The sequence below is a fragment of the Drosophila miranda genome, assembly GCF_003369915.1.
Source record: "Drosophila miranda strain MSH22 chromosome Y unlocalized genomic scaffold, D.miranda_PacBio2.1 Contig_Y2_pilon, whole genome shotgun sequence".
Taxonomy (NCBI): domain Eukaryota; kingdom Metazoa; phylum Arthropoda; class Insecta; order Diptera; family Drosophilidae; genus Drosophila; species Drosophila miranda.
In genome coordinates, this window is record NW_022881614.1 from 783,844 (window position 1) to 854,564 (window position 70,721).

General features: G+C 44.7%; 5 protein-coding genes, 2 long non-coding RNA genes and 1 pseudogene across 9 annotated transcripts; 3 read left to right on the forward strand and 5 right to left on the reverse strand.

Moving 5' to 3' along the window:
- Positions 1-8,395: 8,395 nt before the first annotated feature.
- On the reverse strand, positions 8,396-9,537 carry LOC108160235 (TM2 domain-containing protein CG10795). The gene is made up of 2 exons (XM_017294092.2): positions 9,086-9,537; positions 8,396-9,021 (listed from the first exon to the last, which is right to left on the reverse strand). The coding sequence occupies exons 1-2, from the start codon at positions 9,346-9,348 to the stop codon at positions 8,745-8,747; spliced, it is 540 nt and encodes a 179-aa protein (XP_017149581.2). The 5' UTR covers positions 9,349-9,537; the 3' UTR covers positions 8,396-8,744.
- A 164-nt stretch (positions 9,538-9,701) lies between these two features.
- LOC117185867 (selenocysteine-specific elongation factor-like) lies at positions 9,702-11,272 on the reverse strand. Its single transcript, XM_033398266.1, has 2 exons — positions 11,030-11,272; positions 9,702-10,972 (listed from the first exon to the last, which is right to left on the reverse strand). The coding sequence occupies exons 1-2, from the start codon at positions 11,079-11,081 to the stop codon at positions 9,735-9,737; spliced, it is 1,290 nt and encodes a 429-aa protein (XP_033254157.1). The 5' UTR covers positions 11,082-11,272; the 3' UTR covers positions 9,702-9,734.
- Positions 11,273-11,411: 139 nt separating this feature from the next.
- LOC117193684 lies at positions 11,412-14,213 on the forward strand (annotated as a pseudogene).
- A 630-nt stretch (positions 14,214-14,843) lies between these two features.
- LOC117192856 lies at positions 14,844-17,293 on the reverse strand. Its single transcript, XM_033397610.1, has 2 exons — positions 17,054-17,293; positions 14,844-15,102 (listed from the first exon to the last, which is right to left on the reverse strand). Exons 1-2 carry the CDS (start codon positions 17,245-17,247, stop codon positions 14,844-14,846), a joined length of 453 nt encoding a protein of 150 aa, XP_033253501.1. The 5' UTR covers positions 17,248-17,293.
- A 5,780-nt stretch (positions 17,294-23,073) lies between these two features.
- On the forward strand, positions 23,074-24,329 carry LOC117192892. Its single transcript, XR_004474460.1, has 2 exons — positions 23,074-23,276; positions 23,330-24,329. It is a non-coding gene; the product is annotated as an uncharacterized LOC117192892 (long non-coding RNA).
- On the reverse strand, positions 24,261-25,214 carry LOC117192890. Of its 2 annotated transcripts, XM_033397634.1 has the most exons (3): positions 25,114-25,214; positions 24,875-25,055; positions 24,261-24,818 (listed from the first exon to the last, which is right to left on the reverse strand). In XM_033397634.1, the coding sequence occupies exons 2-3, from the start codon at positions 25,007-25,009 to the stop codon at positions 24,345-24,347; spliced, it is 609 nt and encodes a 202-aa protein (XP_033253525.1). In that variant the 5' UTR covers positions 25,010-25,055; positions 25,114-25,214; the 3' UTR covers positions 24,261-24,344. The 2 variants fall into 2 exon arrangements, with proteins under 2 accessions (XP_033253525.1, XP_033253526.1); XM_033397635.1 differs by having other exon boundaries at positions 24,875-25,204.
- Positions 25,215-26,772: 1,558 nt separating this feature from the next.
- LOC117192893 lies at positions 26,773-27,761 on the forward strand. Of its 2 annotated transcripts, XM_033397637.1 has the most exons (3): positions 26,802-26,907; positions 26,966-27,146; positions 27,203-27,761. In XM_033397637.1, coding segments are annotated over exons 1-3 (666 nt in total). In that variant the 5' UTR covers positions 26,802-26,905; the 3' UTR covers positions 27,686-27,761. The 2 variants fall into 2 exon arrangements, with proteins under 2 accessions (XP_033253527.1, XP_033253528.1); XM_033397636.1 differs by having other exon boundaries at positions 26,773-27,146.
- LOC117192894 lies at positions 27,697-28,922 on the reverse strand. Its single transcript, XR_004474462.1, has 2 exons — positions 28,755-28,922; positions 27,697-28,701 (listed from the first exon to the last, which is right to left on the reverse strand). It is a non-coding gene; the product is annotated as an uncharacterized LOC117192894 (long non-coding RNA).
- Positions 28,923-70,721: the final 41,799 nt, after the last annotated feature.

Here is a 70,721-nt window from a genome sequence, read left to right on the forward strand (position 1 = left end):
TATACAGCGAACAGAAACACAACAGCAACAGCAGCAACAGCAACAACAGCAAAAAGGCGACACCTAGGAGTACCAGAGAGTCTGTTCTGTTCTGTTCTGTCCGATTGTGTATGCCGAGGGAGTGGCGGGAGAATGGAGGGTACAGGGTGCATGGTGCAGGGTGCAGGCTGTAGAGTGCCACTGCAACTGTGGAATGGCACTGGTATTGGCACTGGATAGGTACCTGGGACTGTCATCTAGGCCTAGTGTCGCCTGTAGTCGGTCGCTCACTGCTGGCTCAGATATGTGTTGTGTCTTGGCATTGGCATTACCCGTCGTCGTAATTTGTATTTGTGTCCTGCCATTCAGCTATTCCTCTGCCACTCAGCAGCAGCCCCAGTCTTCGGTCTTCGGTTTTCAGAGTCTTCCGAGTCTTCGGCCGTCAGTCTTCAGTCCCTTCCCTCCTAATGAGCCAACTCATTGTATGCCCTGCTCTCTCTCTCTCTCTCTGTGTTCGAGGATAATACTCGTGCTTTTTTATGGTTATGTCAATGTAATACAGGAAATTGCCGGCGATTAGGTTAGTGACAATCCCAGTTGCAATTGCAATTGTCCGTGGCAGTGGCAGTTGCAGCTGCTGCAGCTATTAATCAGCCAGAGGGGGGGACTTGACACATCGTTACTAATTGGATAAACAATGCGTCTCACGAGTGATTCATGCCACATTCAAAGAGCGGTACTGCACTAGAGCCTCCTCCTCTGATTCCTCTTAATCTCTCCATAAGCGAATTTACCTAAATTGGAGATAACTCTTTTCAGCGAAGTAAATGAATAATCACAAGATTTTCACTGGAAAGTCTCCTCTCCTCTCCTTATTCATTCAGTGTAAACTTTCGAGCAGCTTCGAAGAGTAAATTTACGACGGGGCAAAATTCTATGCAAATGTTTTTTATTAATTACTTTCAAAGAACACACACAGACACAACATACATACATACGTACATATGTGCACATATATGTTCGACATACATATACGGATACGGATCGGACATAATTTGGTATATTTTTGTAATTTGAGCTGTTTCTGATTCCGTTTTGCAAGACACTCCCGCGATGATTTGTCGACTATAAATTCCATACACATAGGTACATATTTACATATGTGCATATGTATGTACGAGTAGTAAATATGTACATCAGCATGTAGAGGAGGTGCATGTCCAAGTGGGTGTCTAGTCTTTGTGACTTCGAGAGTGATGTGGCAGAGGGGCACCGACCAGGAGAGCCGGACAGCACAGCCGGAGAGCAGAGCGGTCCGAATGTGATAATAGAATTCAAACAATTCAACAATTTTCGGAGTCCCAGTACGGATTCCGGAAGGCCAAATCAACGGTCGACGCCATCAAGGCAGTCACCGACATTGCATCCAGAGCGATCGAGGGAATAAGATGGAGATTTGGGACAAAGGAGTACTGCGCGGTGGTGACCCTGGATATCCGTAACGCGTTTAACTCAGCGAACTGGTCTCGGATAAACGAGGCGCTCGGGAGAATTGGAGTTCTCACCTACCTGCTTCGGATAATAGCCAGCTACCTGTCGGGGAGGGTACTGAGGTACGAGACGGAGGACGGACCAAAGCTCTACAGGGTGACAGCCGGAGTTCCACAGGGATCAGTCTTAGGACCTCTACTGTGGAACATAATGTACGACGACGTCCTGAGACTCCAGCTCCCGCAGGGATGCACGCTTGTCGGTTTCGCTGACGATCTCGGCCTGGTCGTGGTAGCCAAAGAGCTCCGAGATGTCGAGGCGACGGCCAACGAGGCAATTCGGATCGTATCCAACTGGATGGAAAACGCGGGATTGGACCTGGCTGGCCACAAAACGGAGGCTGTACTCATCACGAGTCGGAAGAAGGTGGAGTACGCGACGTTTCGCGTGGGTAATGCGACTATTAAGTCGCAGGAGTCAATCCGGTACCTAGGCGTTATGCTGGATAACCGATTGAACTACCTGGCCCACATCGAGTACGTGAGTCAAAAAGCCTCCCGGATGCAGGCAGCACTCGCAAGGATGCTCCCCAATATTGGTGGACCCAAGGCAGGTCGTCGCATACTCCTGGCGAGAGTAGTGGCCTCGATCCTACTGTACGCTGCGCCGGTGTGGTCTTCAACCCTATCCGGAAACATGAGTCTAAGAAGAAAGATGTCAGTGCCATATCGGCTCTGCGCTCTTCGAGTAGTGTCTGGATATAGGACGGTGTCGGATAACGCAGCCCTGGTCCTCGCGGCCATTATACTGGTGGATATACTAGCGCTCGAGATGACGCATGTATATGAAGCGCGCGCAGGGATGCGAACTAATGCATCGCTAGAGACCATCCGTGCGTCGGAAAGGCGGGCGTCGATAGAAAAATGGCAGGCAAGATGGGACACGGCCACAAATGGACGGTGGACCCATAGACTAATCCCGGACATTGAGTCATGGATAGGGCGGAGAAGCGGAGAGATGAACTACCACCTCACCCAATTCCTGACGGGTCACGGAGGATACAGGAAGTATCTACATAGGTTCAAACACGAGGATACTCTCGAGTGTCCTGAGTGTTCGAATGAGAGCGAGGATCCGGAGCATGTGATCTACCACTGCACGAGGTACCGCTCAAGTGCTGAGTATTTCCCACGACCAGAGGAGCTAATGGCGTTCATGACGGAGTCCGACGAGAACTGGCAGCGCGTTAGCAACACCCTAATAACCATCCAGAGCGATCTGAGAAGATGCGAAAGGGAGCGACGCGTAGAGGAGAGTGCCTAACGTAGGCAACCCACACCCGCGAAGTAATACTTTGCGGTGATCCCGCGGGGAATGAGGTGTGCAGCTGTGCGTGGTGGTGAGTTTAGCTGGGAAGCCCCGAAGGGGTAGTCCAGTGCGTTGACTGGTACGGGCCGGTCGCGTCTCTTAGAGATTCTCACCCGCCGTGGCGTATCCATGGAAAAAAAAAAAAAAAAAAAAGATACGGTGGGGATGGGGACGGGGAAGTGAAATGAAATGTTTATATGTTTCTCATTATAATAAAATAAAATCGCACGCTCTCAGTCAGCGATTCCCATCTCCATTGCAAAGAGAGCAGCCAGAAGGGAATGGTGTGGCGGTGGGGGTAAAGATTAGTTGCAAAAAGAGACGAGGGGGAACGTTGTGAGTTGCTGCGGAGACCGCAACTCTACAGTTATACCCGATACTAAGTCAGTATGGCTCTCCTCCGGCAGACGCCGCTAATATTAAACGACACGACAAGGAGTGCTTGCCAGAGAGACAGAAAATCAGTCTGAGCGTGACGTCGGGGGCTGCGTAGCCAGTGCAAATTGATTTGTTCCTTTTGGCTATAAAAATGATCTGATCTGATCCAGATTCAGCAATCTGATAGAAATGGTCATCCTCACCGATTCTGCGTTTTTGGTTTTATCGTATCTTTAAAAATGTGGATGCCACAGATTTTCGTCCTTTGTGGGGGCGGAAATGGGCGGGGCGAAGTTTTGAAATATTTTTGTAGCAGTGACATATCACAGAAGTCTGGATCCAAAACATCGTTGCTCTAGCTTTTATAGTCTTTGAGCACTAGGCGCTGAAGGGGACGGACGGACATAAGGACAGACAGACAGGGCTCAATCGACTCGGCTATTGATGCTGATCAAGAATATATATACTTTATGGGGTCGGAAACGATTCTTTCTGGACGTTACACACATCCACTTTTACCACAAATCTAATATACCCCAATACTCATTTTGAGTATCGGGTATAAAAAGTAAAGACGCAAAGTTTACCCGTAATTACACTTCCTGATCGGGGGCGCTGCCAGACCCAGACGGGGGGGCGGTGGCGGCTAGGGCCAGGAATCGGCGGCAGTGCTCGTAACAACAACAGAATCGGAAATTAATTATGCTTGACATGTTGTTGCTGCCTTCGCCTCTCGCCTGTGGATGACTTCTGGGTTGTGGTGAGGGTTGGGGTTTGAAGTGCGGCTGTGGATTGTTGGGTGGCGGGGGGAGGCAGGGCAGGTGTTGTAGCCCAGCGCAATTGTTGCTTCTGCTGCTGCTGCTGAGATTGTTGAAATTGCTGGTGTACTCGTAGTTGTAGGTTTAGTTGTTGCTTTTGTTGGTGTCGATATGAATCGCATTTTCAATTGGCTTCTGTTTCAGTGTCTCTTCTCTTTGGCACAAGAGAGTGTGGCAAGAGAGGGGGACATGGACACGGACACGGACACGCACTGGGCACTCCACTCCGCTCAGAGCTTCACCATGAGAAGAATTCTCTTAAGCAAACGCATAATTTATTTCGATTTCCACTCGGAATATTTCGTACGTTTTTTCACACACTTTCGAACCTCCTCCCCTTCGCATAGAGTACCTCCTCCTCCTCCTTGCAGGCGGCTCCACAGATTACGCATACGACACGTTGTCTCTGCTGCTGCATCTGTCTGGGCCCCTGCCGCCTGTCAAAGGTTCAATTTGTGTGCGGCGAGTGCAATTTTCATTCGGAATTAAGATTGAGATTGAGAATTGGGAATTGTGAATCGCGGGGAGTGTATAGTACAGTAGAATGAAATTGCGCCCCAATTTGCTTTTGTCGCCGCGTACAATGGAAATGCCTCGATTTCCTCCTCTCAAATCGGGAAACTTGGTCCATTCGACCCCGGGCCCGGGCTAATACTACATACAGCCTCTTCTCTTTGCTCTGCTCTGCAGTAATTAACGGCGAATGTATGGTATGGTATGCCCGCAGATAGATTGATAGAACTTTCGTATGTAATTGCCAAACATCAAAGTCGGTGTCGGTGTCGGCATCGGTGTCGCATTCGCAGCGCAATGATTGGAGAGTGAATTGAATTTCAGTCCGCAATCGCACTCGCAATCCATTCCATTGCTCGGGGAAATGAACACCTTGTCGGTGGCAAAGTGTTAACATGTGGAGCATAACCTGCGCCCCCCAGCCCCATGGCCTGGACTCAATTAAAATTCCCAGAAATGTTGCCAATTATTGTACCCCCCGTAGAATTTGTCAGCTGGCATTCCGTGATGTCTCTTCTTCTTTCGCTCGCGCTTTTTATACCCGATACTCAAAATGAGTATTGGGGTATTTTGGATTTGTGGTAAAAGTGGATCTGTGTAACGTCCAGAAGGAATCGTTTCCGACCCCATAAAGTCTTGATCAGCATCAATAGCTGAGTCGATTGAGCCCTGTCTGTCCGTCCGTCCATCCGTCTGTCCGTCCCCTTCAGCGCCTAGTGCTCAAAGACTATAAGAGCTAGAGCAACGACGTTTTATATCCGGACTTCTGCGATATGTCACTGCTACAAGTATATTTCAAAACTTTGCCCCGCCCACTTCCGCCCCCCCACAAAGAGCGAAAATCTGTGGCAGAATCGCAGAATCGTAGAGGATTACTATATGTTCTATAGTGTAAAATCGGAACCAGATCGTATAATTATTATAGCCAGAATCAAGAAAACAATATCATTTTTTCTCGCTCTGTCTCTCTCTAACACACAGGTTTCAGTGTCGGTTTTACCAATTGCAAAATGTGAGTTCAAGGATCTCAGATCCTATAAGAGCCACTCCTGTGATATCGGACGTATATCTCAAAATTTCACACGCACTCCTTGTCGTGTCGTTCAATATTAGCGGCGTCTGCCGGAGGAGAGCCATACTGACTAAGTATCGGGTATAAATGTAGAGTTGCGGTGTCCACAGCAACTCACAACGTTCCCCTCGTTTAGTCATGGGAATGGAATCAGGCAGACAGGCAGGGGGTCATTCTGGGTCTTTCCCCACTCTCTATAAAACTCTGTGATTGCTATGAGCAGAACTTTGGATGTACATTAGGTCCCCCCATACGTAGTGTCGATTAGATTCAGGGCACTCTGGTGCTGGTGCACCGCCATTAATGAAATAAAGTTCAAGAATTGGCACAGTCTACGACTGTACGAATACGTACTGATAAGAAGATCAGCTTTGAATGGAATGGAATATGGTACGAGGCACGAGGTATCGTGGTATCGCACTTAATGACTTATAGGAGGTGGTACTTCACCGCTTACGAGCTGCGACTTACGAATATACAGTTCCCACAATTAGCCAGTACATTTCGCATATCATATTAAATGCACTTAGAGGTGCACTCTGCTCTGTGGCATTTGCTTGCGTCAGTTGCAAGCTCTTGGCTCATAAGAGATACAGATACAAATACGAAGCGACGGGCTTCGGGGGCTTCGGGCGATGGGATAATTCACACTTAACCGGCGGCCAAATCAAATAGCCAGCCATTTGACATTTATGCCGTGGCTGCTCACAGATGTTGGAAAATCTACTGCTGCTGCTGCTGTTGCTGCTGCTGCCAGGTAGGAAAATGCCATGTCGCTGCAGCTGGGAGATGATTTATGCACTCATTGTGTGTGTGTCTCGTACTCGATGGAAAATTGCAGTTATCACGAACGATGGATACTCGGCCAAGCTTTTGGTTATGCTTTTGGCTGATGCTAAGACTCTACTGCTGGGTTTCCCAGGCCATACATTTTGTCACAAGAGGTTGCCTAGTCATTATTTATCAGGCAAGTCAGTCGGAGTGGCGATGAGAGGAGAGGAGAGAAGGGGAGGGAAGAGCAGAGAACCACAACCGAAAGCGACGTCAACGATCGACGGAGTGGAGCTACCAGGTTGGAACCGTGACGCAGTATGCGATTTACTTGAAAATTAAATAATTGCGTTTCATTAAACGCTATTTGCATTTGCATAGCGTTTGTCTCCGTACCCCCTTTTAACGTGCAAAGCAATTCGGCATAAACATCATTGGGTCTAGTGGTAGGTTCGTGGGTGGAGGCGACTCTGCCCGCCCCACAATTTTCCACGCCACTTGAGCGTAATTAAGCGTTGAGCTCCTAAGCGTTCAGCAAATAAGCGAAACCGCAGTCTCCAGGTATCTCCACAGATTGGATGCTTACGAGAATATATATATAGAACTGTTACCGCAGCGCATCGATGCTATTTTGATATGGGCAAATATTTGCAATTAGCCATTATTTGCCTTCGGGCCGACTCCATTCTTGACTCGATTTCGGTTTCAGCCGCGACTATTAGCTTAGCAATTTGTGGGTCTATTTTTGGGCCAGCAGTCGAGTCGGTTGTGGATAATCCCAGGCCAAATATCGAACCCCGATCCGATAGAACCGCGACGAGCCAGAGAACCAACACCGAGGTCTGGTCCCTGGGCTCCTAGGGCTTTGGTCATTATCCAGAAGGTTATCACGCACGCGGCATTGGCAAATGGGAAATGGAGCGCACAAACAATCTGCTCGAATTTCCCTAATGGCCAAAGTTCATTTGCCCCAAACATAATGCCGCCTGCTGCAAAACATGGGCAGATATTGATACCCGCAGCACTTGAGGATTGGAGGTGTTCTAGAGGAGGAGCTGGAACAACAACTGATGTCTGCTGTCGAAGTCAAAGTCAGACAAAGATCAAGTGCTGCTGCGTCCCCTCTTGCTGTTTACACAGGCGGCACGGCTCTCACGCTGTAATTATGTGGTGGATCCATAGACCAGCCCCATTGCCGTTGCCATTGCCATCCATAGCCACAGCCACAATCCCTCCAATACACATCAACAATTTATTGTCAACTTGGCTAATTGAAAGGCCAAGCCACATGTCCACATAACAATAAAGGGGGCGGTGTATGGTGGACGGTGGGTGTGGTAGTGGCCGGGTCAGTGCATTGCCAATTTGACAGACCATTGTAGACGCTGTAGAGGTGGGGGAGGGAGGCAGAGAAATGGAGTATTATTTACCGTTGGCCCTGTCGACGCCTAACAAGGCGTATGCGCCATTTGTTGGCCCAGAGCCGCGTGTAGTGGCGACTGGCCAGTGGCTCTAAAACTGTTTTTGTAGCGTAAAGTTTTAAGTGAACTGTGTTTGGGGGTATTTCCTTTTGGATTTCGGTTGCATTTGGAACACTCATTCGATACGAGATAAAACTCAACTTGATCTCAATAGAAAACCTAACTAAAACGCATCGAATTACACGCTTCCCCATCCGAGCGGGAGAACGGGACTGGAGATCGAGGATTGAAGGCGTGGAAGCGATCAGCGCCTTGTCTGAGCATTTCGCCAGTGAGTCAACCCGGCGGAGGCTGGGATGGCGTCGTGCCGCTGACCAATCTCTGTCACGCTGAAAATGTTCGACTGATCAAATTACAAGTGTGGCCAATTATTTTGTCTGATAGCCAAGAAGTGTGTGTTCTTGGCTCGCTAAAGAGTGACATACGCAATTTCGCTGGGATTTCGCAGCACCCCTCTCCTGAAGATTCTGCTGCAAAGGGACGGATAGTTCAGACAATAAAAGCCTATGGGGCCAAGCAAAATATTTAAAATCGTTATTTATATTGGCAAACAATTTGTCTATAGTATGTGGTGTGGCTACCACAATTACAAACGTCTAGAGTTGTATATGTATATGATGTATAGTATATCCATGTACAGAGGTAACTAAGACTAAATAATGCAACTTAGGCTACGAAAAGGAAACGGGGCGCTGGGTTAGGTTAGGTTGGGAGAGTGGCAACAATCTTTACACTTATCACTAGGGGGTACGTCGTATCGTAATGCACTAATCTGAGTTTAGCAGTCGTTGCTTAGTGTCATAAGCCGAATTTAAGATATAACAATGACTTAACGTGATCTACTGTACACCAAACGTTGTGCTTTCTTAACCATCACCAGTCGTCGCGCGGCAGTCGGTACGTCGTGTTGTCGCTCCGCACTATGTGGATGCCTGCCCCATAGTAGGGTATGACGTAGGCGGATCCGTCGGCGGGCCCCACCACCTGCAGGGCGATGAGGACGATGTCGATCAGCTGGCCCAGGAACATACCGCCCAGCGTACAGAACTTGAGCAGGCCGATACCCGGGTATCCCAGGTAGAAGCGGTCCACGCCGAACATCCCGAGGAACACTGACAGCAGTAGTGTGGTGTCCAAATGGTAGCCATTCCTGTGGAGCAAAAGAGGTACATATATGTCAGTAATGGGTCTGTGTGGGCAAGTCAAACACTAACGTCCACTTGCAGGGCACCTCCCGCGTGAAGGTCGCGTTGCCCGTTTCCGTGCAGTTGATTTCGTCGGCGGCAATGCACCACACCCGTGCTCGGCTTTCCTTGGTACAGCTGCGCAGTTGCTGAGTCTTGGTATCGATGTGATTCTTGGCAGGATCGGGACACATGAACTGGCCCATCATCTGCAGTTCGTTGCAGTCGACATTGACGTGGTCTGATTTCGTCGTTAAGAAGAGCAGGAGCAGCGGGACAGCGCACCAGTACATTTGTGGCTTTGGCTGAGTTTGGCGTGTGTCTTCGTTGGTCTGGTACTTGGTGTTCTTGGAGATGTTATTGTCTTAGCAGTGTTGCGATTGCAGTTTGCGCTTTCACACGATTCGTTTTGTTTCGATGTTGATTTTTGTTGGGCAGGCAGGCACCAGTGTTGTTGTTTAGACTCATTGCCATTTGGATTAGAGAGTGACCGTGCACTCGTGAGCGAGGTGCGACAAATGGGCTGTTAAGTGCACATTCAGCTTACAGTGATTGGTGTGCACCAAATGTGCTGTTAGGCGCAAAGCTGTTATTTCGAAATCAAACAAATTTTTTTTATTGTTTTAGTAACGTTAAATCATTGAAACAGGCCCGCCTGTTTATTGAAAACATACTTATTTCAATTTAACAGCACCTGCAAGTCCCTGAATTTTTCTATCGTCGAGTCCGAAAGAGCTTCTCGGAACACAATGCAGACCTTGGCGGTCTGTCCGAAGGGTCGCTCTATGCAGCCCCTCTCTCCGGTGGACAGCTCGATCCACTTGCCCACGTACATGTCCCGGTTGGCCTCCTTCTTGAACAGGTTCTGGACAATCACCTCATTCGCGTTGACCACCCGCTGGATGCTTGCCACTTTCTTCTTCCGCTTGAAGACGCGTAGTTTGGGCAGGACGACTTGGGCGTAGTTGGTGTCCTGCGTCTGCCAGGCGATGTGGCCCCAGAAGGCCAAACGGCAGCTGTTACTATGGGCGTCAATGTCCAGCTTGGAAGCAATCAAAGTAGTACCCAACGTGGTCAGGACAGGGCTTTCGAACTGCAAGAGGGCAAACACGACACCGTAGGCCGACATCTCCGCTGGAAGCAGCTCCTCCACATACTCATACTCCCTGCCGAGATCGAATTCGGGCGATCGGACTTTCTTGTCTTGGAACAAGGTTATATTGGCCATTACGGTGTCATGGCCGACGGTAATGTGGAGCTTGCTTTTTGACCTGATGACGTGTTTGTAGTAGCGGATCGGTCTCAGGTGCAGGCATACGGCAAACACGAGCTTTAGGTAGCCCGGCTCTGCAATCACACCGCGCTCCAGCAGCTTGGCATTGAACTGGGTGACACAGAGGCCGAGCCGATCACCCATGGAGGCGCTGCTCACGTTCTCTCGGAATATCTGCATGGACTTCACCTTCCGCTTCGCGCCCAGAGCCGGCAGCTCCACTGTATCGTTGACCTGTACGCTCCCCTGGATCAGTGTGCCGGTGCAGACTGTGCCTTGGCCCTTGATCCCAAAGCAGTGATCAACGTACATCAAGAGTGGATCGCTCACATTCCGCTGCGGTTGAAAATATGCATCACTCAGGCCGGCACGCAGCTCGGGAATGTAGATTCCCTCAAGGGCAGAAACTGCATACATGGGAACTTCGCTGCCGAAACTTGTGGCCGCCAGAGTATTGACCAGACGCGCGCGTAGCTTCTCCAGCTTTATTTCCCTCTGAGCGGTCGCGAAGGCGTCGATTTTGTTGATGATCACAATTAGCTTCTTCTGCAGCAGCTCCCCTATGACTAGGCACTCGGCTGTCTGCGTCTGAATCCCCTTCTGGGCATCTACCACGAGCAGCATTAGATCAATGATCTGGGCACCTGTAGAGCGTCATTGATTTACACAAAGTTGCACATGGATGCATGGATGCCTCCTACCTCCTATGATGGTGCGTATGAGACTCGCATGGCCGGGGCAGTCGACAAGCATCGACGAGCAGGCCGCTGAAACCCAAGTCCAAGGTAATGCCCCGATCAACGGTCTGGGGATTCTTATCGAAGGCTGCTGTGCTCGAGATGGAGCTCAGAGCTCGGGACAAAGTGGTCTTCCCGCTGTCCACGTGCCCGAGCAGACCAACATTGAAGTTTTTCGACATTTTTCACTGGCTAGCGAACATTATAAACATGCTATAGGGACGGTAGAGTATCGATAACAGAAAATAGAAAATAGAAAATATAAGGGTAAATATTGCATATATGTATGTACATATGTACATAGAAGTGATTCTATGTTAAGTTAACAGCTGATTTTCAAACCACAATAGAATTACAGCAAATTTGCTTATCTGGAACAATTATAGTTATACGAGGTCGCGCTAACAATGCTGATAGGCTTAAGTGGCAGTTGGTGTAGATTTGCAAGACATCTTTTGCACGTATGGGTGCCGTTGTCTCTACTTTTGTGCCCGCACACATGCACAATCCGAAGTCGAAAGAGCAAACGTGCAAAGTTTCTTGCTGGCTTGCTCTTAATAAAAGTGAAATCGTTGAGCGGTGGCCCCCATTTAGCCGGAACAACTAGAAGCAGCAACAAGTGGCGATCGATTTTCTTCTCGTAGCGCATTCAAACAAAAGAAAATGGCACCATCTGTAATCCCAACTAGCGTAAATCCCGATATCCAGAAGGAGCGCGATGCGGCCAGCTTCAGCAGCGAAGAGTTCGCAGCCTGGTGGTCAGGTGGCGAGGAAAAGCTAAAGTTCAACCGGGACGTGCGTACGTAACAAAAACTTGCACCTACTTTTGCTAATCTTTCGGAGCCAACAAACTCAATTACCTTCGCGTGAAAATCATTCTGACTGTGCTATATTGGTTTTGGCTTTGCAGGAGAATACCTGCAAAAGGATATGGATGTAGAGGAGGTGCAACAGTTGCACAACAAGTCGCACGAGGAGATCTACGAGGCTTCCAGCAAGTGGGCCATTCTGGCGGCCAAGAAGCTGCAGCGGCTGCAGAAGGAGCGTAATCCCGGGGGAAACGACTACTGGCCGTAAGTGGATCTGCTAGATGTGTCTTAACCGATGATAATTAATTGGTTTTCTCAGTACACTTTATGACAACCAGGTCATGTGGGGCCTGATTCCAGGTGGCAATCCCTTCGGTGTGATGTACGTGATGCTTGTAAAGGCACTGCAGGCTCAGTGCACCACCGAACAGTACGAGGAGTTCGGCAAGCGGATAGAGAACTTTGAGGTCTGCGGAACGTATGCCCAGACAGAGCTGGGGCATGGCACGTACCTTCGCGGACTTGAGACCCGGGCTGATTTTGATCAGAATACGGACGAGTTTGTGCTGAACACTCCCAAGATATCCGCCTACAAGTGGTGGCCTGGAGGCTGTAAGTGCAATCAACTGTACGTTTTTCCAATAATATGTAACCAAGATTTTCCCACAGTGGGGCACAGCTCCAACCACTGCATGTTGATGGCTCAGCTGTACATTGACAATAAGCCAAAGGGTCCACACATGTTCTATGTTCAGGTGCGCGACGATGAGTCGCACGAGCCTCTTCCCGGCATCCACATCGGTGACATCGGCAAGAAGATGGGCTTCATTGGCGTTAACAACGGGTTCCTGTGCCTGAAGAACGTTAAGTGATTGTCAGAGGAGCGCAATCAAGTAGGACAGGGGTTTACTGACTTGGCGGCAGCAAACTGCATAGCATGCTGGCGATTGGCGCCACCATCGCCACTCGCTATTCAGCCGTGCGCCGACAGAGTCCCATCAATCCCAAGTGAGACCCATGCAGCTCTGCAGTTGAACGTTTGGAGTAATTTTGTCTTTTCTGGCAGGGAGCCAGAGCCACAGATTATGGACCACGTGACGCAGCAAATGAAGCTGTTTCCGGAGATAGCGACCAGCGTGGCCTACCGCCTGGCCAGCGCGCACCTCTGGAACCTGTACGACATTACCTTGGGCGACATATCCAACGGAAAGTATGAGCGTCTCCCGGAGCTGCACTCTCTGTCCTGTGCCTTAAAAGTGAACTGCTCTTCGGACTCGACCATCGGCGTTGAGAGGCTGCGCCTGGCCTGCGGAAGTCATGGCTATCTCAGCTCCTCCAATATGTGCCACGTCTACGTGAATGCCACGGCAGCTTGCACCTCTGAAGGCGCGAACACAGTTCTGCTCCTGCAGATTGGCCGCTTTCTGATGAAGTCGTGGCGCGCGGCGTTGAGTGGAGCTCCCCTAGCACCCACCGTTAGGTACTTGGCTGAGGTGCAAAAGAAGCCCGAATTTGGTTCGTGGACCGGCACCTGGGAGAACATGGTGCATGCTATGCAGTTTGCTGCCGCCAAGTCAGTAAACCCCTGTCCTACTTGATTGCGCTCCTCTGACAATCACTTAACTTACAGAAAGACCGCCTTGGCTTTCAAGAGCCTGTCTAATCGTCTGTCCAGAGGTGAAACTGAGGAGACAGCAGCCAACCACACGGGAATCGAGCTCGCACAGTCAGCTGAGGTTAGTTTGCTGACATAGTTTGGACTTTGACCCACTCTGAACTTGATTCTTTAATCATATGATTCGCAGCTACATGGCCGTTTTCTCCTCATTTGCCGACGAGGTAACAGGTCCCAAGGCAAAGACCCGCTCAGCTGCGCTGAACCGAGTCCTGGAGAACCTATTGGAACTTTACGTGGTCAAGGAGTCGCTCAATCACATGGCCAACTTTCTTCGAGTAAGTTAGCCCACATAGAATGATCGCTAAAACACTGACTATTTTGATAAATTAACTTATGCAGTTCATCAATTTGACGGACACGGATCTGACCCGGCTGCAGGACCGCTTGGAAACGGTGCTGACCAAGCTCCATCCCGATGCTGCGGCCATTGTGGATGGCTTCGACTTTAGCGATGTGCAACTTAACTCCACGCTGGGCTCCTTCGACGGCAACGCCTACGAGAGAATTTTCGATGCGGCCATGAAGAATCCCATGAACCAGAAGTCGGTTCCAAAGTCCTTCCACGAGCATCTTAAGCCCTTCATGAAGTCCAATATCTAGTACCAGTGCAATCTAAATATGTATATGTTTATGACTCTTATAAGTGTGTGATCAAAATATCTTTTTTGTATTGTTAGTTCTCTTTTTTAATTTCAATGGGTATCCACAAGATTTACTTTTACTTGGAACAGCATTTGAACATCTTAAAATAGCTTTTGTCTATCTCTTGTAATATGCAGATTGCACACCATCTGGTGGCCCCCACCGATATGTTCAGCTCCAAGATGGGAGCTCTTCAATTGGTACTTGCCACCACTAAGGGGCATATCTGATGGACTGACAATGGACTACAGAAAATGTAACGTGCTATATATTTATTATCACATTTAGTGCAAGTTTTACTTGCAGTCTATAGATTACAGTGAACAAAAATTAACTTTTTGTGTGCTAAAACTGGTTTTTGGTCTTGGAGAGGAAGCACTCCATTTCTTTCAATGAAACTAAGACTGAATCCAATCCAGTGGGGGCTTCATTTGCAGGAGGAGCTATTGAAGCTATTGCAGCACCGACGTATAATGCCTCCTGGTTTCTGGATTTTTCTGACACTGCAACAGCAAGTTCAGTAACTGCTGGAGCCATTATTTCTGAAGCTTTTTCAACAGAAGACTTCGGGTTAAAGATTTCTGCTGCACATGCTGTCGCTCCTCACGACTTCTTTCTACTGCTGCTGGTGTACTAGCTGATGAGGGATCTACGCTTTCCTTCTTACAACAGGAGGTTCCTGCTTTATGTGTTCTGCTGCTACTGGACGAGTCGCTGCGGGATCTACGCTTTCCGTCTTTATGTGTTGCCCTTTCACAACAGGTGGTTCCTGCTTTATGTGCTCTGCTGCTCCTGCGATCTCCTCCTGGCTGCTTTGGGACTCTTTGTACTCGATTGGTCCTTGGGCACGACGTCGTAGCACCTTACGTTCAATATGAAATTTGGCGCTTTCCAGAGCCTTACGCTTCCTGCATAAAAATAGTGTACGACTTTTTTTTTTTTTTTTTTTTTTTTTTTTTTTTATTAAGCGTTGAATCCGTACATTGCATATAACGTATCTTAACATCACTGGTAAATAATATTGGGGTAGCCAAACCTAATGCTAAATGCGAGAGGACTTACAAAAAATATAATATTATAATATTGGGAGGGAAACTTAGAGTTGGCCAATAGTTTTGGCAAAACCCAATCTCTTCAACCGCCTCAAAGGCCTGGCAGGTAGTAATCGTCTGGCGAGCATACTATGGTGTCTAATTAGCCTGTCACTGTATCTGCTGGTGTGCCTTCCAATCTGCTCCTCTACTGTATGCAGATTCAAATCCCGATGTAGGGTGGAGCCGCGCACGTACCAAGGGCAGTTCGTTATTTGCCTCATGGCGCGATTCTGCAAGACCTGTATCCGTTTATAGTTCGATTTGGCAGCTATACCCCAAATCTGCACACCGTAGAGCCAGATCGGGGCTACACAGTGTACATAAACTGCTCTTTTGGCTCTCAGTGACATGGTGCTTCTTCTGTTAATCAGCCACCGCAATTGCTGCATTCTTTGCCCACATTTACGAGCCGTAGCTTTCAAGTGTGGACCAAAAGTAAGACGCTTATCAAGGGTGATACCGAGATACTTTGCTTGCTCTGGTTGGTCCAAAGTTAAGCCTTCAAACTTTATGGGTGGGGTGTGGTCTATGAGCGCTTTCAGGGTGAAGCATGGATTGGTGGTCTTCAGTGGGTTGACTTTTAAATTCCATCTTTTGCACCAAGCTGCCAAAGAGTAGAGGTACTCTTGGAGACCATCTGCTGCCTCAAGGCGGCACTTGGAGCTGTAGAGCAGTGCTATATCGTCCGCGTAGGTAGCAAGCAGAGCCTTACGGGGGGCCTCCATATGTTGCTCGCTTGGGGAGGGTAGATCTGCAGTATAGATAGAGTAAAGCAGCGGGCCAAGGACGCTGCCCTGTGGAGCTCCAGCTCTCATTTGGCAAGGTGTTGAATGTGTGTTCCTGAACCTGGCCATAAACTGACGTCCTTCCAAGTATGATCGTAGGACACCGTAGTATGGTGCTGGGAACAGTTTTTTAATTTTGCTCAGTAGGCCGATATGCCAAACTCTATCGAAGGCTTGCTGCATATCAATGAAGACTGCATTGCAGTATTCTAGATCATCATAGGCCTGTAGGATGTGTCCTGCCAATCTGTGGACTTGCTCCACTGGGCCGTCGACCTCCCGAAAGCCAAACTGGTGATCCGGCAAGATACGGCATTCCTTGATTATACTACTAAGACGATTGGCAAGAAGCCTCTCCCATACCTTAGATAAGGAAGACAAAAGACTTATTGGCCGATACGACTCAGGGTCGTCCTCCGGTTTTCCAGGCTTATGGATCATCAGGATTGTTGCTATCTTCCACTGCTTAGGGAAAAACTGCATCCTTAACATGGCGCTAAAAATGAGCACTATGTAGAGTATCGCCCGAGTAGGCAATGCTTTCAGTGTGGAATTGCACACTCTGTCAATGCCAGGAGCCTTCTTCCTCGGTAGGGACTTGATGACTTCAACAATCCCCTCAGCCCTGGCTGGTTTAATGGGTAAGGCCATTTGTAGAGGTGTTTGCAGACTATCTTTTGTCTCTTTGTACTGCGCCTCCGTGGCGAATTGGTAATGGGTGAACCTGTCCCCTAAATGATGTGCAAACGAATTGGCCTGCTCTTCTTCGTTTCTAGCAAGTTCACCGTTGGGACACCGGATGGGAATCTGTCTGAACGGTTGTCTCTTAAGAGACTTAGTGGTCTTCCAAAGCGAATATCCAGCATCCACGGTGTAATCCATGGAAGCAAGCTTTTGTTCAAAGAAGTTGCTTCGAAGTTCTCTCAGGAGTGTATGACTGAACTCCGAACCGAACTGAGCTAAATTCGTAGGAAACTAACCTGTTACGTGGACTCAGTTTAGGAGTCACGTTGGAAGATGGAGGTGCTTGGCTGCTTGTAAGGCCAGACACTTTCGGTGCTTCGACATTCCCAGGGACAATTTTTAAGGAAGAATCCTCATATGCATCTGTAAGCTTCTGATAGATGGCCGAACCTGAGAGCATCTGTTTGTTCGTCGCCTTGAAAGCTTCCATATCAAACAACTTTGTGGTGACCGTGCCTGTTAGGGAAAAGAGAACTGCTGCACAAATTGTAGTATGCTCATATTAAATTAAATATAATATACACATTCACTATTTCACTATTCATTATTTCGAATACCCACTGTACCGACGGTACTTAAAGAATACACACTGTAACACTTTGTTTCAGTGTTTACGTAACAATAAAGTCCCAGACATTCTGGGTAATCGTATTACGATTCACTCAAGAATGCCTCGAGCGACCCAAGTGCAGCGTCAGCATGTTCCCATGACTTGACGGCACTAATATACATGCATACACACATATATCTTCTCTCGCGCTCTCGCTGCCAACAGCGCTGAGCATATTCACAAATATACATACTAACATATAATAGATAAGAACTCATAGTTCTGCCGCTCCGCTGCCGGCGTCACTGGCAGCGCAGCTCCGCGGCTTTTGGCTTATGAAAGCCCAAACAAAATTGTTAAATTGAGAAAACACGAACCAATAAAACAGATCGGAGGGTTAACTCCCGTAAGATGGCGACCGTGACAGGACATACGCGATAAATCGATCTCAAAATTGCTAAGAAATACTAAAATGTGTTAAAAATAATTTAAAAAAAAATGGTCGACATTTAAAAAAAAAAAAAATAATAATAATAAAAATTATAAAAATAATAACTAAATATAAAAAAAAAAACAGAAAAATTACAAGAATATATCTTTAAATATATCTGCATTTATACACCAAACCGAATTACAGCAGAAACAAATCAGTTAATGTGACAATCAAACCAAATGCCACAACAGATAACCAAAATGCAGCTTCGCCAAACCAATGGATTATTTCGAATACCCTTCAATTTGAGGACTACAATGCGGCCAGAAATATACACTACCCAAGAAAATTAAACAGCCTGTGCGAAGACCAGCAAGGGCCAATAATAAAAGTGCGAATGGCATAGGGCCGCCCCTTGCACCGTCGATGGACAGTAACACGAAAACACCAGCAGCAGAAAATATACGAGACTTCGCCGACGCTGCTCCTACCGAGCAAAGGGACGCACTCAGCCTACAAGAGGCCTTAGAAGTGTATCCAAACGATGGACCACGCCCACTCACAATAGCTGAGTACAGGGTAAGACACGAAAAAAGGCCAAGGAAGAAAACAAAGAGGGGCGGCCGGATCAAACGGCTGCTTCAACAACGACATCTGGAGCGGGACCTGGAAAAAACCTTCACAAATGAAGAGGACCGACAACGCTGCCAAGAGCGCATCAAGGAAATTAATAAAGAACTTCGCCAATAAAAGAGCGAAGTAACGCAAATGAGCTGCAGAAATGCCATACCTCATATTGCCAATAATTATAATTTTCTAACTCAAGTTGAAGCACCCTTAAAGTGCAACTTGAAAATACTAACCTCTGTCAGGCTATTACTAAAACCATGTGATCGATGTTGAATTATATAATGAAAACCTGTAAATCGATCACATGTCCCTTAACATTTTTTTCCTTCCTTCATTTTGGTCAAATATTAAAAAAAAATATATATATAAAAAAAATATTGATAAAATTTTAAAGAGTATAAAAAAAAGAAAGGGTATATAGATATGTGTGTTCATGAAAAAGAAAATTTTTAATAATTTTTTTTTATTATTGAAAAGAATAAAATAAATAGCAGATAATTAAAAAAAAAAAAAATGCACTCTGGTTATTACTTCTGATTTTAACCATTCAGGCAGGCTCCGTTTTTCATTTACTTTTGCGGATTACGTTTTCAGCCAAAACGTTTCGTTTTCGTTTTAAGGTGCTCCAGTTTTCACATATTTTTTTTTATCGATATGTTTCTTTTTTCATCGTTTCTGGCAAACAAAAACAGCTGACCTGGCTGCTTTGTAAAAATACAGCGTGATTAAAATGCCTTTTATTTTTTCAATTGCTTGTTTTGAAGCAAAACGATTGCAGAAATTACGTGATCTAAGAAGATCTAGACATCTTAGATGCAACACTTGTGTATTTATCATGTCTGACGAACTGTGAGTAACAGCATGCGTATTGAAAATTAAATTGCTAATGGTAAAGCTTTCAGATTTGTGAAATCATTTTGGATCGACAAAAAAACTTTCAAAATGATTGTGGAGAAAGTTCAACCTCATTTAGGTGTTACCAGGAAGTTATCTCCCTCTACGCAATTGGCTTCAGTAATGCGATATCTCGCCACTGGCTGCTACCAGTGGGCAGTTGCCAAAGACCACCATATAAACATTGGACGCAGTACATTTGGAAAGATTCTTCACAAACTTATTCCGTTGATGGACAGGCTGTTATGTGTTGAGTTCATTTCGTTGCAGATGAATAATCATCAATTGCAACAATCATATGAATATTTCTATCGAAACTTTAAATTGCCTCGAATTGGTGCCTGTGTGGATGGAACTCACATCAGAATACTAAAGCCTGTACAAAACCACTCCGTGTTCTATAATAGGTAAGGATTTTATAGCATGAATGCCATGGTGGTGTGTAACTACAACATGGAGATAATTGCTATTGATGCCACGCACCCTGGTTCCTGCCATGACTCCTTCATTTGGAATCACTCCCCTGCTAGGGAATATTTATCCACGACCATTAATGGGTTTGTTTTGGCTGATTCGGGCTACGCTCTAGAGAGTTTTGTTCTGACTCCTTATAGGAGCGCGGAGATAGCCACCTATCAGCACAGATTCAACATAAAGCATACTGGAGCACGAAATATTATAGAACGCACCATTGGAGTCCTTAAAAGCCGTTTCCGTTGCTTGCAACGCACTTTAAATTACCCACCAATATTTTGTTGCCAAATTATAAATGTATGCTGTGCCCTGCACAATATTTGTAGAAGACGTAATGTCTTAATCGAGGAGGATGTTCGATTTGACGACCCTTTAGACACTGAAAATGAATTCGACGACACTGAAAATAATGGATCATCTATACGCGATGAAATAGCTCAGGCCATTCCTTATTAAAATGCAAAATTTTTCATGTTTTCTTCTTTATGTCATTCGATATTCTTTATAACTAATAAAGCTAAGTTTCACAAAAAAACTAATAGGAAACTAATTATTTCGCAAATTTGTCCAAAATTTGGCTAAATTTGTCTACAAGCGCCTTTTGGACCTCGAGCTTCTCCTTCTCTAACGATTCCATTCGTTCGAAATGTTCCGAAATTTTCTTGGAAATTGCCGACATTTCATCCAGCTGAGCAGCGCAGAGATCGTTGAGGTCCATGGTCTGCGCTGGTCTAGTTCGACGGCGCTTCGGCATGGGCTCCTCCTTCTCTGAGGGTTCGTCCTTCTCTGAGGGTTCCTCCTCAATGGGGTCTTCCATCACGCACTTAACCCCAGTGTCGGCCTCCTTGGTCGTACGGGGGGAAGTCCATACGCTGGCCCACCTACTCCTTCCACCATTTCGTAGAGGCCACATAGCTTGGCCACTTCCTCCTCCAATTCCCCAAGCGATTGCTGAGCGAAGGGCCCTCCACCTGTAGCTCGAGTTTCTGATTTGTTTTTCGCCATCTTCTTGCGGATGTTTGTTTTCCAATCTGCCCAAACCTGAAATTGTAGAATTGAATATAGTAGTGTGCTACCTTTTGTTGTGCAACACATACCTTTTTCCAACCCAATGCGTCCTTGATTGGCGGCCCAACAGCATTGAGAGCGCCGCAAAGCTCTGCCCACTTGGCATCGACAACAACTCGGTCGCCCTTCACAAATCCTTTTGCCAAGTCCGGGTTGTCTTTCATAAAACCCACCAGGATTTCATCTTAAAGAGATGATTTATGCTTTCCCCTGGATATAAAGAACAAAGCGGTAATTTTGAAATAAAAAATTAATTTGCTGCACTTACATTTTGAAGTCCGAATTAAATTGGGCGGGAAACAGCTGTGCTCACCCAGATGTTCTGTTAAGCGCATGTTACAAGCACAGTCTGAGCTGTTACATGCACATTTGTGCTGTTATACGCAAAAATTGATTACTTGCCAACGTTCCGATAACCAAATCGGAATGCGTCAGCTGCTTACACCAAAACGAAATTTGTTGTTGCTGTGGCCAATTTTGTCCGAACCAAATTTGAGGTTGGGTTAAAATAAAATTATTTATAAAAAAAGCACAAGTTAAATTACCCTGATATAGGTATCAAGTTTATGTTAATGCATCAATAAGTCATCTATTTTTTTCCTTTTGCAATTAGGGTTCGTTTTGTTGTATAAAAAGCCGTTTACTTTTCATTTCGTCAACGAAAATGTTTTCGTTTTGAAAACGAAGAAATCTTGCGGAATGGGAAAAAGAGAGCCCCAGTTTATGTGATTTCAAAAGTAAATCGGAAAACTTTTGTGAAAGTGAAAAACGGAGCCTGGCCGATAAGAGATAAGAACACATAGTTCTGCCGCTCCGCTGCCGGCGTCACTGGCAGCGCAGCTCCGCGGCTTTTGGCTTATGAAAGCCCAAACAAAATTGTTAAATTGAGAAAACACGAACCAATAAAACAGATCGGAGGGTTAACTCCCGTAAGATGGCGACCGTGACAGGACATACGCGATAAATCGATCTCAAAATTGCTAAGAAATACTAAAATGTGTTAAAAATAATTTTAAAAAAAATGGTCGACATTTAAAAAAAAAAAAAATAATAATAATAAAAATTATAAAAATAATAACTAAATATAAAAAAAAAAACAGAAAAATTACAAGAATATATCTTTAAATATATCTGCATTTATACACCAAACCGAATTACAGCAGAAACAAATCAGTTAATGTGACAATCAAACCAAATGCCACAACAGATAACCAAAATGCCGCTTCGCCAAACCAATGGATTATTTCGAATACCCTTCAATTTGAGGACTACAATGCGGCCAGAAATATACACTACCCAAGAAAATTAAACAGCCTGTGCGAAGACCAGCAAGGGCCAATAATAAAAGTGCGAATGGCATAGGGCCGCCCCTTGCACCGTCGATGGACAGTAACACGAAAACACCAGCAGCAGAAAATATACGAGACTTCGCCGACGCTGCTCCTACCGAGCAAAGGGACGCACTCAGCCTACAAGAGGCCTTAGAAGTGTATCCAAACGATGGACCACGCCCACTCACAATAGCTGAGTACAGGGTAAGACACGAAAAAAGGCCAAGGAAGAAAACAAAGAGGGGCGGCCGGATCAAACGGCTGCTTCAACAACGACATCTGGAGCGGGACCTGGAAAAAACCTTCACAAATGAAGAGGACCGACAACGCTGCCAAGAGCGCATCAAGGAAATTAATAAAGAACTTCGCCAATAAAAGAGCGAAGTAACGCAAATGAGCTGCAGAAATGCCATACCTCATATTGCCAATAATTATAATTTTCTAACTCAAGTTGAAGCACCCTTAAAGTGCAACTTGAAAATACTAACCTCTGTCAGGCTATTACTAAAACCATGTGATCGATGTTGAATTATATAATGAAAACCTGTAAATCGATCACATGTCCCTTAACATTTTTTTCCTTCCTTCATTTTGGTCAAATATTAAAAAAAAATATATATATAAAAAAAATATTGATAAAATTTTAAAGAGTATAAAAAAAAGAAAGGGTATATAGATATGTGTGTTCATGAAAAAGAAAATTTTTAATAATTTTTTTTTATTATTGAAAAGAATAAAAAAAAAATGCACTCTGGTTATTACTTCTGATTTTAACCATTCAGGCAGGCTCCGTTTTTCATTTACTTTTGCGGATTACGTTTTCAGCCAAAACGTTTCGTTTTCGTTTTAAGGTGCTCCAGTTTTCACATATTTTTTTTATCGATATGTTTCTTTTTTCATCGTTTCTGGCAAACAAAAACAGCTGACCTGGCTGCTTTGTAAAAATACAGCGTGATTAAAATGCCTTTTATTTTTTCAATTGCTTGTTTTGAAGCAAAACGATTGCAGAAATTACGTGATCTAAGAAGATCTAGACATCTTAGATGCAACACTTGTGTATTTATCATGTCTGACGAACTGTGAGTAACAGCATGCGTATTGAAAATTAAATTGCTAATGGTAAAGCTTTCAGATTTGTGAAGTCATTTCGGATCGACAAAAAAACTTTCAAAATGATTTTGGAGAAAGTTCAACCTCATTTAGGTGTTACCAGGAAGTTATCTCCCTCTACGCAATTGGCTTCAGTAATGCGATATCTCGCCACTGGCTGCTACCAGTGGGCAGTTGCCAAAGACCACCATATAAACATTGGACGCAGTACATTTGGAAAGATTCTTCACAAACTTATTCCGTTGATGGACAGGCTGTTATGTGTTGAAGTCATTTCGTTGCAGATGAATAATCATCAATTGCAACAATCATATGAATATTTCTATCGGAACTTTAAATTGCCTCGAATTGGTGCCTGTGTGGATGGAACTCACATCAGAATACTAAAGCCTGTACAAAACCACTCCGTGTTCTATAATAGGTAAGGATTTTATAGCATGAATGCCATGGTGGTGTGTAACTACAACATGGAGATAATTGCTATTGATGCCACGCACCCTGGTTCCTGCCATGACTCCTTCATTTGGAATCACTCCCCTGCTAGGGAATATTTATCCACGACCATTAATGGGTTTGTTTTGGCTGATTCGGGCTACGCTCTAGAGAGTTTTGTTCTGACTCCTTATAGGAGCGCGGGGATAGCCACCTATCAGCACAGATTCAACATAAAGCATACTGGAGCACGAAATATTATAGAACGCACCATTGGAGTCCTTAAAAGCCATTTCCGTTGCTTGCAACGCACTTTAAATTACCCACCAATATTTTGTTGCCAAATTATAAATGTATGCTGTGCCCTGCACAATATTTGTAGAAGACGTAATGTCTTAATCGAGGAGGATGTTCGATTTGACGACCCTTTAGACACTGAAAATGAATTCGACGACACTGAAAATAATGGATCATCTATACGCGATGAAATAGCTCAGGCCATTCCTTATTAAAATGCAAAATTTTTCATGTTTTCTTCTTTATGTCATTCGATATTCTTTATAACTAATAAAGCTAAGTTTCACAAAAAACTAATAGGAAACTAATTATTTCGCAAATTTGTCCAAAATTTGGCTAAATTTGTCTACAAGCGCCTTTTGGACCTCGAGCTTCTCCTTCTCTAACGATTCCATTCGTTCGAAATGTTCCGAAATTTTCTTGGAAATTGCCGACATTTCATCCAGCTGAGCAGCGCAGAGATCGTAGAGGTCCATGGTCTGCGCTGGTCTAGTTCGACGGCGCTTCGGCATGGGCTCCTCCTTCTCTGAGGGTTCCTCCTCAATGGGGTCTTCCATCACGCACTTAACCCCAGTGTCGGCCTCCTTGGTCGTACGGGGGGGAAGTCCATACGCTGGCCCACCTACTCCTTCCACCATTTCGTAGAGGCCACATAGCTTGGCCACTTCCTCCTCCAATTCCCCAAGCGATTGCTGAGCGAAGGGCCCTCCACCTGTAGCTCGAGTTTCTGATTTGTTTTTCGCCATCTTCTTGCGGATGTTTGTTTTCCAATCTGCCCAAACCTGAAATTGTAGAATTGAATATAGTAGTGTGCTACCTTTTGTTGTGCAACACATACCTTTTTCCAACCCAATGCGTCCTTGATTGGCGGCCCAACAGCATTGAGAGCGCCGCAAAGCTCTGCCCACTTGGCATCGACAACAACTCGGTCGCCCTTCACAAATCCTTTTGCCAAGTCCGGGTTGTCTTTCATAAAACCCACCAGGATTTCATCTTAAAGAGATGATTTATGCTTTCCCCTGGATATAAAGAACAAAGCGGTAATTTTGAAATAAAAAATTAATTTGCTGCACTTACATTTTGAAGTCCGAATTAAATTGGGCGGGAAACAGCTGTGCTCACCCAGATGTTCTGTTAAGCGCATGTTACAAGCACAGTCTGAGCTGTTACATGCACATTTGTGCGTGTGTGCAAAAATTGATTACTTGCCAACGTTCCGATAACCAAATAGGAATGCGTCAGCTGCTTACACCAAAACGAAATTTGTTGTTGCTGTGGCCAATTTTGTCCGAACCAAATTTGAGGTTGGGTTAAAATAAAATTATTTATAAAAAAAGCACAAGTTAAATTACCCTGATATAGGTATCAAGTTTATGTTAATGCATCAATAAGTCATCTATTTTTTTCCTTTTGCAATTAGGGTTCGTTTTGTTGTATAAAAAGCCGTTTACTTTTCATTTCGTCAACGAAAATGTTTTCGTTTTGAAAACGAAGAAATCTTGCGGAATGGGAAAAAGAGAGCCCCAATTTATGTGATTTCAAAAGTAAATCGGAAAACTTTTGTGAAAGTGAAAAACGGAGCCTGGCCGATTGTCAGTGTTTTACAATTCCTTTTAACATTGTATGTAAAACATAATAAGATAATTAAAAAGGAATATATGAGTAGGGTAAACAATTTAGATGGAGTATAAAAAAAAAACACAAAAAAAATAAGGGGGAAATTAATATAAAAAACCAAACTTTTATAGAGCTAATTAAATATGACCCAGATTTTTCAAATAAATTCTACAAATGGTCTCAACGACCTCTAGGAGCATAATAGAACTCAAATACATGTACATGGGTACATTTCAGGTAGAATTCCCGCCTTTAATATACTGTTACAAAGCCAAAATAAAATGTCTCGTAGAACAGCAGCAGCCATTAGGGCTACCCACGATAGAAATGAAAATTTCGAATATAGAGCTAAAGCAATCTTAGCCGTATTCCCCAATCCAATTAGCATATACGAGTTCGAATACTCATATATGAACGAATATAATTTACCTTTTTCACCACTAATTCATTGTGATGCCACACAAAAGGGTATCGTATTATCAATCATACCCGGCATCCTCGTAAACAGCCAAATAATAGAAAATGAAATTCTAGGAAGAATTGTGATTGCTAATGTTAGATTGTCTTCCAATCGGAATGGACAACATTAAAAAACACATATGGACTGGCTTACGATCTGCGCTAAAGTTTGCACTCTAAGAGCAGAATTCGATAAGTCATATAAATGCTTAACGCAGAACAGACCTACTCAAAATAGTACGGTCATTAAACATACAACTAATTTGGTAAACAAATATAATCAGCCAGGCTCCGTTTTTCACTTTCACAAAAGTTTTCCGATTTACTTTTGAAATCACATAAATTGGGGCTCTCTTTTTCCCATTCCGCAAGATTTCTTCGTTTTCAAAACGAAAACATTTTCGTTGACGAAATGAAAAGTAAACGGCTTTTTATACAACAAAACGAACCCTAATTGCAAAAGGAAAAAAATAGATGACTTATTGATGCATTAACATAAACTTGATACCTATATCAGGGTAATTTAACTTGTGCTTTTTTTATAAATAATTTTATTTTAGCCCAACCTCAAATTTGGTTCGGACAAAATTGGCCACAGCAACAACAAATTTCGTTTTGGTGTAAGTAGCTGACGCATTCCGATTTGGTTATCGGAACGTTGGCAAGTAATCAATTTTTGCGTATAACAGCACAAATGTGCATGTAACAGCTCAGACTGTGCTTGTAACATGCGCTTAACAGAACATCTGGGTGAGCACAGCTGTTTCCCGCCCAATTTAATTCGGACTTCAAAATGTAAGTGCAGCAAATTAATTTTTTATTTCAAAATTACCGCTTTGTTCTTTATATCCAGGGGAAAGCATAAATCATCTCTTCAAGATGAAATCCTGGTGGGTTTTATGAAAGACAACCCGGACTTGGCAAAAGGATTTGTGAAGGGCGACCGAGTTGTTGTCGATGCCAAGTGGGCAGAGCTTTGCGGCGCTCTCAATGCTGTTGGGCCGCCAATCAAGGACGCATTGGGTTGGAAAAAGGTATGTGTTGCACAACAAAAGGTAGCACACTTCTATATTCAATTCTACAATTTCAGGTTTGGGCAGATTGGAAAACAAACATCCGCAAGAAGATGGCGAAAAACAAATCAGAAACTCGAGCTACAGGTGGAGGGCCCTTCGCTCAGCAATCGCTTGGGGAATTGGAGGAGATAGCTATGTGGCCTCTACGAAATGGTGGAAGGAGTAGGTGGGCCAGCGTATGGACTTCCCCCCGTACGACCAAGGAGGCCGACACTGGGGTTAAGTGCGTGATGGAAGACCCCATTGAGGAGGAACCCTCAGAGACGGACGAACCCTCAGAGAAGGAGGAGCCCATGCCGAAGCGCCGTCCAACTAGACCAGCGCAGACCATGGACCTCAACGATCTCTGCGCTGCTCAGCTGGATGAAATGTCGGCAATTTCCAAGAAAATTTCGGAACATTTCGAACGAATGGAATCGTTAGAGAAGGAGAAGCTCGAGGTCCAAAAGGCGCTTGTAGACAAATTTAGCCAAATTTTGGACAAATTTGCGAAATAATTAGTTTCCTATTAGTTTTTTTGTGAAACTTAGCTTTATTAGTTATAAAGAATATCGAATGACATAAAGAAGAAAACATGAAAAATTTTGCATTTTAATAAGGAATGGCCTGAGCTATTTCATCGCGTATAGATGATCCATTATTTTCAGTGTCGTCGAATTCATTTTCAGTGTCTAAAGGGTCGTCAAATCAAACATCCTCCTCGATTAAGACATTACGTCTTCTACAAATATTGTGCAGGGCACAGCATACATTTATAATTTGGCAACAAAATATTGGTGGGTAATTTAAAGTGCGTTGCAAGCAACGGAAACGGCTTTTAAGGACTCCAATGGTGCGTTCTATAATATTTCGTGCTCCAGTATGCTTTATGTTGAATCTGTGCTGATAGGTGGCTATCTCCGCGCTCCTATAAGGAGTCAGAACAAAACTCTCTAGAGCGTAGCCCGAATCAGCCAAAACAAACCCATTAATGGTCGTGGATAAATATTCCCTAGCAGGGGAGTGATTCCAAATGATGAAGTCATGGCAGGAACCAGGGTGCGTGGCATCAATAGCAATTATCTCCATGTTGTAGTTACACACCACCATGGCATTCATGCTATAAAATCATTTCCTATTATAGAACACGGAGTGGTTTTGTACAGGCTTTAGTATTCTGATATGAGTTCCATCCACACAGGCACTAATTCGAGGCAATTTAAAGTTCCGATAGAAATATTCATATGATTGTTGCAATTGATGATTATTCATCTACAACGAAATGAACTCAATACATAACAGCCTGTCCATCAACGGAATAAGTTTGTGAAGAATCTTTCCAAATGTACTGCGTCCAATGTTTATATGGTGGTCTTTGGCAACTGCCCACTGGTAGCAGCCAGTGGCGAGATATCACATTACTGAAGCCAATTGCGTAGAGGGAGATAACTTCCTGGTAACACCTTAATGGGGTTGAACTTTCTCCAAAATCATTTTGAAAGTTTTTTTGTCGATCCGAAATGACTTCACAAATCTGAAAGCTTTACCATTAGCAATTTAATTTTCAATACGCATGCTGTTACTCACAGTTCGTCAGACATGTTAAATACACAAATGTTGCATCTAAGATGTCTAGATCTTCTTAGATCACGTAATTTCTGCAATCGTTTTGCTTCAAAACAAGCAATTGAAAAAATAAAAGGCATTTTAATCACGCTGTATTTTTACAAAGCAGCCTGGTCAGCTGTTTTTGTTTGCCAGAAACGATGAAAAAAGAAACATATCGATAAAAAAAATATGTGAAAACTGGAGCACCTTAAAACGAAAACGAAACGTTTTGGCTGAAAACGTAATCCGCAAAAGTAAATGAAAAACGGAGCCTGCCTGAATGAGGTCAGAAAACTTTTTCTAGAGAACAAACAAAGACTTACTGATATACATTGGTTTCAAGCTACAGACGTTTTCAAACGTCTAAGGGAACGATTAGTATTCGTTAGAGAAAAACTCAATCTAGACATACACATACCAAATCTTCTAAACACAGCTGCGACATATATACCAGCTGTAGAATCGTAATCAAGGCCAATAAGTCCCAGGCCCCCGAATGTAAAAAATATTATCATCATATCGGAAGACGACTCTCGATCAAATAGATCGAACCATCCGGTAAACGACGACAAACCGTCGACTATTTCAGCAAACAGCGTGGTTGGGCAAGAACCAACCACAATGGCAGACGAAACAATTGCCCAACGGGCATATATCAAAGATATTTCGCACGCCATTCCGGAATTTAATGGACAAAAACTCCATTTACAAAGATTCATTACGGCAGTCAAATTGGTCAATCTAACGAAAGGACCATACGAAAATTTGGCTATAGAAGTTGTTCGGAGCAGAACCCAGCCGATTAGCTGCTTGCCAAATAGCACCTAATTCTTGGCCCTCAGCCGCTTATTTTGTTTGTTACTTATGTCTATGTCACTCATTTGTTTGTTAAAGCTTTGCGCGTGCTTGACCTGCTAAACGCTCTCTGCCAGCTCGCTCTTCGCTATCTCCGCTTTGCGTCTGCCTACCGACGCCGGCCGAGCGAAGCTGCGCTTAGCGATCGGAGCGGCAATGTAAAGGGCAGGCAAGCCACACTTGCAATTTGGATGTCACGCATTAAAGAACATATCGTAATTTTATTTCTGCGCCGAGTTTTATTTAATTCGAAATAATTAGTCGGCCGATTGGGGATAAAAAACATTATCTCCACAGAAGTAATTAAATCAAAAGTAATAGGAACTGTATTGTATACAATACAAGATGAAACCACCATTAACGCAATAATAAAGAAATTGCAAGACACTTTTGTCGGTGAGTCATCAGATGTTATAAAGGCTAAAATGGCAAAAGTATGCCAAAAAGGCAAAACAGCCGCCCAATTCACAACAGAGATTGATGATATGAGAAAACTTCTACAAGCATCATACATTGATGAGGGTCTGCCAGCGGAACACGCTAATAAGTTCAGCTGCAAAGAGGCCATTAGTACAATGGTTAATAATTGCGAGCACGGCAGACTAAAAACAATACTAGAAGCAGGCACATTCCCAACAATGAATGATGCCGTAACAAAATATATACAGTGTAGTACAGAGATGACTGGTAGTGCAAGTTCAATATTGTACACCAGACAAGGACAAGTCTACCGCGGTAGTAACTTTCGAGGTAACTATCGTGGTAGAGGAAATGGTCGTGGTTACAACCACAACCATATTTACAACAACAATAATTATAATAACAATAGAGGTCGTGGTGGCTATAGGGGAAATAACCGTAATAACGGTGGAACCTATAACAACCAAAGATACAATAGCAATGGAAACACACGACAGAACAATGTTCGTGTTACCCAGACAGCTTCGGGAAACTCCCAAGATCCTTTAGATACACTAAATTAAAAAATCCAGCGGTTCACACAATCAACCTCAATCTCAATATATTCGTGGCATTCCTCAATTCTATAACAGGAAAACAACTTACATTCCTTATAGATACAGGTGCCAATATATCACTATTAAAAGAAAATTCAGATGTCTTTAATGACATTCAAACACAAAATAAAATAGATATTCAAGGAATAGGGGAAGGTATAATAACATCCCAAGGCCTTGCCCTAATAGAGCTACAGACAGATAAGTACATAATTCCACACAATTTCCATTTAGTTAGTCAGAATTTTACAATTCCGTGTGATGGAATAATAGGCATTGATTTCATAAAAAAACGAGGGGGAACGTTGTGATTTGCTGCGTACACCGCAACTCTACAGTTATACCCGATACTAAGTCAGTATGGCTCTCCTCCGGCAGACGCCGCTAATATTGAACCACACGACAAAGAGTGCGTGCGAGAGAGACAGAAAATCAGTCTGAGCGTGACATCGGGCGCTGCGTAGCCAGTGCAAATTGATTTGTTCCTTTTGGCTATAAAAATTATCTGTTCTGGTCCAGATTCAGCAATCTGATAGATATGGTCGTTATCTATGATTCTGCGTTTTTAGTTTTCTCGAATGTGCAATATTGTGGATGCAACAGATTTTCGTCCTTTGTGGGGGCGGAAGGGGGTGGGGCGAAATTTTGAGATACACGTTTTATAGTAAGATCTAACAGGAGTGCGGATACAAAATTTGGTTACTCTAGCCTTAATAGTCTCTGAGATTTTTGAATATCCCCAGATTTTCGTCCTTTGCGGGGGCGGAAGGGGGTGTGGCGAAATTTTGAAACAAACTCGTCTCGGTCCGATATATTAGGAGTGTGGATACCAAATTTGGTTGCTCTAGCTTTTGTAGTCTCTGAGATCTAGGCGCTAATGTTTTACTCTAAGCAAAGCCGCCTATGCTACGTGTGTGTTAGAGAGAGACAGGGCGAGAAAAAATTTAATTGTTTTCTTGATGCTGGCTATAATAATGATACGATCCAATTCAGATTCCGCAGTCTTAAAGATATGGTCATTCTCTACAATTCTACGTTTTTGGTTTTCTCATATCTTTAAAATTTTGGATGCCACAGATTTTCGTCCTTTGTGGGGACGGAAGTGGGCGGGGCGATGTTTTGAAATATTTCTGTAGCAGTGACATATCACAGAAGTCTGGATCCAAAACATCGTTGCTCTAGCTCTTATAGTCTTTGAGCACTAGGCGCTAATAGGGACGGACAGACGGACAGACGGACAGACGGACGGACGGACGGACGGACGGACGGACGGACGGACAGACGGACGGACAGATGGACAGACAGACAGGGCTCAATCGACTCGGCTATTGATGCTGATCAAGAATATATATACTTTATGGGGTCGGAAACGATTCCTTCTGGACGTTACACACATCCACTTTTATCACAAATCTAATATACCCCAATACTCATTTTGAGTATCGGGTATAATTAAACTCCCTAATAGACTTAAAACCTTTAGAGGATTGGTTAATAATACGACCAAATAATATAAAAATTAAAATTTATGTTCCAATAACATACAGTTCTGGTAACAATACAATTCTTCTACCAGCAAGATCACAAGTTGTCAGAAAAATAGAATTAACGTCCGATATAGAAACCATATTAATCCCAAACCAGGAAATTCAACCTGGTATTTATGTAGCAAATACAATAACTTCAAAAAATAATACATTTGTCCGATTGCTGAATACAACCTGTACCAACCAATTAGTACATATAAATAACATACAATATGAATCAATTTCGAATTACAAGGTAATTCAAACAACTCAAAAAATCCGAGAAAAAACTGTCATAGCTGAATTAAGCAAACATTTCCCAGTACAATTCAAGAAGCAATTAACTAAACTATGCACCAATTTTAGTGACGTATTCGGGCTTGAAACCGAATCAATCACAACAAATAATTTTTATAAACAGAAATTGAGATTGAGGGATGACGAACCTATATATATAAAGAACTATCGAAGCCCGCATAGCCAAGTTGAGGAAATTAAAAACCAAGTAGGAAAATTAATCAGCGACAATATTGTCGAACCATCCGTATCAGAATACAACAGCCCACTTCTACTTGTCCCAAAGAAAGCCCTTCCGGGTTCAGAACAAAAGAAATGGCGATTAGTAGTTGACTATCGTCAAATAAACAAAAAACTCCTGGCCAACAAATTTCAACTACCTAGAATTGATGACATTTTGGATCAACTAGGTAGAGCAAAGTATTTCTCATGCCTTGACTTAATGTCAGGTTTTCATCAAATCGAACTAGAAGAAAGTTCGCGAAATATAACGTCTTTTTCAACGAGCAATGGCTCATATCGCTTCACGCGACTACCATTTGGTTTAAAAATAGCGCCGAATTCATTTCAAAGAATGATGACTATAGCATTCTCTGGACTTGAAGCTTCGCAAGCCTTCCTGTATATGGACGATCTAATAGGCATGGGTTGTTCCGAAAAACATATGCTTAAAAACTTAACAGATATTTTTGAGATATGTAGGAAACACAACCTAAAATTACATCCACAAAAATGTTCATTTTTTATGCATGAAGTGACCTTTCATGGTCATAAATGCACAGATAAAGGAATCTTGCCAGATGACAAGAAATATGACGTCATCAAAAACTATCCAGTCCCACATGATGCGGACAGCGCTAGACGATTTATTGCATTTTGCAATTATTATAGACGTTTTATTAAAAACTTCGCCGACTATTCCCGGCACATAACTAGATTATGTAAAAAGAATGTCCCCTTTGAGTGGTCAACTGAATGTCAAAATGCATTCCAATATTTAAAAGATAAACTTATGGAACCCACTCTGTTACAGTACCCAGATTTTCAGGAAGAATTTTGCATAATCACCGATGCTAGTAAACAAGCAGGTGGAGCGGTTTTAACTCAAAACCATAACGGACTCCAACTCCCATTAGCATATGCATCACGTTCATTCACAAAAGGTGAAAGTAACAAAAGTACTACAGAACAGGAATTAGCAGCAATTCATTGGGCAATTACCCATTTTCGACCATATATGTATCTATGGTAAACACTTTACAGAAAAAAGGACCATATAGAGTAGAAAGTATCGGAGAAAGAGATAACGTCATAATCTCCGATAATAAAAACAAAACTCAGAAAGTCCATAAGGATAGGTTAAAGATTTGCAATTCTTAATCATTTTTAGTATGGCCATACATAAATATAAACCATAAAAATATATTATTCTGCATTTATATTCAAATAACTTTTAAATTTTATCAATATTAATTCAAGTTCAAAACTCTAATAATTGAAAAAAAAAAAAAAAATGTATATATAATTAAATATGCGACACTTCAGTTTACGTTTTAAAAAAGGTTTTATTCTTCACTTAAACTTTAGCGTACATTGATTAGTTATTTCCCCGACGATGACTGAGGTCTGAAGTCTTGAACGGAATTAACTTTGGTTGAATTCTCCGACGGTGTCGCGATTGACGTTTGTCTTGAACAGAACTGAGTTGGCTTCTTAGATGCAGACTATTTATATTATGATGCTCGGTTTGGGATTCGGATTTGGATTCGGAGGCGTTGGCTTCGACTTCGGCTTTGGAGATGGAGTACGTGACTCGATCGATATGTGGGAAAGGCGGCTTTTGATGAAAGGATTCCGCTGCGTATGATCGGTGTTGCATTACTTGGGGGTGGCTGAGAATAGGGCCTCTGATTGGTCAGCTAGGATGGTGTGATTCTTGAGAATCGATTCGTAATTGATCTCTGAAGAGTGGCGTGATTCTGGTGCGGCTGGATTCTAGTGCGGCTGGATTCTAGGGCGGCATCTATTGTTTTATGTTCAACTTCCAGTTTAGGGTGTTTGTTTACATTGCCTGCAATCGGCTGCGCGTGGTCCATTTCGAGCGTGAGATTGTTTATGAGGGTTCGAAGCTCAGGGTGTCGTATTGTTTATAGTATTGTGGGTGCAGGGTAATAGACATAGACAAGGGTATGCGGAGCATGGACTATATCCCCCATTGTTAGATTTAAGCCTGTCCTCAGGCGATTATCCTTGGATATAGTTCGGGTGCGTCTAAAACTGTGCCTGCTGGGGATTCCTCGTCTTCGTCTGAAGGTGTTTCTATGTGCGGGTCGGTTTTAGGCTTATTGCTTTTACTTAGATTAAACAATTTGTAGCTTAATCCTATTATGATTATGACAAATAGTAGTATTAAGCTTACATGTAATACATTATTTAATCGCGTATTTTCTATTACGATTTCTTTGGTTTGCAAATAAGACAATGGTTTAATTTTTGTTACGTTATTATTGATGTAGATGCTTTGTGCAAATTCTGGTATGGAGTTGGATATTAAGAATTCGTTTAACTGTACACTGCAATTATGTATTTTTATTAATGCGTTACCTTCTACTTTTATTTCTTGGTTTAGGCAATCGTGGTTTAATATGGTTTTTGGTAATTTCCAAGTTAACAATATGTTGGGTTCTATGAAACTTATTTGAAAGTTTTGGTGTGCTTTGGTGTATGGACATTTTGTTTATACTTGTTTGACTATTCCTGAAATACATTCGTCATTTATTTTTCGTTTTGATTCTTTTTCATATACCTCGTTTTCTAGAACGTAATAATTGTTTTGCGTTAGGTCAGTGAGGATGTTATTATCTTCATCTGGATATGGGACAATTTTAAGTATAGGAATATTTCTGATCTCTCGTGGGATGTTGGAAATTATTAGTATTTCGTTAGTGTCTGTTTTCAACCAGGTAGATGTTTTGATATTTAAGAATTTCTCTGAATCGATGTGTTTCAGGTAATCCTGCCTCAATAATTTTGGATTAAAGATCCCTAATCTTGTTAGCTGCATGCCTAATTCAATATCCCCTATGTACTCTGTAAAATGTTGAAGGTTAAATATTAATATCTCTAGTTGCTTATTTCTATCATTATCATTGCTTAATTTATTGACAACTTCTATGCCAGAATTTACTGCTTGGATTACTAAGTTTAATTCGTTAGCTTGAACACTGTGGCTAGCCAGATTGTTTATTTTCCCTTCTAATTCGACTTTATCATCTTGATCTAATGTTCCAAATAGATATTTATATACTGTGCCTACTGCATTTATAAGGCCTCTTTTGTTTCTTTTGGCTATTTTGATGCCGTTGAATTCACGTTGCAATTTCTCGACTAAATATTGAACTTGGATTTCGTTATTAAATTGGGTTGCCTGTTCTAGTAAACTCTGATATGTTTCATCTGTTCTTGTTATATTAATTGTTAGATAATGGTATTCATAATTAATGGGTATGTTAATGGTATTTGTTTTGAATATGAGATATCCATTCCTTGAGTTGATGGGATCTATCTCTATATTCTGTCCGGAAGACTGTAGGACGGTGAACATTAGTAAGATTATAATCTTAATCAAGTTGTAGCTCCGGATTCCCAATACTCTCTTCGGGTACTCTGCAATTATCGTATTTACTTTTATTAGATTTTTTCTTTCTTTTGAATTTCGTTTTATAGTGGGTGATTTTCCTCCCTCTATTTTTCTCTTCAAAGTGATTTTCGTCTACCTGCCTAATTTCCCCTGTTCTTTTGAACGGGTTGGTTGTTTTTGTTTTAACTAGGGGTCCATTCTTGAAGCGTGTGTCTACTTCAAAGTCGATTCTATCGTTATTCAAATGATTGATCTTCCTAACTTTATTCAGTTGAGTGTTATAATCTGGTAGTCCGGCGTACAGGAAGATATCAGCTGGGGATCTTTTTGTAGTATTATGAACCGTTTTATGGTTATAAGTGTATAGAATTAACTCGAATTTTGTGAGCTTGTTTTCTATGTTATCCTCACTTGAAATGATTCTTAATTTTTCATTGATCGTTTTATGTAGTCGTTCTACATCAGAAACTCCGTTTTTACTGGTGGTGATTTCGATTTTCACATTTTCCGCATTCAACCATGCTTGCAATGCTGCGCACATAAAGGCTGAATCTTTGTCGGCTTTAATTCCCTGTGGCTTGCCCATTTCGTTAAAGCCTTTTATGATGGCTCTCTTGGTTTCTAACCAGTCGCGACTCTTAACTTCTACAAGGGTAGCGAATTTAGAATATACATCAATGCATGATAGGAATTGTTGATTGCCTACCAAATAGAAATCCATGACATACTTTTCTCTGATATTTTGTATTTCAGGGGTGATTTCAAAGGTTAGATTGGTGTTACGATGCTCAGTTTTAGCAACGTTGCACGTAGGACACTCATTCATAATATTTTGGATTAACTTTTGATAATCGGGGTAGTAGAATTTTCCTTTAAACCAATTAGTGGTCTTTTCGATACCTGGGTGAAATAGCTCCTTATGATTCTTCAATATTTGTTCTTTGAATTCGGAGTAGTTCGGAATATTTATGAGTTTGGTACTGGATTTAATCAGTTTAGTGAAGTGATTTGGACTGATTATCTCCAGGAATGCCCTTTGGAACAGTGGGAAGTCTACTTCGTTATGGAAATATAGTGCACTCTTTTTGGTACACACATATTGCTTTATTATATCTTTTGCTAATGATTCTGTCATTTCGGTATATGTGATTTTTATCAGTATCTTGTGGAAATAGTGGGATGTTTCTACCTTATCCTCATTACCTTTAATCAGTTCTATTTGCCTATTATAGTAATTGATTGGTATCTCTGTAAGTGGAATATAATTTGTATTATCTTCTTGCGCGCTATGGCCCGTTGCCCAATCACTATTAATGGTTTCCCCGAGTAGGTTTTCGTTAATCTTTACTCTTGATAGCGCATCGGCTACATGGTTCTCCTTTCCGGGTAAATATTTTATTTTGAAGTCAAATTCATTTAATTTGATCTTCCATCGTTGTAGCTTCATATTTGGTTCCTTGAGGTTATTCAACCAAATCAAGGGTTTGTGATCACTTAATATCTCAAACGTTCTACCAAACAGGTATGATCTGAAATACTTAGTTGCCCAAACTATAGCTAGTAATTCCTTTTCTATTGCTGAATAATTGATTTCATGTTCGTTTAAGGTTCTACTTGCATAGCAGATTGGTTTGTGGTCTTGCGACAACACTGCTCCTAATGCAATGTTACTTGCATCGGTTGTTACCGTGAACATTCTGTTGAAATCTGGGAATGCGAGGATGGGGTCTGATGTGATAAGTACTTTCAATTTTTCGAAGGCCTCGACGTATTTTTCCTCTGTTGGGTCTATGACTGCTTGTTTCTTTAATTTGAGTGTCATAGGTTTTGCTATATTAGCGAAGTTGGGAATGAATTTCCTATAGAATCCACATAAACCTATGAATGATTTTATTTTTGTGGTTGTATTGGGTATTGGGAAGTTTATTATGGCAGATATTTTCTTTGGATTAGGAACTATGCCGTTAGTTGTTACTACATGGCCTAGGAATTCCGTTTCTTTCTTCAGGAATTCACACTTATCCATTTGTAGCTTTAAGTTGGCGTCTCTCAACTTTCCAAATACTCTCCTTAGTGACAACAGGTGTTCTTCCAATGAAGTGGAAAATATAATGATGTCGTCTAAGTATACGAGGCAATCTTTGAAGATTAACTCTTCTAGCAGATTGTTCATACATCTTTGGAAGGTAGCGGGGGCAGTGGTTAGCCCAAAGGGCATACGAGTGAACTCGTAATGACCATGCTTCGTGGAGAAAGCTGTTTTTGGGATTGAGCTAGGTTCCATAGGAATTTGATGGAATCCCTTAGCTAAATCGATTGTTGTGAAATATTGGCACCTACCTAGTTTATCTAGTATTTCGTCCATTCTGGGTGTAGGAAATTTATCCTTTATTGTCACCTCGTTTAGACTTCTATAATCTACTACCATACGATATTTCTGCTTTCCTGTAGCATCTATTTTCTTTGGTATCATAGCGATGGGTGCACAATAGGGAGAGTTCGACTTACGAATGATTCCCTGTCTAATCATATCTTTGATTTGTTGTGTCACTTCTTGATCGTGTATTTGAGCATATTTATATGGTCGACGATATACAGGATCTTCGTGATGGGTTTTTATTTCGTGCTTTATAGTACTAGTGAAGGTCAAAATGTCACCTTCTTTATACTGCACGTCCTTAAATTCATAGAGAACTTTCTTTAGTTTCTCCTTTTCTTCGTCATTTAAATGTTCCAACCTTAGCTGGTTGCATTCCCTTAATTCATTCTCTAATGCGGAAGCGAAGTATTGCTCTCCTTCAGGAGATGGGTCAAGGCACTTAGGTGTAGATATATCTTCCTTTGAAGATGGCTTAACACCTTTGTGTGCGGTCTTGCTGACGGCAATTGCTTCTCCACTTTGGATGATTGGGTATGACCTTTCTCCTAACGTTACCGTTTCATTTCGGTAATCGATGACGGCTTTGCTGGCCATCAAATATTCTCTGCCTAAGAGTATGTCATAATTTTCAGAAAAATTATGAATATAAAATTTTTGTTTTGTCGGACAGTTTTTGGTTGCATCGCGTGTAATGCTCTGAGTCAGACGGACGGGTCCATTGATGGTATGGACGGTGAGGTTGTCGCTATCGACTTTGGAATCTGTATAGTTTTCTTTTATTATATTTATTGACGATCCCGAGTCCGCGATACCTCTTAATTTTTTATTATTTACGATTATTTCTATATATGGTCTTCCTCGATTTCTTCCGAGGCACTCTGCTGAAAATTTACATCCATTTTCATTTGTCCGCTTTGGCTTTCCCTAGATCGTTTGACTGGCTGATTTGGTGCACTGCTACCTGCCTGTGTCTGATTGATTTGATAGTTTGTGGGATTCTGGACTCTGCCCTGGTTTAAGGAATTTCTAAATTCGTTAAATAACCCTTTATTATTTACGGCATTATTTCCTGAATTATTTCGATTCGATCCAAGATTATTTCTGGAAGTACTTGGGTTTTGATTGTTATAATCGTTACTACTATAGCGAGGGTAATAAGTTCCAACATTCCTACGATTGTTATTTCCGTTTCTTGAATGTTCGTGAGTCTTGTTATCAGTTACGAAATTTTCGTAGATTCCTAACTCTTGAGCTGATTTTTCTAGATTAGCCATAGTAGAAATGTAGGAAACGAAGGAAAGAGAGAGACACGAAGCGGTCGTGTTTTCGTCGTGTCGTCGGGATAGAGCAGTAATCGGCTCTGAGAGAGCCGATAGCAAGAGAGAGAGATAGTCAGTTGTCAGTTCAGCCACGCATCAGACGTACACGCATATAATTAGTCACAAACATACTTGTAAAACTTGGAGCTGTTATAATTTTAACTCCAACATACTTATTAAATAAATGTTACTCGTTGCCATCAAGCAACTTAAACTACTACAAATTGGGGGCTCGTCCGAAAATAAGCCCAAGACAACAACATTTGCAAGTGAGATTTGTGCGTGTATTTGGAAATTTTGGCGAAAACGAGGCTAGAGCTACAAGGAGACAAGCGGCACAGAGACGACAATCTGAGCGCGTTCGTTCCAAAGAGAGCAGAAGCGACAAAACTACGGCAGACGGCAGCAAACACAGCAAGAATCAAAACCTTCGTTGTTGTTGTTGTGCATTGCGTCTGAGAGGCTAGAGCTACAAGGAGACAAGCGGCACAGAGACGACAATCTGAGTGCGTTCGTTCCAAAGGAAGCAGAAGCGACAAAACGACGGCAGCAAACAGCAAGAATCAAAGAACATTGATTGTTGTTGTGTTGCACTGCGTCGGACGGAGACTACAACTACAAGAAGAGACAAGCAGCAGGGAGACGATCATTTTGTAACAGCAGAAGCAGCGACGATTCGGGAAGCGACAACGAGTTATCGGCGAACGGCGAGAGCAAGGCAAGGCAACAAAGAGAGGACGGCAACAGCGACATCGACAGGCAAGCGAGATCTGGATGTGGTGGTGTGTGTGCGTCAAATTTGGAGTCTGGAAAGTTCTGCGCAGAAGCGAGAGTTAACAAGGGTAAACCCATAGTAAGGTGAGCGTTAACAGAGAAGCGATCGTTAACAGTGACGACTTTAAAGGCGTTTTCGAAATCGATGTTAACTGGAAAATTGTTAACAGGCCAGCAGTAATAAGGTTGTTTAAGTTGATTTAATTACATTTTCTTAGATATAAGCTAATATCAATTATTTTGTATTTAAATCGTCACGATGCAAGTTGAAGAGATAATGAGTCGCAGATTTGCGAGAGAAGTTAAGAGAGCTTGCGTTGCAGACGACGGGACGAAAGCGCGATTTGCAAGATAGACTATTAATACATCACGGCTTTCCAGTTGAGGATGAAGAAGAGTCAGAGGATGAGTCCGTAGTAACAGCAGTGGATGATACCGTAGCAGTTCAACCAGGTACGCGACAGGCAGAGTATAAATCTTGGTTTACGCTAAAAGACGTGGAAGGTAGTGTGTCACAATTTTCTGGTTCTAATAACCCCGACATCAATCAATGGATAGAGGAATTAGAAGAATGCGCAGCTACTGTTCAATGGAGTCAATTACAATTATTCATTTATGCCAAGCAGTTGTTAGTTGGTGCAGCAAAATCTTTCGTTCGTAGTTTGCGTGATATTCGTAACTGGAATTCGTTGAAGGCAACTCTGTTGGATGAGTTTAGTGTTAAACTGTCGTCCGTAGAAGTACATAGAATGTTGCAAAAGCGCCAGCAGAAAAAAGGAGAGTCGTTGCATGAGTTTTTGTATGCGTTAATGGAGATAGCCAAGCCAATTAAACTAGATGATGAGAGTTTAATCGAATATTTTGTGGATGGTATACCAGACGCTAGGGCAAGTAAGGCAATGCTGTACCAAGCTAGAAACTTAAAGGAGCTTAAATTTCAGATCGATGTTTACCAGAAAGCTAGAGGCGGATCCAAGCCGATGAGTAAGAATTGGCCGCTGAGTAATAAAAGTGAGAGTTCGGTGAAAGGGTCGATGGCAGAGAATTTTAGGAAATGTTTTAAGTGTGGAGACAAATCGCATTTGAGGAAAGATTGTCCCAAAAATGATTTTTGTTGTTTCAAATGTGGCCAACCAGGACACCGTGCTGCAAGCTGTAATGTCAAGGTCGAAACCAGACAAGAAAAGAGATCGAATACGAACATTATTCGAGATAAGAAAGTCGTCAATAAGCCGTCAGGTATTTTCACTCCATCAGGTTTGGAATTAAAGGTTATTAAGTACGCGAATTTGGTATTCCAAGGTTTGATTGATACTGGAGCAGATTTGTGTTTAATTCGCAGAAGGGTATTTTTGAAATTTGGAAATCTTGAACTGATCGGCCAGGAGAACTGTTTAATAGGTATTGGAGATAGTCAAGTTGTAACTTTTGGTAGCTTTTCGATACCAGTGAAAATCGATGAGATTGGAATGGAGGTAGAATTTCATGTCATTCCAGACGAGGATATTGGTTTTGAAGCCATTTTAGGAAGGACTATTCTGGATCATGTGGACATGCAAGTTTCTAAGACAGGAACAAGATTTGTTCGTAGAGTTTGTGGCGAGGATAAAGATAAGAAACTTGATCAGGTAGCATCGTCCTCATGCGTGGAATTGTTTAATGAATATAAAGGCATTTGCATGTCAAGTATTGACGAAGTTGAGAAGGAGTTTTCAATTGATGTTGGTCATCTCAGTGAAGTACATGCTAGAGAGGTTAGGGGTATGGTAGGAAAGTACCAACCTCAGAGAAATGTAGATGCGCCGATAAAAATGAAAATTGTGTTAGTGGATGAGATACCAGTTTTCCAGCATCCGAGACGATTACCGTTGTGTGAACAGGAAATCGTGGACAAGCAAGTGGAAGAGTGGCTGGCTCAGAAGATTATAAAGCCAAGTACATCGGAGTATGCATCACCAGTAGTGTTGGTACCGAAAAAGAACGGTAGCAAGAGACTATGCTGTGATTACCGAAAGCTGAATGAGAAAATAGTTCGCGATAACTTTCCAATGTCACATATGGATACAGTGTTGGAGAAACTGCAGGGTGCAAAGTATTTCACCACGTTGGATTTAACGAATGGTTTTTTCCATGTGCCTGTAGAAGTCGAGTCTCAAAAATATACGTCTTTTGTGACTCAGAATGGTCAGATCGAATTTTTATATGTACCATTTGGAATTTCAAATTCTCCAGCGGTGTTTACCAGATTTATAATGGCTGTGTTGAGAGATTTGGTAAAGAATAATGAAGCAGCAGTCTATATGGATGACGTTATTATTTGTAGTCAAGATATAGAAGAGGGTTTGTTAAAGTTGAGAAAAGTACTGAAGATAGCGGAAATGAATGGGCTACGTATAAATTGGAGAAAGTGTCAGCTGTTACGACAAAAGGTTAATTTTCTGGGGTATATAATAGAAAAGAACACGATAAGACCAAGTGATGAGAAGACGAGGGCAGTCGAAAAGTTCCCAGTGCCAGTTGATAAAAAAGTAGTGCAGCGTTTCATAGGATTGACTTCTTATTTCCGAAAGTTTATTGAGGGTTATGCTGTTATTGCAAAACCATTGACAGATCTGCTGCGGAAGGATGTTAAATTTGAATTTAAGGAGATACATCAGGTAGCATTGAAGTTGGAGAAGTTGGAGACAGAAATCCATACTGATGCATCAAAATGGGGGTATGGAGCCGTGTTACTGCAAAAGAGTTTGGAAGACAGCCAATTCCATCCAGTTCAATATATGAGCCGTAGGACTAAGCCATGTGAAGAGAAATATCCTGCTTATGACCTTGAGGTTCTTATCGAAGCCTTAGCTAAATGGCGTGTATACGTTTTGGGTATAAAGTTCAAAATTGTCACAGATTGTAATGCATTTACAGTGACGATCAAAAAGAAAGACGTTCCTTTGAGAGTAGCACGTTGGGCCATGTACCTACAAGATTTTAATTATGTTATAGAACATCGCTCAGGAACGAAGATGAGGCACGTTGACGCGTTGAGTCGTGTATCTTGTTTTATGGTGACCGAAAGTATAGCTCATCGTTTGAAAGAAGCTCAGCTAACCGACGATTGGGTTAAGGCTGTTAAAAGTATTGTGGAGGACAAGGAATATGAGGATTATTATATTCAGAATCAGATTTTGTTTAAGGATCCGGATAAGGAGCTCATCGTAGTACCAGCTCAGTTGGAAAATGAGATTATATCAATAGCACATAAGCAAGGACATTTTTCAGTTAAAAAGACACAAGATATCATTGAAAAGTCGTATTATATTCCGAAGTTAAAAGACAAAGTATGGCGCGTAATAAATAGTTGTGTCGAGTGTATCATTGTCAATGAAAAGACAGGAAAACGTGAGGGTTATTTGCAACCAATAGACAAGGGTGATAGGCCGTTACAAACGTATCACATTGATCACGTTGGACCAATGGAAATGACTAAAAAACAGTACAATTATATACTGGTTGTCGTTGATGGATTTTCTAAGTTTGTTTGGTTATATTCTAGACGTAGTACAGGTGTTGAAGAGGTCGTTAAGTGTTTGGAAATTCAGGGGACTAGTTTTGGTAATCCGAACAGAATAGTGACGGATAGGGGTGCAGCGTTTATGTCCAATTTGTTTCGTGAATATTGTGAGAGAGAGAAAATACAGCATTTAATGATTGCCACAGGCGTTCCACGTGGGAATGGTCAAGTCGAAAGGATGCACAAGATAGTGGTGCCTATGTTGTCGAAATTGTGTCAGGGTAATTCCGGTAGTTGGTATAAGCATCTAGGAAAAGTACAGCAAATGATCAACAGTGTTGAGCCGCGAAGTACCAAGGTAACACCTTTCAAGATATTGACTGGGCTAGACATGCGTATAGGAATGGATCCAAAAATAAAAGAAATATTGGAAGAATCACTTATCGAAGAGTTGAACAAGGACCGCGAAAAAATTAGAAAGGAAGTAGTTGAAAACATTGCACGGTTACAGCAAGAAAACAAGAAGAGTTTTGACTTAAAAAGGAAACTAGATAGACAGTATGAGGTTAATGAGCTAGTAGCTATCAAGCGTACTCAGTATGGTACTGGATTAAAGCTAAAAGGAAAGTATCTAGGGCCGTATAAGGTGGTTAGGGTAAAGAATCATGGAAGGTACGAAGTCGAGAAGATTGGGGATACTGAGGGTCCCTATAAGACCTCTACAGTTTCAGAATATATGAAACCTTGGCTAGACCCATCCGAGGCGAATGGTCCGTCAGGACAGCCGAATGTAGGAAACGAAGGAAAGAGAGAGACACGAAGCGGTCGTGTTTTCGTCGTGTCGTCGGGATAGAGCAGTAATCGGCTCTGAGAGAGCCGAGAGCAAGAGAGAGAGATAGTCAGTTGTCAGTTCAGCCACGCATCAGACGTACACGCATATAATTAGTCACAAACATACTTGTAAAACTTGGAGCTGTTATAATTTTAACTCCAACATACTTATTAAATAAATGTTACTCGTTGCCATCAAGCAACTTAAACTACTACAGAAATGTCTCTTTTTGCTAAAATGATGAATAGTTTATTGGGTAGAGCATCTTCTATGGTATGTCTGGTGGCATTTGCCAGAGCGTTTTTAAAGATTATCTTATTTTCTGGGCTAGTCTCCAGATTTAGTTTACTTACTATAACATTTGACTTAATTTCTAGTTCTTCTACGAACTTACGAATATTCCCATTGAATTTGGTGTCGTGTAATTGTTGTAGCAGCGTCTCGTATGGAGTGTGGTTGTTGAATTTGCTGATTAGGGCTGCTTTTAGATCGGTCCAGGTGTTGGGTTGAAGGCTTTGTGATAAAAGTTGTGCTCGTCCGCACAGTTGACCCTCAGTGGCTCCGTACCCGGCGCTCAAGCCATCATGGAGCATAGATCGTAAGGCCTAGTTTAGTTACGTTTCCCACCCCGCTACAAGCTGCCGTCGTGCACATACGCGCACCTACAATCTACATATGTATATACAGAAATACATGGAACATATTTATTGGAACCACTCTGACTTCTTCTTTTGGATATTTTCCCACTCGTCGCTGGAAAGCCGCTCCGGTGATCCGCCCTCCTACAAACATTGGTCCTTCGAGCCGGATCTTCGCCTTCCCCATAAGGAGAAGCTTACCCCAGCCAGCATCGGCGGATCGCTCTAAGTTCAAGATAAGTAAGCCCAACACCAGTGCAGTGATTTTGTGCGAGTTTTCCATCCCAGTCCGAGTTCCCGTGGCATATGGTTGTACATACATATGTATTCATTTCAACTTTTTTCCATGCTCAACGTTCCATAGGTTTTCGGTTTTATAAATAAATAAAATAAATCACTGCGTCTCCGTATTTAACTAATTATATTGCCAACAAAAATAAGACACGATCCATACATACGGCACCACATATATATTTATCTTACATATACATACATACATACGTACGCATTTTAAATTATACATATTGCATATAAAACGGTCATCCACCGTTTTAACCGTTGTTTTACATCTCGCCAAAAGGTTGGGTCGTCAACCCAAGCCACGGTACATAGCACTTACATCCATACGCACACACATACAAGCAGCAGCAGCGATGCATTCGTTTCGTTTTTCCTTTCGCTTTCGCTTCTCCACCGTTTGCTTGCGCTGTTGTTGGTGGGAGAATATTTTTCGGTGCCGCGCTTTACCGTAACGGAACGCCAAGTGAAGCGCTACCCAGCACTTCGAGGGTATATTGTTTTCAACATTCGTTTTGCAACCGACTCTATATAGGGGTACCTTGTGCATCAATATCATTGCTCATCCTCATTAGTCGCTCTTGGTTGGCCCTTTGTTTTTTAATTGATCGTAGTATTTTATATTTATATATTCCGGCCACGGTGCCCGACTTCTACTATATAAATACTCGCGATAAATCCCGCCAAGGCCACATAACCACGGTTCGTCGTTCACAACTTCCACTTCTCCATTTCCGCTCACCTGCTTTGCGCCTCTGATACGCGTTATCGCAAATCCATCAGCCAACCATGCCCACTGGTGAGAAGAAATCTCGCAAGAAGTTTAAGCGGGTTTGTTCGCTGAGTTTGACCCATCCACCCAGCTCCAACGGCTCAATCACTACGCCCACAGCTTCCCGTCCGGCCCCAGCTGAGCGAGGTCCGACCACGTCCAGGGCTCACACCACATGCCTTTGAGGCCTTGTTGCTCCCCTCGGTCGTCCCTCGCACGGTTCCGAGCACTATGGCCCAATCGGCCGCCAGTTCCGCACGGTCTAAGTTTGCCTTGGCTGCAAGCAGACTGACACGCTTCGACCAGAAGCTCAGCCCTCTAGATGCTAGCACACCAACCCGCTCGCTCTCCCAAGTCCGTCGAGATCAACTCCGAAGCCTGTGGGCGAAGGTGGACGCGGAGTTCGAGGCCTGTGTGGAGGCGATAACGGAAGTAGATCTAGAGGGGGCAGCTGACGTCCAGGGGATGTACGATGACTGCTACGCGGTCTACGCGCAATCCCTTGCCGAACTGAACGATCAGCTCGAACCCCGACTGTCCCTCACACGCCTCAACTGGCCATTCAAGTGCCGACTTCCGGCGGTTGCCGTCTTCCTCCATGTGACACTGAAGTTTTCAGTGGGGACTACCAGCAGTGGCCCACGTTCCGAGACCTGTTCACCGCCATATATATAGAGAACCCGAGGTTGGCTCCAGTAGAAAAACTGTTCCACCTCAACAAAAAAACAAGCGGCGAGGCCCGCGACATAGTGGCACAGGATCCACTCACGAACGAAGGGTTCGCGTCCGCATGGAGCGCCCTCCGTGAGCGTTTCCAAAACAAGAGGCTGATACTCAAAGCCCAGCTGAAGATCCTTTTCAGTCTGCCCCAAATCCGCACCGAGTCAGCTGCAGCGCTAAAAGAGCTTCAGAGGGCCGTCCACAAGTGCCTTACGACACTCAACCACTCCGAGGTCTCCACAGACAGCATTTTCGCTGACGGAGTGTTAGTGTACCTCATATTCGCGAAGTTGCCGAAAGCGACTTTGGAGCTTTGGGAGCAGTCCGTGACACACAAGTCCGAAATTCCCACCTGGCACGCTATGGACAAGTTCCTGGCGGAGCGGTACCTGCCTCTCGAGGTGACCGAGGATGGCCATCCAGGCATGGAGACTCAGGCACACTCCAGGGCGAGTCTACCCATGTCAGAGAGTTCAAAGGGCAATCCCAACCCATTCCGTTCCCAAGGGAGCCCTGTTGCAAGGCGGGTTCACTCGTTTGGAACAACTGTGGATCCAAAGCGGAGAACGTGTGATCTTTGCTCCAAAGAGAACCATCCGATCCGGGTATGCCCTCAATTCCTTCAGATGAGACCTGATGCTCGCTCCAGCTATATTAAGCAAAAAATGCTTTGCTTAAACTGTTTCGCAAGAGGTCACCAGATTCGTGAATGCCAAAGCGCCCACAACTGCAACACGTGTGGAGCCCGGCATCATACGCTGCTGCACCGTGGCACTCCAGTTTCCAGCCAATCCGTGCCCAACTCCGTACCACTTCCGACTCCTGCCGAAGCTCAGCCTAGCGTTCAGAACTATTTCGCCTCCGGCAAGAGGGCGGTACTCCTGGGCACGGCTATTATTAATATTTGCCACTTGGGGACAAACTTTCGCGCCCGCGCTCTAATCGACCCGTGCTCCGAGGCAACGTTCATTACGGAACGTCTCTTCCAGAGCATTAAGTTGCCATTCCGACTCGCCCAGGCACAGGTCTCGGGCCTCAATCAGACCATATCCGCTCAGTCCAAGAAGCTCTGCCATTTTTCCATCCGCTCCCCGACTAAGCCGGGCTTACACTTGGATGCCACAGCCTATGTCCTGCCGGAACTATCAGGCAGCCTTCCCTCCCATCCGATCCCGCAACACTCGTTGCGAGACTTGCCGAACCTGCCATGGGCAGACCCGACATTTTACGCAAGCTCACAAATAGACGTCCTGATTGGTGCCGACATCCTTCCATCCATCCTCTTGAGCGGCTCACAGACGAACATCTGTGGATCTCTCCTCGGACAGGAAACCATTTTCGGATGGGTTCTTACAGGCCCAGTGCCAAACACGGTACAAGGCAGGGTCGCATCCTTCTCCACGCAAATTTCCACCGAGCTAGAGACTCCGTTAGACAAACTCCTCACAAAGTTTTGGGAGGTGGAGGACATTCCTACTAAAATAGAAAGCGAGTCGGATTCGTACTGCGAAAGAAATTTCCTCCGAACTACGTCAAGAACGCCAAGCGGCAAATACGTCGTCACATTACCGTTTCGCGACCCAGATCATCTCGGATCAGATCTGGGGTATTCAAGGGCAACCGCGCTGGCCCAGTTCCTAAGAAACGAAAATCGCTTGAAAAGAAACAGTCCCCTACAAGAGCAGTACGACACCGTGATCCAAGAATACCTAGAGCTTGGACACATGACAGAAGTTCTTCCGACTCATGGGTCCTCAACCTACTACCTGCCGCACCACGCTGTCTTCAAGCCTGATAGCACCACCACGAAAGTCCGCGTTGTATTTAACGCATCCAGCCCGCCGACTAACGGTATCAGCTTGAATGACCTTCTGCACCCTGGCCCTGTTCTCCAGTCCGACTTACCCCTTCAGATCCTGAAGTGGCGCTACTACCGGTACGTCTTCAATGCTGACATCACCAAGATGTATCGGCAGATTTGGGTAGATCCGAAGCACACCCCCTTCCAGCGAATGTGTAACGTGTAACGCTCGTCTACGTGAGACAAAGTGGAGGGGCGATCTGCAAAGGCGGGGCACGCTTTAAATGTTCCGGCTCTAGCTCGTCGGCTTTGGGGTGGTGGTTCGTGCTCGTGCCGATCGTCTCCACTTTTCAACGTTATCACACGACAATTTTAGCGATTTTCTTGTTTTCCCAAGAATTGAGCGTGCTGCGACGATTCAGTGCTAGAAAACTATCGGTAGAACGATCAAAAAGATAAAAAAGGCTTCGAAAAGGATAGGGCAGAGAGGGGAGGAGGAGAGGAGAGGGTGAGAGAGAGAGAGAGAGAAAAGGAGGGTGAAGGGGTGAGAGGAAAAGGAGGAGAGAAAAAGGGAGGAGATATCGGTTGCTATCCCACGGATGTCAGTGTGGTAGCCCATTTTGCCCACCCAACCTATGACCATCTTCCTCGAAACTGGAAGTTTCAGACGGCCCCTTCAGCTAGATCGCGGCTACACGCACGCCGGCACAGAGTTCATTCTACCTTACCTTTATCTGAATTTCATTATATATTTGTTCGAGAAACGGTTAAAACTAATATAATCGGAGATGGCATAATTTTCTAATGCTAGGTCTTTATATCTAATATATGTACATGTATATGCATGTGTATGAGAATTCTGAGGCGTATATAACGTGATATGGGGTGAAGATAATGATTAAAGGTCGTCTTATTGTAAGCAGGGTATTCCTGGCATAATTTTCTAATTCTAGGTATTTATACTTCGGTTACTTCGGTCGTTTGTACACGACGGGTAATATGGGATATAGTAAGGAAAGTGTAAGGTGGTAGCTATTCATTAGCGATTTTATCTTATGTTCTTATTTTCTTTTCTGAGAGATTAGGATCGGGCGCAACTACCAGAATCAAACGAAATGCGCAGGATTGTACTCACGCAGTCATGCTCCTCCATCGGCGAAAGATCGATCTCCCGGCGACTCTGAAATAGAACATTATCCTTCCTTTCGTTTACATTATTATTTTTCGCAACCTTTGACTTTCCTCATACGGAGTTAGTCCTAGAACTATTAAATTTCTGTTTTTCCTTTTCTTCTCGGTACTTCTTAGGTTTCTCACAATTTCCTCTATCTATTTTCCATACTTTATATAAATTCTTAATACGAACGGGCCATACTAATAATTAAAGCTAAATATTAGGAACTTCATTGGTCTGTTTTGGAACTGATAATTGGGAAACTGGCATCTGGTCTCCAAAAAAACGTAACTATTAATTTTAATTATACAGGGCATCTCTAGGACCATAATTTTTCCTCACCACCGGCTTTAATGCGCCATTTCTAACCACGGACCGAGATCTTTTTATATGTCGACGAAACTCTATTAATACAGGGCTCTATGTCTTGTTGGCTTGATTGTCGCACAGGAAAAGATCGAAGCCGGAAACTTGATCTGGCCGCTTGTCATTTGCATGCCTTGCATGGGGAGGTTACTCCCTCTAGGTTGTCAAAATTGAGCAACCCTGACCTCGGCTGACTTCTACACTTGTCCGTTCTGCGGTCAGCTGTCCAGGCAGCTGATCAGCAAGGCGCCTTCCAACACATACTGAGTCGATTCATGACCCCTACAAAGCCCCCCCACCAGATCAGACTAGGGGTGGTTACATCTCCTAGGCTGATACCACATGAAGCGACTTATCACTGTCGGATGTCCTTTGCGTGGTAGTTACCCAGCAGACGTCTTTGCAAATCTTCCAATTCGTAGTAGGAATTTCCTATCTTTCTGCGGACATGGGCTTTCACAAAGGCAGGCCCAAACTTGGCGTTGTAGCCGGACTGAAAACAACTTTGTTTAAAATTTCTCCTAAGCACTTCTTGGCCTACTGCAAACGCTACTTCGCTGATTTGCTTTCCAGCGCTTTGGCGTACTATTTCAAAGGAATCTTGCTTATCGAACACCAACGATCGATCCTCTAGCATGTTCAATTTTCTCAATAACGAATATGTCGAACCACTTGTAATCATGTGTTGACCGAAAGCCAAATAATACGGAGTCGTTCCTACGCTGGCATGTCTTGCCGATCTCAACGCACACGCTATTCTGTTTAAGCACTCGTCCCAGTTCTTCTGGTCGGGTCGTATGTACGCCCGGATACCAGCAATCACGGAGCGGTTCACCCGCTCGGAGGCGTTCACCTTGAACTAAGTCAAGAGTTTTCGGAAGGTTTCAGATCGAAACTGCGATCCATTATCGGATACGATAGTTTCGGGTACACCAAATGTCATGAACAATTCTCCATCTAGGTACTTGACCACCACATCTGCGCTAATTTTCTTCACCGGTTTCAGAAATACGTATTTTGAGAAATGATCGAGCACAATGAAAATGCCAATATTCCCGCTTCTGGACCGGGGATAGGGACCCAAAAAAATCTACGAATAGCCTTTGGAAAAACCGGTGGGTTTCTGGTGCTTTCCCCAACGGAGGTCGGAGAATGCGATTCGGAGCCTTAGTCGTTTTACACACGTCGCAGGAGTTGATATAAGCCTTGACATCCGAAACCAAACCTGGCCAAAAGTAGTGACGCCTTATGCGTTCGATCGTTTTGTGGATTCTTCCGTGAGCAGCTAGCGACCTATTATGAGCTCGACTTAGGATATCCGGAACCAAACTCTTTGGTACCCAGAGCTTCCAAGCATACTCGTCGTGGATTTGCTCTCCAGACAGGTGCTCGGCACGACGGAATACGAAGACGCCGTCAGTTTTCAAATCAGGCAGCTTATCCCTGTTGGTTTCTACTCGGCTAACTAACTCGGTATACTTGGGTGACTTGAATTCTGTCGATTCAAGATCAACCAGCGATCCTTCGGGTGATTCCAAAGCGGCCACCATCTCTTCATTAACCCGCGACAAGGCATCAGGAACCACGTTCTGTGTGCCTTTTCGATGCTGAATTTTAAAACGGTATCTTTGCAATCCTAGTGCCCATCGGGCTAGCCGAGAACTGAGGTCAGTATTAGACATGAGTCATTTTAAGGACGCGTGATCCGTTATCACGGTGAATTCGTGTCCTTCCACGTACGCTCTGAAATTCTTCAGCGATACTATGGCGGCTAAACATTCTTGCTCGGTTACGGTATAATTTCGTTGAGCTTTGTTTAGTTTTTTCGAGACATAAGCGATTGGACATTCGTCCCCTTCTTCCGACAGCTGCACCAGAACTCCCCCTACTCCTGTTTTGCTAGCATCACAGTGGATGTAAAACGGTTTCGTAAAATCAGGGCTTCTCAATACCGGGGCTTCGCAAAGGCACCGCTTCAATTCATTGAAGGCTTCTATGGCTTCCTTTGGAAACACAAACTTCCTCTTGGACGTCATGACGTCGGTCAAGGGCGAGGCGAGTGACGAAAAATTTGCTACGAACTTCCGGCGGTTGCCGTCTTCCTCCATGTGACACTGAAGTTTTCAGTGGGGACTACCAGCAGTGGCCCACGTTCCGAGACCTGTTCACCGCCATATATATAGAGAACCCGAGGTTGGCTCCAGTAGAAAAACTGTTCCACCTCAACAAAAAAACAAGCGGTGAGGCCCGCGACATAGTGGCACAGGCTCCACTCACGAACGAAGGGTTCGCGTCCGCATGGAGCGCCCTCCGTGAGCGTTTCCAAAACAAGAGGCTGATACTCAAAGCCCAGCTGAAGATCCTTTTCAGTCTGCCCCAAATCCGCACCGAGTCAGCTGCAGCGCTAAAAGAGCTTCAGAGGGCCGTCCACAAGTGCCTTACGACACTCAACCACTCCGAGGTCTCCACAGACAGCATTTTCGCTGACGGAGTGTTAGTGTACCTCATATTCGCGAAGTTGCCGAAAGCGACTTTGGAGCTTTGGGAGCAGTCCGTGACACACAAGTCCGAAATTCCCACCTGGCACGCTATGGACAAGTTCCTGGCGGAGCGGTACCTGCCTCTCGAGGTGACCGAGGATGGCCATCCAGGCATGGAGACTCAGGCCCTCTCCTGGGCGAGTCTACCCATGTCAGAGAGTTCAAAGGGCAATCCCAACCCATTCCGTTCCCAAGGGAGCCCTGTTGCAAGGCGGGTTCACTCGTTCGGAACAACTGTGGATCCAAAGCGGAGAACGTGTGATCTTTGCTCCAAAGAGAACCATCCGATCCGGGTATGCCCTCAATTCCTTCAGATGAGACCTGATGCTCGCTCCAGCTATATTAAGCAAAAAATGCTTTGCTTAAACTGTTTCGCAAGAGGTCACCAGATTCGTGAATGCCAAAGCGCCCACAACTGCAACCGGCATCATACGCTGCTGCACCGTGGCACTCCAGTTTCCAGCCAATCCGTGACCAACTCCGTACCACTTCCGACTCCTGCCGAAGCTCAGCCTAGCGTTCAGAACTATTTCGCCTCCGGCAAGAGGGCGGTACTCCTGGGCACGGCTATTATTAATATTTGCCACTTGGGGACAAACTTTCGCGCCCGCGCTCTAATCGACCCGGGCTCCGAGGCAACGTTCATTACGGAACGTCTCTTCCAGAGCATTAAGTTGCCATTCCGACTCGCCCAGGCAGAGGTCTCGGGCCTCAATCAGACCAGATCCGCTCAGTCCAAGAAGCTCTGCCATTTTTCCATCCGCTCCCCGACTAAGCCGGGCTTACACTTAGATGCCACAGCCTATGTCCTGCCGGAACTATCAGGCAGCCTTCCCTCCCATCCGATCCCGCAACACTCGTTGCGAGACTTGCCGAACCTGCCATTGGCAGACCCGACATTTTACGCAAGCTCACGAATAGACGTCCTGATTGGTGCCGACATCCTTCCATCCATCCTCTTGAGCGGCTCACAGACGAACATCTGTGGATCTCTCCTCGGACAGGAAACCACTTTTCGGATGGGTTCTTACAGGCCCAGTGCCAAACACGGTACAAGGCAGGGTCGCATCCTTCTCCACGCAAATTTCCACCGAGCTAGAGACTCCGTTAGACAAACTGCTCACAAAGTTTTGGGAGGTGGAGGACATTCCTACTAAAATAGAAAGCGAGTCGGATTCGTACTGCGAAAGAAATTTCCTCCGAACTACGTCAAGAACGCCAAGCGGCAAATACGTCGTCACATTACCGTTTCGCGACCCAGATCATCTCGGATCAGATCTGGGGTATTCAAGGGCAACCGCGCTGGCCCAGTTCCTAAGAAACGAAAATCGCTTGAAAAGAAACAGTCCCCTACAAGAGCAGTACGACACCGTGATCCAAGAATACCTAGAGCTTGGACACATGACAGAAGTTCTTCCGACTCATGGGTCCTCAACCTACTACCTGCCGCACCACGCTGTCTTCAAGCCTGATAGCACCACCACGAAAGTCCGCGTTGTATTTAACGCATCCAGCCCGCCGACTAACGGTATCAGCTTGAATGACCTTCTGCACCCTGGCCCTGTTCTCCAGTCCGACTTAACCCTTCAGATCCTGAAGTGGCGCTACTACCGGTACGTCTTCAATGCTGACATCAAGATGTATCGGCAGATTTGGGTAGATCCGAAGCACACCCCCTTCCAGCGAATGTGTAACGTGTAACGCTCGTCTACGTGAGACAAAGTGGAGGGGCGATCTGCAAAGGCGGGGCACGCTTTAAATGTTCCGGCTCTAGCTCGTCGGCTTTGGGGTGGTGGTTCTTTTCAACGTTATCACACGACAATTTTAGCGATTTTCTTGTTTTCCCAAGAATTGAGCGTGCTGCGACGATTCAGTGCTAGAAAACTATCGGTAGAACGATCAAAAAGATACAAAAGGCTTCGAAAAGGATAGGGCAGAGAGGGGAGGAGGAGAGGAGAGGGTGAGAGAGAGAGAGAGAGAAAAGGAGGGTGAAGGGGTGAGAGGAAAAGGAGGAGAGAAAAAGGGAGGAGATATCGGTTGCTATCCCACGGATGTCAGTGTGGTAGCCCATTTTGCCCACCCAACCTATGACCATCTTCCTCGAAACTGGAAGTTTCAGACGGCCCCTTCAGCTAGATCGCGGCTACACGCACGCCGGCACAGAGTTCATTCTGCCTTATCTTTATCTGAATTTCATTATATATTTGTTCGAGAAACGGTTAAAACTAATATAATCGGAGATGGCATAATTTTCTAATGCTAGGTCTTTATATCTAATAAATGTACATGTATATGCATGTGTATGAGAATTCTGAGGCGTATATAACGTGATATGGGGTGAAGTTAATGATTAAAGGTCGTCTTATTGTAAGCAGGGTATTCCTGGCATAATTTTCTAATTCTAGGTATTTATACTTCGGTTACTTCGGTCGTTTGTACACGACGGGTAATATGGGATATAGTAAGGAAAGTGTAAGGTGGTAGCTATTCATTAGCGATTTTATCTTATGTTCTTATTTTCTTTTCTGAGAGATTAGGATCGGGCGCAACTACCAGAATCAAACGAAATGCGCAGGATTGTACTCACGCAGTCATGCTCCTCCATCGGCGAAAGATCGATCTCCCGGCGACTCTGAAATAGAACATTATCCTTCCTTTCGTTTACATTATTATTTTTCGCAACCTTTGACTTTCCTCATACGGAGTTAGTCCTAGAACTATTAAATTTCTGTTTTTCCTTTTCTTCTCGGTACTTCTTAGGTTTCTCACAATTTCCTCTATCTATTTTCCATACTTTATATAAATTCTTAATACGAACGGGCCATACTAATAATTAAAGCTAAATATTAGGAACTTCATTGGTCTGTTTTGGAACTGATAATTGGGAAACTGGCATCTGGTCTCCAAAAAAACGTAACTATTAATTTTAATTATACAGGGCATCTCTAGGACCATAATTTTTCCTCACCACCGGCTTTAATGCGCCATTTCTAACCACGGACCGAGATCTTTTTATATGTCGACGAAACTCTATTAATACAGGGCTCTATGTCTTGTTGGCTTGATTGTCGCACAGGAAAAGATCGAAGCCGGAAACTTGATCTGGCCGCTTGTCATTTGCATGCCTTGCATGGGAAGATGCTTCGCTCTAGGGTGTCAAAATTGAGCAACCCTGACCTCGGCTGACTTCTACACTTGTCCGTTCTGCGGTCAGCTGTCCAGGCAGCTGATCAGCAAGGCGCCTTCCAACACATACTGAGTCGATTCATGACCCCTACAAAGCCCCCCCACCAGATCAGACTAGGGGTGGTTACATCTCCTAGGCTGATACCACATGAAGCGACTTATCACTGTCGTATGTCCTTTGCGTGGTAGTTACCCAGCAGACGTCTTTGCAAATCTTCCAATTCGTAGTAGGAATTTCCTATCTTTCTGCGGACATGGGCTTTCACAAAGGCAGGCCCAAACTTGGCGTTGTAGCCGGACTGAAAACAACTTTGTTTAAAATTTCTCCTAAGCACTTCTTGGCCTACTGCAAACGCTACTTCGCTGATTTGCTTTCCAGCGCTTTGGCGTACTATTTCAAAGGAATCTTGCTTATCGAACACCAACGATCGATCCTCTAGCATGTTCAATTTTCTCAATAACGAATATGTCGAACCACTTGTAATCATGTGTTGACCGAAAGCCAAATAATACGGAGTCGTTCCTACGCTGGCATGTCTTGCCGATCTCAACGCACACGCTATTCTGTTTGAGCACTCGTCCCAGTTCTTCTGGTCGGGTCGTATGTACGCCCGGATACCAGCAATCACGGAGCGGTTCACCCGCTCGGAGGCGTTCGCCTGAGGTGAATGGACTGCCGTCAGGGTGTGCGTTACCTTGAACTGAGTCAAGAGTTTTCAGAAGGTTTCAGATCGAAACTGCGATCCATTATCGGATACGATAGTTTCGGGTACACCAAATGTCATTAACAACTCTCCATTTAGGTACTTGACCACCACATCTGCGCTAATTTTCTTCACCGGTTTCAGAAATACGTATTTTGAGAAATGATCGAGCACAATGAAAATGCCAATATTCCCGCTTCTGGACCGGGGATAGGGACCCAAAAAAAATCAACGAATAGCCTTTGGAAAAACCGGTGGGTTTCTGGTGCTTTCCCCAACGGAGGTCGGAGAATGCGATTCGGAGCCTTAGTCGTTTTACACACGTCGCAGGAGTTGATATAAGCCTTGACATCCGAAACAAAACCTGGCCAAAAGTAGTGACGCCTTATGCGTTCGATCGTTTTGTGGATTCCTCCGTGAGCAGCTAGCGACCTATTATGAGCTCGACTTAGGATATCCGGAACCAAACTCTTTGGTACCCAGAGCTTCCAAGCATACTCGTCGTGGATTTGCTCTCCAGACAGGTGCTCGGCACGACGGAATACGAAGACGCCGTCAGTTTTCAAATCAGGCAGCTTATCTCTGTTGGTTTCTACTCGGCTAACTAACTCGGTATACTTGGGTGACTTGAATTCTGTCGATTCAAGATCAACCAGCGATCCTTCGGGTGATTCCAAAGCGGCCACCATCTCTTCATTAACCCGCGACAAGGCATCAGGAACCACGTTCTGTGTGCCTTTTCGATGCTGAATTTTAAAACGGTATCTTTGCAATCCTAGTGCCCATCGGGCTAGCCGAGAACTGAAGAGAACTCCCCCTACTCCTGTTTTGCTAGCATCACAGTGGATGTAAAACGGTTTCGTAAAATCAGGGCTTCTCAATACCGGGGCTTCGCAAAGGCACCGCTTCAATTCATTGAAGGCTTCTATGGCTTCCTTTGGAAACACAAACTTCCTCTTGGACGTCATGACGTCGGTCAAGGGCGAGGCGAGTGACGAAAAATTTGCTACGAACTTCCGGCGGTTGCCGTCTTCCTCCATGTTAGGTATTATATTAATATCTATATACGGTCACACCATCCAAGGGATATAGAATAAAAGAGAATCTTGAAGACAACGCGTGCTTAAGTCTGAGTGTCAATACACTACATAATTGGCGACGAGGATAAAATAAAACGTATTAATATACATACACATGTTAAAAGTGCATATAATATATGAATAGCAACATGACGAAAAATGAAGCACCAACATTCTATCAAATGGCAACAATTGCTGAGTTTTCGCCACACCAAGAAACGTTCTGCATTTGGAAGGAAAAATTCGACATACATTTGTGCGAATTGAATGTGAAAGAGGAAAACACAAAAAAGGCAGTTTTGTTGAAGTCGATCGGTACAGCGGCTTACACTGTACTACATAGTTTGTGCAATCCGGTATCACCCGTATCAAAAGCATACAAAGAATTATGTGAAATTTTAAAAACACACTACACTATTCAGAGAAAGAAAAAAATTTCACATGTCCACAAAAAGTGAAGATGAGACTGTAGCGGAGTGGTATGCTCGAGTTAAACAATTGGCATTGGAATGCAAATTTGGCTCAAATCTGGAAGCGTTTGTATTAAACCAATTTGTGATGAGCCTTCCCAACCCTATATATGAAAGAATATGTGAAGAAGACGAAAATCTAACTCTGGCTGATGCACTCAAGAAGGCGATGATCATGGAGACGAAGATCAGCACAAGGAAGACAGAACACAACGTCAACTACATGCATCAAAAGAACGGGACTAGTCAATGGCAGAGGCAAAGAGGCGAGAACAGAGATCAAGCAAAGAGCAACGGCAGAAGTCATTTCAAGGGCAACCGAAACGTGAGTTACAGAGGCGGCAGAAGCGACGGTGACGGCGACGGCGAAAACGACTGCGACGCTGGCAGAGAAAAGAAGCAGCAGCCATGCACACACTGTGGCTGGCGAAATCATAACTCAAACAATTGCAAGTATAAGGCATGCAAATGTCACAGCTGTGGAAAAACAGGTCACTTGGCGAGCATTTGTAAAAATAAATCAAAAAAATCCGTAAATTATGTATCTCAAACAAAACATGACACCTATTCTGATAATAATTTTGATAATGATAATTATAACTTTTCTATCTATAGCGTTGATACAACCTCAACTAATGGAGTATATTATTTACCTGTAAAAATTGATGGAAACATAACGAAAATTGCTTGCGACACTGGTGCACCGTGCACATTGGTTCCAAAAACATTTTACGAAAGCTTAAATACCAGCAGACCACTTAGAAAATGTCTAGTTCCATATGTAGATTACAATGGAGATTCAATCAAAGTTATTGGTGAGTACGATGCAACGATCGAATATCGAGGTCTAAAAAAACAAATTGTTGTTGTTGTAACCAATGCAGTGAGTCCACCTTTGCTAGGTAGAACATTTTTGAGAGCTTTTAATTTTGAGTTAATGCAGGTGAACAATGTGTACGTAAATGAACCAAATTCTGTAATTACAGAACAGATTAAATCGGAGTTTGCTGAAGTTTTTGAGCCTCGTTTAGGTTCATATACTACGAATACGATATCGTTACTATTAAAAGAAGATGCAAAACCAATATTTTTCAAGCCTAGGTCAGTACCATTAGCATGGAAAGAAAAGATTGAAGTGCAGTTACGAAAATTCATAGATGATGGAATTTTAGAGCAAGTTGTTAGTTCTGAATGGGCAACACCTTTGGTACCGATTTTAAAACCAAACGGTGACATACGAATTTGTGGTGACTATAAGGTTACATTAAACCGGTCTTTAGTCGACGTAAAGTATCCACTACCTCGAATAGACGACATTTTTGCAGCGCTTGAAGGGGGTACACTGTATTCAAAACTTGACCTGTCAAATGCTTACAATCAGCTAAATTTAGATGAGCAATCTCAAAATTTGTGTACTTGGAGCACACATATTGGACTATTGAAAGTTAAACGCTTACCATTTGGTATAAAAACTGCAGCAGCTATTTTTCAAAAAACAATGGAAGGGTTGTTTCAGGGTATGCGAGGAGTTGTGGTTTATCAAGATGACATAACAGTTACAGGACGAGATCTTCAAGAACATATTTCAAACCTAAAAGCTGTACTTAGAAAACTGAAATCAGTTGGACTTAAATTAAATGACAAGAAATGTGAGTTCTTTAAATCCAAAATTTGTTACCTAGGATTTTCAATTGACAGGATAGGACTGAGCAAAAACAATGATAGAGTTGCGAGTGTATTGTTTGCACCGGCTCCGGAAAACGTATCACAGCTTAGAGCTTTCATAGGCATGGTAAATTATTATTCAAAGTTTATCAATAATTTCGCTCAGATAATGAGTCCTTTATATGCATTATTAAAGAAAAATACAAAATTTAATTGGACACGCGAATGTCAGAGTGCATATGAAGAGGTAAAGAAAGAAGTAACTTCTGAACAAGTTTTAGTTCACTACAACCCAGATCAACCGTTAGTATTAACGACTGATGCTAGCAGTCATGCAGTTTCAGGTGTTTTATCACATAAATGCAATGAAGATATCAAACCAATAGCATTTGTATCAAGAGCATTATCCAAAAGCGAGCATAATTACAGTACAATCGAGAAAGAGGCCCTGGCTATAGTGTTCTGTGTGAGTAAATTAAGACAGTATCTTTTAGGAAACAAGTTCATCCTTCGAACAGATCACAAACCATTACTAAGCATATTTGGAGACCTGAAAGGACTTCCATTGATGGCCTCTGCACGAATGCAAAGATGGGCACTGACTTTGTCAGGTTTTCAATATACAGTTGAACACATAAAGGGGACCTTAAATATAGCAGATGGACTCTCAAGAATGCCTCAATGGGAAACGGCTGTACCAAACGAAGACTATAATTACATACATTTTATACAGTCCGAAAAGGTGTTCAAAATTAGCTTCAAAGAAATAGCTCGTGAAACACGACGTGACCCAATATTATCAAAAGTTTGTGAGGCAATTAACACTGGTTCGAAGACAAGATTAAAAGGCAGCGAGTTTTCTGCCTACATCTCTAAAACAAATGAACTTTCAGTGGAATATAATTGTATCTTATGGGGACACAGAGTAGTAATTCCAACCAAACTGAGACAAGCTATTTTAGCAGAATTTCATGCATCGCATTTGGGAATAGTAAAAACCAAAATGTTAGCACGTTCTTATGTGTGGTGGCCTTGCATGGATTCTGAAATTGAGAAATTAATTCGAGATTGTATTCCTTGTCAGGAACTACAATCAAGTCCAGAAAAGAGTCTGTTAATACCGTGGAAATCCACAGGAAAGGCTTGGAGTCGAGTACACATAGACTTTGCAGGACCAATTAGAGGTTTTCATTTATTGGTTATTATAGATTCTTATACAAAATGGGCAGAAGTATTCAAAACGAAGGAAATAACTTCATTGTTTACTATCAACAAGCTTAGAGAAGTATTTTGTCGGTATGGTTTACCAGACGTGTTAGTTAGTGACAATGGACGACAGTTTACTTCTGATGATTTTAAAACGTTTATGAAAAACAATGGTGTTAATCACATTTTTACTGCTCCAGGACATCCAGCGACTAATGGTCAAGCAGAAAATTTTGTAAAGACTGTTAAGAAATCACTATATGCAAACATAAAGGCTAATGAAAGACAAGATTTTAATACAATTTTAAATAGATTTTTGATCGATTACCGAAATACGATTCATTGTACTACGGGCGAATATCCTGCTAAATTATTTTTTGGTCGTACACTAAAAACAAGATTTTCGTTGTTAAAACCACCTACGGTCTAAAGCATAATAAATAAAAAACAGACTGAGTGTGTTGTAAATCACAAAGGTAGACGAAGCACAGAATTTTTAAAGGGTCAAAAAGTTATGGTTAGGGACTACAAAAATCCTAACAAAGCAAGCTGGACTCAGGCAACTGTAAAACAACAACTGGGCCCGCTTTCGTATTGTTGTATTTTGGCGAACAATAACAGAGAAATAAAACGTCACCTGGATCAAATTAGAAACCAAAGCACTAACAATCATACATCGCCTAATGCGAAAACACCTGATGTCGAAAGCAATTGTTCAGTAGATGACAATTCCAAAACCAACAATGAACAAATAGTTTCTCAACCAACACCCACCAGGAGAGAGTTGAGACCACGTGAGGCAGGGAAGGTAGTAAAGCGTATTTAACAATAAAATAATATAAAGAAAGGAATTATGAAATCAAATTATGTACAAATTAAACACTGAAACAAATACTAAACAGATTAAGAAGAAAGAAAAATACGAAATCACATAAATTTTATATACGCTAATTAGATTAAGTACACAAATCAAATTGTTATAAGAAAATAGATTTGTAAATGACATGTATATTAAACATCTAAGGAGAGGCGTGTTAGGTATTATATTAATATCTATATACGGTCACACCATCCAAGGGATATAGAATAAAAGAGAATCTTGAAGACAACGCGTGCTTAAGTCTGAGTGTCAATACACTACACTCCATGTGACACTGAAGTTTTCAGTGGGGACTACCAGCAGTGGCCCACGTTCCGAGACCTGTTCACCGCCATATATATAGAGAACCCGAGGTTGGCTCCAGTAGAAAAACTGTTCCACCTCAACAAAAAAAACAAGCGGTGAGGCCCGCGACATAGTGGCACAGGCTCCACTCACGAAAGAAGGGTTCGCGTCCGCATGGAGCGCCCTCCGTGAGCGTTTCCAAAACAAGAGGCTGATACTCAAAGCCCAGCTGAAGATCCTTTTCAGTCTGCCCCAAATCCGCACCGAGTCAGCTGCAGCGCTAAAAGAGCTTCAGAGGGCCGTCCACAAGTGCCTTACGACACTCAACCACTCCGAGGTCTCCACAGACAGCATTTTCGCTGACGGAGTGTTAGTGTACCTCATATCCGCGAAGTTGCCGAAAGCGACTTTGGAGCTTTGGGAGCAGTCCGTGACACACAAGTCCGAAATTCCCACCTGGCACGCTATGGACAAGTTCCTGGCGGAGCGGTACCTGCCTCTCGAGGTGACCGAGGATGGCCATCCAGGCATGGAGACTCAGGCCCACTCCAGGGCGAGTCTACCCATGTCAGAGAGTTCAAAGGGCAATCCCAACCCATTCCGTTCCCAAGGGAGCCCTGTTGCAAGGCGGGTTCACTCGTTCGGAACAACTGTGGATCCAAAGCGGAGAACGTGTGATCTTTGCTCCAAAGAGAACCATCCGATCCGGGTATGCCCTCAATTCCTTCAGATGAGACCTGATGCTCGCTCCAGCTATATTAAGCAAAAAATGCTTTGCTTAAACTGTTTCGCAAGAGGTCACCAGATTCGTGAATGCCAAAGCGCCCACAACTGCAACCGGCATCATACGCTGCTGCACCGTGGCACTCCGGTTTCCAGCCAATCCGTGCCCAACTCCGTACCACTTCCGACTCCTGCCGAAGCTCAGCCTAGCGTTCAGAACTATTTCGCCTCCGGCAAGAGGGCGGTACTCCTGGGCACGGCTATTATTAATATTTGCCACTTGGGGACAAACTTTCGCGCCCGCGCTCTAATCGACCCGGGCTCCGAGGCGACGTTCATTACGGAACGTCTCTTCCAGAGCATTAAGTTGCCATTCCGACTCGCCCAGGCACAGGTCTCGGGCCTCAATCAGACCATATCCGCTCAGTCCAAGAAGCTCTGCTATTTTTCCATCCGCTCCCCGACTAAGCCGGGATGCCACATACACTTGGATGCCACAGCCTATGTCCTGCCGGAACTATCAGGCAGCCTTCCCTCCCATCCGATCCCGCAACACTCGTTGCGAGACTTGCCGAACCTGCCATGGGCAGACCCGACATTTTACGCAAGCTCACAAATAGATGTCCTGATTGGTGCCGACATCCTTCCATCCATCCTCTTGAGCGGCTCACAGACGAACATCTGTGGATCTCTCCTCGGACAGGAAACCATTTTCGGATGGGTTCTTACAGGCCCAGTGCCAAACACGGTACAAGGCAGGGTCGCATCCTTCTCCACGCAAATTTCCACCGAGCTAGAGACTCCGGTAGACAAACTCCTCACAAAGTTTTGGGAGGTGGAGGACATTCCTACTAAAATAGAAAGCGAGTCGGATTCGTACTGCGAAAGAAATTTCCTCCGAACTACGTCAAGAACGCCAAGCGGGAAATACGTCGTCACATTACCGTTTCGCGACCCAGATCATCTCGGATCAGATCTGGGGTATTCAAGGGCAACCGCGCTGGCCCAGTTCCTAAGAAACGAAAATCGCTTGAAAAGAAACAGTCCCCTACAAGAGCAGAATGAATCTGATCTCTCAGCCTTAATTTTCGTGGCGGTTCCTCAGGGAGGGATTTCAACCACGGCGTCTAATGTTTATTTGCAGCTTAGCCTCGATTAGTGCGATATATATACATATATCACGCCATCACGCACCACCGCTACATACGCAGGAACCTGGTACGATGCGCCAGTTAGCGCCCCTAAAAAGAAGCTATAGCTATGTACATAGCGACTCTTCCGGTACCAATTGAAAGTATCCTGGTCGGGCATACAATCCCCCTTGGTGAGGGGCGAGGAGTATCTAACACGTCTTCCGATCTATGGGTCTCGGCACCCGGTTGAGAGCGCAACTCCACGAGGAGCCTAGCGGCTCTCCCCGCGTAACGTTTGGGTATCAACCACAGCCACCACGATACTCCCACTAGGGGGCCGACCTCAATGTGCAGCCTTGGAACTGCACAACCCGTGGTACCGATCTTAAGGACTCAGCTCGATCCTCCCTTTTAGCCCCGACCGGCCTGGATAGGGAATCCACCCAGCCCGTGCGCCACTTGCGCATTCAGCAGCTGCTGTCGCCTGGAGAACGCCAGTCCGGCGAACCCGTCGAGAGTCCGCATTCTCTCCTGAGAAGCCGTCACATCGGAGAAGGTCCAGTCGCCATCCGTGTACTGCACTCCAAGTCCATCGAGGTCTCGCAAGTCTGCATAGAGGGGACAAGCACATAGGAAGTGCTGCCAATCCTCGCGTTCTGCGCCGCATAGACATGCTGGCGTGTCGCTAAGGCTTCTTCCATGCAGAAATGCATTGAGCGATCCGTGGCCCGTCAGCAGGAACCCAGCGCGCAGCGTGAAGCCAAACCTTCGTTCGCTGTAGGCGAAGCCTGCGTTCGGGATGAAGCGGTGCGTCACCCGACCTGGGGAGTCACCATCATCCCATCTGCGTTGCCACTCGCACAATAGGCCTTCATCTAGTCGCGCCATCTTCTGCTTCCAGCTAAGATTTGCCAAATCTTCGCCGTACAGCCAATCGCTCTCCTCCAGCGGGTAGTCACGCTTTAGTTTGAAGCTGATTGCCAGGCGTCTGGCAACCAGATCAAACGGGGGGGCTCCAGCTAGTACTTGCAGCGCCATGGTGGACACTGTTCGGCATACCGGTAGGCATCCAATCACAATGATCCTTTGGCACGCAAGCAGATGCCTCCTGGCAACCACTTGCGTCGTCGTCACGACAGACCAAACCGAGGCACCAAATAGTGCGCAGGGCACCATGAGTCCGGCATATATTGTCCGCTTTGCGCGGGGACTGAGTCCCCAGTCAACCCGCAGTACGCGCGACAATGCCCCTACGACTCCGGTCAGCTTATCACGCAAGCCCGTGATGTGCGGGAGAAAACTCAACCGCTCAACCGTGATGCCCAGGTACCGATACTTGCGCTTATATGGCAGGCTTGCTCCAGCAAACCGTACCACTGGCGGCCGTCTAAGTATGCCTTTGAGCAGCATGATCGCCGTCTTGCTAGTTGAAACGGCAACGCCGACTTCAACTCCCAAAGCGCCTACGATGGACATTAACTCACCTTTTTGTTCGAGCTCTGATCGGGCATTCCCTTCGATGAGGAGGAGCAAGTCGTCAGCATACGCGCTGAGCGCACCAAGGGGCTCTAAGCGCTGGAGCAACACGTCCATTAAGATGTTCCTTATAAATGGACCACTTATGGACCCCTGCGGGCAACCTCGTGTCACCGGAACAGTGTCTACTCCATGCCTACTGACGATGCTCGCACTCCGGCCGGAGAAGAAACTTCGCCACAAGCTTGCTTCTCGGCATCCCAGCTCAAGGAGGCGGCGTAGTGCAGCATTCCACTCGACGTTGTCGAAGGCTCCCTTGAAGTCCACGAAGACTCCGAGCACGTATTTCGATCGGCTGGCCGAAACAGTACTCACGACGTGTTTCCAAGCATCCTCCACACAACGTCCTTGGCGAAAGCCAAATTGCCATCTGCAGCCATCAGGAATGGTGTCCTTCAGACGATTCACCATGATGCCCTCAAGCACTTTGCCCAGCACTGGCAACAGACAGATACCCCGATATGAGGTAGGATCGGTCCGGTCCTTATCGGGTCCCTTCAGGAGTGGAACCACCCTAGGATGCTTCCATTCCGTTGGGAAATACCCTGTCTCCAGGCAGCGGGAATACATCGCTGTCATGTGCTGAGGGATGGCACTCCACAATGCCTTGCAAATGGCACCTGTGATGCCGTCCATGCCGGGAGAGCGTCTGCTCTTCAACCTGGCGACGCATGCATCAACCTCGAAAGCTTCGAGGGCCGGTGGAGCCTCGATCGGGATGGCAATGTGTGCATTCGACTCCGCAACAGGAAAGAAGTTGCGAAGGAGCACACCCGCACAGTCGCGCCATGTTGCGACCAGCCTACCATCCGTTCGAAGGCATCCAATCTCCGTGCTCTTTTTGCGGCCTCGGCAAATCCTGTAGACGTGCCCCCATGGATCATCTCTGTTCTCTCCCACGAAGCGTCGCCAGTTGTCTTCCTTCGATCTCAGGATGAGCTTCTTGTACTGCGCTGAGGAGATCCTCAACGCGAGCACAAGTTCCTCTGCTGCGTCGGTCTCGTGCCGACGAGCGTCCTGGAGCCTTCGCCTCAGTCTCGTGACCTCTCGGCGTTTGGAGTGTAGTTCGGCAGTCCACCAAACTACTTTTCTCCCGGCTCTCGGTGTGCTGCGTCCCAGCACTCTGTCGCACACACTGTGCACTACAGAGCGCAGTGCAGACACTTGGTTGTCCAACGGCGATTCGGCGGTGTCTTCCGGTAATTCGGCTGTCTCCCTTACCACTTCCTCCTCGAACAATCGCCAGCGCGCATTGGAAAGCTTCCAGGACGGCACAGGAGCAATGGGCTCAACTGCGTCGTTCGGGTCAGTCGTCACCACAACATGGATCATGTTGTGATCGCTGGTGTCCCATTCCTTCACTTCCCAATCGTATGTGGCCCACATAGTCGCAGCTTGGTTGACGATTGTCACATCGATATCGCTTTGGCCTCTACGGTTATCGAATGTAAACACCCGACTGGCTTCATTGAGCACGCCGGCTCTCATCTCGGTTATCCACTCAGACAGCAGCTCACCCCGTGCATAGTTAGCTTGCCCCCGATTGTGTCCGGAGAGCTTGCTAAACCACGCTGGGGATACTGCGTTCGCGTCGAGCCCAAAGATGACAGGAGTGCGGCTGCCCAGCAGCAGCACCGCATCTAAGTACCTGAGGTACGGCGCCAAGTCGGTGTCGAATTGGCAGTACACGGAGCATAGGAAGATTGAGCCGAATCTTCCCGTAACTCTGACGCATACTCCAAAATCCGTGGTAAGGGTCTCCATTGGCATGCAGATGGCGTCCGGTTCGTCGACGATGATAGCAGCTTTTCCTCGGCGGTCCTGGAATACTCGCATTCCAGAAGGAAGGCCGGTAATCCGCCCTGCTCCATCGACGTACGGCTCCTGGACCAGTGCGAACTGACGGCCAGAGCTGCGCATGATGGCTCCGAGTTCCATCACAGCCGCTCGGCCACGGCCACAATTAGCTTGGATGAAGCTAAACATTAATGTCTAGCTTGCACCCTCGCCAGTACCGCTGCGTAGATCGGGCACGCCGCTGACAGCATGGAATGTGCTGCAGGGTACCCCTTGAAGCGGCAGTTGCGGCAGTCCACGGGGTTGGGACACCGTGCAACGTTGTGGCCGTTCTGTCCACACCGGTGGCACACGTTCTCCTTTAGGCGACATTGCGACACCTTGTGGTCAAAGCCTGCACATCTGTGGCAGGCGTATGTTCGGACCAAGGAGCGGCAGCGGCATCTAAACCACTTTATGTACACGCATTCGTGCAACGCCTCCTGTGCCTTCGCGTCGACCTCTAGCGTCACGTTGATCGTGGCGCCGTCGGTGACCGACCAGGGTTTACTGCCCAGGTGAACCGACTTTTTAAATTCCGCGGCAGTCATGGTCTCCTCCAGGTTCTTCGCGAAGAGCTCCTCCATGAACTCTTCAGGTGTGATCGACGTGTCCACGTCATACACCACGACCTGAGGCTTGGTCTCCGGCCTCTTCTTGACCACCAGTCCTGCTTCGGTGAATTTGCTGCTGGCCACTACCTTCCTCAGTTCGCTCACTGAAGGGGTGCGAATAATCGCTCCTCCGCTCTTCAACTCGCGAACCTCGTGGACGCGGACTCCAAGTGCCGGCACCACGGTCTTCTTTACTCGCTCCACAAGCTCCTTGCTGGTCTCCTCCGGGTTCTTGCTCCGTATTAGAGCAGACCAGGTATTCCTAGGCCTTGGGATCGGTGCAGCGACGGCGCTCGGTGCGGGCAGGCCTGGGAAGGCTGTCGCATACGCAGCGGTTGTGACGGCGGTGGTGCCCGTGTGGGCAGCAGCAGCGGCTCTCGGTGGAGGCGGCATCCTTGCCCTCTCCTCCAGGCGCACCTTTTCTCCAGCCAGGGCCATGACCAACTCGTCGTACCGGTTGGTAGCGACGAGGATTCCCATGGAAGCCTCTGGCGGCATCAGCCCCTTCAGCACAGACTCGTTCACCGCCATCCTGATCGCAGACATTTCCGCGATGATGGCCGAGTAGCCTGCCGCGACAATGCCAGTTGCCGGGCATGTGGCAGCGGCAGCGGTGGTGGCAGCGGTGGCGGCAGCGGTGGTGGCAGCGATGGTAGCAGCGGCGGCAGAGGTACTGGCAGCGGTGGTGGCAGTGGCAGCGGCAGCGCCAGAGGTGCCTGGAGCCTCCTCAAAGGGGAGCGATGGTGGCGGCGATCTCTCGGCAGGGATCGGCAGGGATCGGCAGCTCTCCGGCTATCCCAATCCCAAGCCCGATCATTTTGGCTCCCTTTTTGGCGGCTGAGGACTTCGGCCGACTCCGCCTGCGGGCGGGAACGCTCGACGACGAGCTCGCCCCTACACTAGCCAGGCTAGTGTCGCTGGCGTCGGCCTCCGTATCCACTTCCATACCCGGCGAGTTATGGCTCCCTCTATTGGCGTGACTCGACACTAAACGGCACTAGTAGAGACGCGAACCAAAAGTCTCAGCGGAGACACGAACCTCAAATCCTAGCGGAGACTAAAACCGAAAGTTTTAGCGGGGACACCAATCGAAAAGCTCCGAACTCAAGCCAAAGCTTCGAACCAAAGCTTCGAACTCGAACGTGCTGACGAACTATTCCGACTTGTCGTCGAACTATTCGCACTTGTTGACGAACTAAGGTTCCGCACGTGGCTGTTTTTAGCGTTTATTTTGCAAATATTAATTTGCAAATAGCTCCTCTGTTTTTTCACCAAATTAACACGCGATTTCACTGGCGAACAGCGCGTGATCTCGCGGCAATTTTAATATATTTTCCACTTGGAAAAATCACTTTTTACTTTACTCGAACGACGGTATAGCGGACCGCTTGAAAAACACGTCTGCTTCGAGTGGCAGTCAAAAAGCAACTGAGTGACCCCTACAAGAGCAGTACGACACCGTGATCCAAGAATACCTAGAGCTTGGACACATGACAGAAGTTCTTCTGACTCATGGGTCCTCAACCTACTACCTGCCGCACCACGCTGTCTTCAAGCCTGATAGCACCACCACGAAAGTCCGCGTTGTATTTAACGCATCCAGCCCGTCGACTAACGGTATCAGCTTGAATGACCTTCTGCACCCTGGCCCTGTTCTCCAGTCCGACTTAACCCTTCAGATCCTGAAGTGGCGCTACTACCGGTACGTCTTCAATGCTGACATCACCAAGATGTATCGGCAGATTTGGGTAGATCCGAAGCACACCCCCTTCCAGCGAATGTGTAACGTGTAACGCTGACAAAGTGGAGGGGCGATCTGCAAAGGCGGGGCACGCTTTAAATGTTCCGGCTCTAGCTCGTCGGCTTTGGGGTGGTGGTTCTTGCTCGTGCCGATCGTCTCCACTTTTCAGCGTTATCACACGACAATTTTAGCGATTTTCTTGTTTTCCCAAGAATTGAGCGTGCTGCGACGATTCAGTGCTAGAAAACTATCGGTAGAACGATCAAAAAGATAAAAAAGGCTTCGAAAAGGATAGGGCAGAGAGGGGAGGAGGAGAGGAGAGAGCGAGAGAGAGAGAGAGAGAGAGAGAAAAGGAGGGTGAAGGGGTGAGAGGAAAAGGAGGAGAGAAAAAGGAGAGAAAAAGGGAGGAGATATCGGTTGCTATCCCACGGATGTCAGT

What these genes read in the sequence shown, in the direction of transcription:
- LOC117192856 (XM_033397610.1), bottom strand. Translation starts at nt 17,247, where the DNA reads ATGGAAGCTTTCAAGGCGACGAACAAACAGATGCTCTCAGGTTCGGCC. An exon ending in AAACTGAGTCCACGTAACAG is followed by an intron (nt 15,103 to 17,053) that starts GTTAGTTTCCTA and finishes ATTTTTATGCAG; the next exon opens with GAAGCGTAAGGCTCTGGAAA.
- LOC117185867 (XM_033398266.1), bottom strand. Translation starts at nt 11,081, where the DNA reads ATGCTTGTCGACTGCCCCGGCCATGCGAGTCTCATACGCACCATCATA. An exon ending in CATACGCACCATCATAGGAG is followed by an intron (nt 10,973 to 11,029) that starts GTAGGAGGCATC and finishes GACGCTCTACAG; the next exon opens with GTGCCCAGATCATTGATCTA.
- LOC117192890 (XM_033397634.1), bottom strand. Translation starts at nt 25,009, where the DNA reads ATGAAAGACAACCCGGACTTGGCAAAAGGATTTGTGAAGGGCGACCGA. An exon ending in ACGCATTGGGTTGGAAAAAG is followed by an intron (nt 24,819 to 24,874) that starts GTATGTGTTGCA and finishes CTACAATTTCAG; the next exon opens with GTTTGGGCAGATTGGAAAAC.
- LOC117192893 (XM_033397636.1), top strand. Translation starts at nt 26,841, where the DNA reads ATGCGCTTAACAGAACATCTGGGTGAGCACAGCTGTTTCCCGCCCAAT. An exon ending in ACGCATTGGGTTGGAAAAAG is followed by an intron (nt 27,147 to 27,202) that starts GTATGTGTTGCA and finishes CTACAATTTCAG; the next exon opens with GTTTGGGCAGATTGGAAAAC.
- LOC108160235 (XM_017294092.2), bottom strand. Translation starts at nt 9,348, where the DNA reads ATGTACTGGTGCGCTGTCCCGCTGCTCCTGCTCTTCTTAACGACGAAA. An exon ending in GAGGTGCCCTGCAAGTGGAC is followed by an intron (nt 9,022 to 9,085) that starts GTTAGTGTTTGA and finishes TTTGCTCCACAG; the next exon opens with GAATGGCTACCATTTGGACA.